The 65189-nt window shown below is 41.0% G+C and overlaps 3 protein-coding genes across 5 annotated transcripts; 2 read left to right on the top strand and 1 right to left on the bottom strand.

Annotated features, from left to right (window-relative positions):
- The first annotated feature begins 6575 nt into the window (after positions 1-6575).
- Positions 6576-33914, top strand: ALDOB (aldolase, fructose-bisphosphate B). Its single transcript, XM_023545091.2, has 9 exons — positions 6576-7254; positions 20706-20827; positions 21649-21860; positions 23587-23641; positions 24586-24746; positions 26076-26159; positions 27260-27434; positions 27849-28048; positions 31508-33914. The coding sequence occupies exons 2-9, from the start codon at positions 20716-20718 to the stop codon at positions 31601-31603; spliced, it is 1095 nt and encodes a 364-aa protein (XP_023400859.1). The 5' UTR covers positions 6576-7254; positions 20706-20715; the 3' UTR covers positions 31604-33914.
- Positions 33915-41939: 8025 nt separating this feature from the next.
- On the bottom strand, positions 41940-57312 carry ZNF189 (zinc finger protein 189). Of its 3 annotated transcripts, none has more exons than XM_064291658.1 (3): positions 56992-57312; positions 56197-56278; positions 41940-46562 (listed from the first exon to the last, which is right to left on the bottom strand). In XM_064291658.1, exons 1-3 carry the CDS (start codon positions 57022-57024, stop codon positions 44845-44847), a joined length of 1833 nt encoding a protein of 610 aa, XP_064147728.1. In that variant the 5' UTR covers positions 57025-57312; the 3' UTR covers positions 41940-44844. The 3 variants fall into 3 exon arrangements, with proteins under 3 accessions (XP_064147728.1, XP_064147726.1, XP_064147727.1); XM_064291656.1 differs by having other exon boundaries at positions 56197-56323; XM_064291657.1 differs by having other exon boundaries at positions 56197-56281; positions 56992-57311.
- A 232-nt stretch (positions 57313-57544) lies between these two features.
- Positions 57545-63073, top strand: MRPL50 (mitochondrial ribosomal protein L50). Its single transcript, XM_003407558.4, has 2 exons — positions 57545-57679; positions 60282-63073. The coding sequence occupies exons 1-2, from the start codon at positions 57588-57590 to the stop codon at positions 60667-60669; spliced, it is 480 nt and encodes a 159-aa protein (XP_003407606.1). The 5' UTR covers positions 57545-57587; the 3' UTR covers positions 60670-63073.
- Positions 63074-65189: the final 2116 nt, after the last annotated feature.

Here is a 65189-nt window from a genome sequence, read left to right on the forward strand (position 1 = left end):
TTGATATTCCTTTTTGTGGTTACCTTATTATTTACCCCTATTTTTCTAAGTAAAAACCTAACTTGTGTCGTTCTATATCGCCTTGTATCACTCTCCATATGGCAGTTCAATGCCTCCTGTATTTAGTCCCTCTTTTTGATTATTGTGATCGTTTATCTATTGATTTCCATGATTCCCTGTTATGTGTATTATTTTGTTTATTTATTAATTTTTTCGAATTAATCTTAATTTGTTTGTTTTTGTGCTTCCCCTATTTGAGTTGCGTTGATATCAGGACATTCTGTTTTGTGACCTTGTGTTGTGCTTGTACCTGATATTATTGGTCATCAGGCCGATCTCCTTTAGCATTTCTTGCAGTCTTGGTTTAGTTTTTGCAAATTCTCTAAACTTGTGTTTGTCTGTAAATATCTTAATTTCTCCTTCATATTTCAGAGAGAGTTTTGCTGGATATATGATCCTTGGTTGGCAGTTTTTCTCCTTCAGTGCTCTGTATACGTCGTCCCATTCCCTTCTTGCTTGCATGGTTTCTGCTGAGTAGTCTGAACTTATTCTTATTGATTCTCCCTTGAAGGAAACCTTTCTTTTCTCCCTGGCTGCTTTTAAAATTTTCTGTTTGTCTTTGGTTTTGGCAAGTTTGATGATAATATGTCTTGGTATTTTTCTTTTTGGATCAATCTTAAATGGGGTTCGATGAGCATCTTGGATAGATATCCTTTCGTCTTTCATGATGTCAGGGAAGTTTTGTGTCAGGAGTTCTTCAACTATTTTCTCTGTGTTTTCTGTCCCCCCTCCCTGTTCTGGGACTCCAATCACTCGCAAGTTATCCTTCTTGATAGAGTCCCACATGATTCTTAGGGTTTCTTCATTTTTTTTAATTCTTTTATCTGATTTTTTTCAGCTATGTTGGTGTTGATTCCCTGGTCCTCCAGATGTCCCAGTCTACATTCTAATTGCTCGAGTCTGCTCCTCTGACTTCCTATTGCGTTGTCTAATTCTGCAATTTTATTGTTAATCTTTTGGATTTCTACATGCTGTCTCTCTATGGATTCTTGCAACTTATTAATTTTTCCACTATGTTCTTGAATAATCTTTCTGAGTTCTTCAACAGTTTTATCAGTGTGTTCCTTGGCTTTTTCTGCAGTTAGCCTAATTTCATTTGTGATGTCTTGAAGCATTCTGTAAATTAGTTTTTTATATTCTGTATCTGATAATTCCAGGATTGTATCTTCGTTTGGGAAATATTTTGATTCTTTTGTTTGGGGGGTTGGAGAAGCTGTCACGATCTGTTTCTTTATGTGGTTTGATATGGACTGCTGTCTTCGAGCCATCACTGGGAAACTAGTCTTTCCAGGTAATCAGCTGGTACGCTGGCTCCTGGTTCTGAAAACGATAGCTGTCTCCCCGTATTTGTTCGTTCTCTGTCTCTAAGTCTGTGTGTGTTGTTCAGAGTTCGTAGATTGTTATGTATGTGATCGATTCACTTGTTTTTCCGAGTCTCTGTTGCAAGAGGGATCCGCGGTAGCATCCACCTAGTCCGCCATCTTGGCCCCGCCTCAGTAATATGTTTTTGAAAGACTGCTTCTGCCTCATTTTCTCTCTTCTCTGGTAGTCTGATTATATGTAGGTTAGAATTTCTCACTGATTCCCCTATGTCTCTAATGTACTCTTCTATACAGGTAGTCCCTGACTTATGATGGGGTTCCCTTCTGATGTAAGTTGGTTGTCATGTAAGTTGAATGCCTTTTTTTTTTTTTAGTTTTCATTATTATTTCATTTTATTATCAGTGTCTTTATAAATGCAGTCTTTATTTGTGTTTGGGGGTTGGAAACATTACTTCCGAGAATAACATCAGCAATTCACACACTGCAACATTGTATACAGTAATATTACCAACTATAAGATGTTTTTTTTTATAAGATGTACCAAAACAAAAAACCAAAGGACAGCTGTAAGTGCAGTTAGTTGTAACTTGAATACATCATAAATCAGGGTAATGCTCTCTCTCCATGCCTTATGCTAGATATGTCCTACAGATTTATCTTCCTGCTTAATTAATTCTCTCTTCAGCTGTTAAAGCCATTCATCAAGTTCTTGATATCAGTTATTTCTTTTTGGTTCTTTTTCAGATTCACTATGTAACTACTAGTACTACCCACTCCCATCAAGTCGTTCCAACTGATAGTGACCCTAAAGGACAGACTAGAACTGCCCCATAGGGTTTCCAAGGAGAGCCTGGTAGATTCGAACTGCCAACCTTTTTGGCCAGGAGCTGTAGCTCTTAACCACTACACCACCAAGGTTTCCAACTACGTAACTACTTGGTTTTAATACCCTGTCAAAGTTTTCAACTCTAGCTTTTATCTCCTTGAATATTGTAAGCATGTTTTTACAGTCTGATAATTTCAGTATCTAGTCTCCCTGAATATCTATTTCTGCTGGTTCTCCTTCATGTTCTCTTACTTCCTGATTGGTTTGCATATCTCTTAAGGTGTGCTAGACACTACACCTGGAAGTTTATTTATAGAAATAATTGGGGATCTAGGATAATGTTATCTTCCTAGTCTTCTATCAGGCATTTTCTACCAGATGCCTGACTGATGGTATCCATACTCCCTTAGTTTTTTCCTATTCTTGAGAAGTGCTTTCAATCTTCAATTTGTTTGGGAAGGGTGAATGGAGGTGATTTTTCATTTACAAAATATCCAAGGATCTGTCCTGGCTGTATTTTTTACCTGGTAATACACTCTTCAGTCACACATCTTACTGTGCTTCCAAGGTTAGTCCAACCGACCATGCTTTCACCTAGAATTATGGTTACACATGAACTATATACATTTTTTGTAAGCTGCCTGGAGACATGCGGTTTATATGGTTGCTCTTGAACATCCGTTTGAGATTTCTCAGGAATACAGTGCTCGCACTTGGAAAGTCACCAGGGTTTGATTCCAAGGCCCCCAGACGCTGATGCCCTGCAAGCAGTGGCTCCAGCTGCGGTGGAATTCCAACTCCGCTGACGCTGTGGCCGCCTTCCTGGCCACCGCGTCCCCGCGCGCCCCCTCGTGGCTGCACGGCCTGGCTTAGCGCGGGCGTAAAAGAAGGAAAACTAAAAAAAAAAAACAAAAACAAAACTGTTGCCGTCGAGTCAATTCTGACTCACAGCGACCCTGTGGCACAGAGTAGAACTGCCCCATAGGGTTTGCAAAGAGCGGCTGGCGGATTTGAACGGCCAACCATTTGGTTAGCTGCTGAACCCTTAACCACTGCATCATCAGGACTCCGCAGGGTTCAGCAATGGGTCAGCGTGCTTCCTACGGGATGTCTCGGCTCTGCGCGCCTCGCTCCTCCTTTGCCCTGTGCGCCCGCGACTCTGCCAGGCCCAGCGGCAGCCCTTCTCCCCGCGAGAGCGCGTCCCCGCCCCGCACCCCCCAGCCTCGCCGGGCACAGTCCCTGGCCCCGGCCCTCACTGAGTCCCGCCCTTAACCCGGCGCCTCCCGCACCTCCTGCAGCTGCCCCGCACGGCTCTCTCACCAGTCCAATCGTCGGCCTCAACGTCCCTTCTTGATTTTTTGTTAGTTGTGAATTAGGATAATTTTCTAAAAAGAGCGAATATCTCAACATATACATATATATATATCGGAAGCCCTGGTGGCCTTTCTATAATAAAATAACTTTTCTAACAGCACCAATACATTAATATAATGGAAAAAATGCCCCACTTACGACAGCAACAAAAACTTCAAAGTTCCTAGACTAAACTTAACAAGAACTACACAGGGCCTGTTGTCAAAAGAACTACAGAAATTCAGTGAGTTACAAAAGTTAAGAAGTGAATAGAGTGGCATATTATTTTTCTTGATGGTGAATTTCAATAACACTAAGGTATCAATTATTTCCTCATCAGTTTTTCTATGTTTGGTATAATTCCAATCAAAATGCCAAATTGAAAGTTTAAACCATTCTGAAGTTCATTTGGCAAATTAAAAGGCAAGAAGAACCAAGAAACATTTGAAGGCTTTGGGGGATACATTCTCTCAGGTGTTTAAATATACCATAAAGCTATAGTAATTAAAATAATGTAAGAGTAGTACAAGAATAAACAAAAACGCATTGTTGGAAAAAATAGAAAGCGTAATATATTTGTGTGTGTGTGCCATTCATGCACTTACAGGTATGTTCTAATCACATATATTATGGATAGTGTTTCAAAAGAATACTGAATTATTTTAAAACCAGTACTGAGACAATCTACCAGTACTCTGTCATCATGGCTGTCCAAGATCTTTAGAACACCCTCTTGGCATTTCGATCATTTCCTACATTGAAAGCTGTGCCTTCCCAAGAGAATTCACCAAAAAGGCATATGACTTAGGTTTCACAGTCTCCCAGCTCTCATCCCATAATTTGATGTGGAAGGGAGCCACGTGAGAGGGCGCATTGTGGGAGACTGAACTTCTAGCAAGTAGGATGTCAAACTTGTTTGTGCCATTTATAGAGTTGCTGTCAGAGTTGTTGATGTCGCCTTCCAGTCGGTTCCAACTCATAGCAACCCTATGTACAACAGAATGAAGCACTGCCCAGTCCTGCGCCACCCTTACAACCATTGCTACGTTTGAGCCCGTTGTTATAGCCACTGTGTCTATCCATCTTGTCGAAGGTCTTCCTCTTTTTTGATGACTCTTTACCTTACCAAGCATGATGTCCTTCTCCAGGGACTGGTCCCTTCTGATAACATGTCCAAAATATATGAGACAAAGTCTTGCCATCCTCACTTCCAAGGAGCACTCTGGCAGTACTTCTTCCGAGCCAGACTTGTTTGTTTTTAGTGTCCTACTGATACCTTAATTTTTTTTTTTTTTCTTGAACCCTCCTGTGGTGTGGTCAGTATTTTTTCTGGATGTTCTGATCATGCCTGTCTTCCATTTTGTTCCTGACTATGTAACCTACAAGCTCAGTTCTTTGGCCCTCGCAGAAAGCCTGCAAGTTGCCAAATATCCTTTAATAAATCCCTTTCTGCTTAAACCAGAGTGGATTCTATTATTTGCAGTTGAGAACCTTGACTTACACAATTTACTATTTGTGGGCAAAAAAAAAATTAATAAATAAAATAAATAAATCTTGTCTCAAAACATTAACAAAGATAAAATACATTTGGATTGATGAGTAAAATGTTAAAAACAAAAATAAAAAACAAACACACAAAAACACCAAAAACAAAAAGCCATAGGATAAACATTAGGAAAACCAAAAACCAAATCCATTGCCATCAAGTCGATTCCAACTCATTGCGACCCTTCAGGACAGAGTAGAACTACCCCATGGAGTTTCCAAGGAGCAGCTGGTGGATTCGAGCTGTTGACCTTTTGGTTAACAGTTGAGCTCTTAACCACTAAAAAAACCTAGCCACACTAATTACAATTAACTAACTGCAATGGCCCACTACTTGCTATGGGAAGATCAAAAATGCGTCTCGAAATGAATTAGCGGGCAATGAGAAATGAAAAACCTGGCCAGTTAAACAATCTCACAACATTATAAGGTAAAATTAAACTGATTGCTCAGGAGGACAACTATTCTTAGTTCTCAGATCAGACAGGAATTTGTGTCTGAGCACTTCATAATGAGCATGCTGTGTGATGGGACCCTCTGGACAAGGGCCTGAGAGTGAGTTGCAGAGAACAGTGTCTGACAACGGTGCTCAGCCAAGTCACACGGTATCACACCAAAAGCATACGCACTATTCACTGAAATTGATTCCAGCAGGAAAGGTGTATGCACGACTGTTTAATGTGCCCATTCTCTGCTCCTTTGGCTTCATCCAAGTAGATGGACTGCATGTTCTTCAAGCAATCCTCTGTCAAGATTCCTTTCCGGTAATCTTTTGTTAAATATTTTGTGGACCTGAATTCAACTTGCTACTCTTTGGTGGTGAACTAAAGATCTACATGTATAAACAAACAATCAGAAGTCAAGAGAGACCCTTTTCAAAAATTGTTTTGCTTCATTTCAGCACGCAGACAAAGGGTGTCTGTAGCCCACACAGCACCGCCAAGGAGCTCTAGGCTCCTGACTTGGCCCAGATACAATCTCATTGATACATGCCCGATTTACTCCTGGTGGCACTGGCGGTTTAGTGGTAGAATTCTCACCTTCCACGAGGGAGAAGAGAGAGAGTGGGGCTTGATCCTCAGCAAATGCAGCTTATGCACAGCTACCACTGTTTGACACTGGAGGCTTGTGTGTTGCTATGATGTTAAACAGGTTTCAATGGAGCTTCCAGACTGAGAGAGACTAGTAAAAAAGGCCTGGCAAAATGAAAACTGTACAAACCACAACAGTTTGACCCACAATGCCTCAGGCTTGGGCAGCATTTCTTCTGTTATACATGAGGTCACCATGAGTCAGGACTAACTTGATGGCAGCTAACAACAACGTTCCTGGTCTTAACAAGCAAATGTGTTAGAAGGCAACAAACTGAGGTCACTTCCTGTGTGGGTTTGTTATTTACAATTCGGTTTAAAGGAGATGGATGTCTATGACAATAATTTAAGGTTCAGAATTGTCCATACCACCTCTAGCCTTTCTTCCTGGCAATGATTAGCTAATACAACCATTGTCTGTTCTGGTCCTGTCAAGCTCAAGAAAGTGAAATTACATCATCTGGGTATACAGGATGCTTGTCCTTTGTTAATTCTTTTCTGTTTCTGTCCCACCCCCACAGTCACAAAGCAAAGGGGCAAGGAGAAAACAGGCCCATGCCTGGACTGCTCCTCATCACACCTCAGATGTCCAATTTCAGCCTCCATTACACACACACACACACACACACACACACACACACCTGCAGCTTCTATATCACAGCAGGAAACACTCTCTGCATTCTTAATTCTGTTCATATCTTCTTCATTTCTGATTCTTCTCAGCTAGTCTCAGAGAGAAAGAGACCACCTTTCCCAGGAACCTACTTATAATACTCCTCCTTGCCCCCTCTTGCAGCCCTCGCCCCACAACCTTAGAATATACTTAAAAGAAATAAAAATTGTGGCATAATGTCAAAAGTGCCTTCTAAGGAAGGTGGAACATGTTAAAGGAAGTCTTAGAGTTTCCGTTTCTAGTTATTAGCAAAGTAGGTGGCCCTGGTGCAACAACCAGTAAATCGATTGGTTTGGAGATAGTGGTTTAGAGGTGAGTTGGGGAGTACTGCCTGTCAGGGTGAAAACAAGTCAGACTTCTAAGGACAATCTGTGAGGGAAGAGGTAAGGAGGAGAGATGTGAGGGGAGGGAGGGAAGCAGAGCCTGAGACAGTGAAGATGGACCACTCCAGCTGGTGTGTTCAAAGGACTTTTAGGGTTAGGGATGGTAAACGCTCAGTTTTAATTGTCTATTGCCATCGTGTATTTCCCCTTCTTCTCTGCAAACCTCCAGTTATGTCCACAAAAAGGCTTCGTGAAAATGTAATTCTTTGTTCATAAGTTTTTGCATTTTTATGGAAACCAAACTAAGGGGTCCAGTTTCACATCTAGGTCACCATGGATGGACAGGGCCAGTACGCTGGGGCTAGGGTAGTGATCTATGTACTTGACTGAAACGATTCAGTGAAATGAGAAGCTCTGAGATGAAAGTGACCTTGGTAACATAAGCCCCCTGGGAATTTCTCCCAAATTGGGGGAAGGCATTGGACCTTCTGTAGGTTATGAAACGAAGGTTTGAGCCAACCTTACCTGGATCTAAAGAGACCCAAGGAGAGCTGAGCTGAGATCTGAGTTACACAGACCTATTGGGCAGCTTCCCACATAGGTCCAGGAGGGGTTTTCTGCAGGTCTGAGAGACAGAGACGAGCCCAGAAACAATCCCTCTGGGGGCTGGGGGAGGGGAGAGGGCACCAGGACGACGACTTGCAAATTTACCTTACAAAGCAACAACGCTAGCAAGGTAAAAAAAATAGCTGCCTGTTTTCTCTGATCATCACATCCCAGCATGCAATTATTTTTAAATAAGTGACAGGTTTTTTTATTCTTTCCTCTTTTAAAGTAACAGCTTTTTTATTTCTCCCTGGGATCCAATGGACTCTGTTCTCACTTGGCAAATGGCCCAAAGAAAGTCACCAAAAGGAGCAGCGGGGAGGGCAGCCCTGCCCTAGGACTGGGCAGTAACCCGATTAAAAGAGGGTGAATTCCATCCCTCCACCACCTCCAGGGGAGCCAGGGCATCTGCTGCCTGGTCACAATCCTCCTGCGTGCAGCCTCCTGCTGGGGGCCAGAGATTGGATGCTCCCCTCCCTGGGCTCCCTGCCACAGAGATAACTAGCTCCAACCTCTTATTTACACCTCCATCTGGCAGCCCAGTGAGGGGCTGGATATACCCAGGGTCAGCTGTGCCACAGGGAGCAAGCACGCTCTGGGGCAGGCCAGCTGTGCGTCCCAGATGGTGTGGTACAGGGGTGCTAATGAAGCCAGCTCATCTGTCGACCAGGCAGGTTGGCCCTTCCTGCCACTCAATCTGCTCCTGACTCTCGTAGTGTGGGTGCATGGCCTTATCTCTTTATTCATTTCTCAACCTTCATTCCCCTGTACACTTTCCACAAATACTATTGTCATTTTCTTTATTCTATTCAAACCTGTTTCTAGCTCTTCCATCTCTTTCTGTGGATAAGTCAAATTCTTCTGGTCATTATAATAGGAAAAGTCTTTTTTTATTTACAGCTCCTGCTCCCTTCTAAGGCGGAGGGTATCTCTTCTTGGGGTAGGTATGATCTCAGGGCTTAACTTCTCTGCTTATTAAATGGAGAAAGCATTTGAGGGTTGGGGTGGGATAGGAGGATTCAGGGTGACACAGAACATAGTGAAGTTGGAACAAAGGTCACCCCTGGTGACAGAGAGGAAGGCGGGGAATTTGAAGACTATGGAGAGGAGAAAGAAATGATGACAACGATGATAATAAAATACCTGCTCTTTATATAGTATTTACTTTTTGCAAGGTATTAGGTTTAACCGTTTTGTTCATTATCCAATCCAATCCTCCACCAATGTTGTCAGGTATGTTTTATTATTATGCTTTTGCTGCTGAGGAAACAAAGGCCCAAAAAGTTCAGAGAACTTTCTCAAAGTCACACAACTAGAAAGCTCAGAGTTGAAATTTGAAGCGACTTCTACCTGACTTCAAAGTCCAAATTTTTAAAAATTTATTTTGTTGTTGTTGTTGAGAATATACACAGCAAAACATACCAATTCAACAGTTTCTACAGGTACCATTTAGTGACACTGATTACATTCTTTGAGTTGTACAACCATTCTCACCCTTCTTTTCTTAGTTGTTCCTCCCCTATTAACATAAAACCATTGCCTCCTAAGGTTCCTATTTAATCTTTCCAGTTGCTATATAGATCTTGAAAGAGCATAATGCTTAAGGCAGATATTTTTTACTAGTTAAGCTAAACTCTTTGCTTTTAAGAAGCAAAGTCCAAACTCTTAATGACTAAATTATATTGATTCTCTAAGAAAGTTTATGGTTGAGTCTTCAGAAGGGCAGAAAGTTGAGTCTGTTGGCCACTGGATTAATTACCTGGAGCCTGAGTGACTCCACCCTTCATTTTGAGGAGAGTAGGTAACTCTGAGGTGGCCACTAGACAATTGACAGGTCCTCCTTTTTCACAGCTTGCTGGCTGCCTCTTTTTGTCAGTCTGGGCCTTCTACCTAGCCTTCCAGGAAAATTTAATGCTGGATCTGGTCAGTCCAGCATTCTTCATTTCTAAAGAGTGCTGTGGTGGGATGATGTAAACGCAAAGTGTAAAAGAATAAGAGAATTTCTCCCATACAATAACATCAACATAAACAATAGCATAAGAAACTTAAATTAGACATGAAATATTTCCTTTTAAGAAGGATTATTGGGATGGTTTATATATTGGCTGTCATCTAGGCATCTTCGAAATGCTAGGCGTGAAGAATGCCAGGCTGACCAGATCAAGAACAAAGGAATTTATGTCAAAAACATGCAATTACGGGGGAAAAGACCATAGACTATCATACCTGAAAGGGATTCCTTCTTCATTGTATAGATGAGGCATTCAAGACCCAAGGCTGGTTTTAGAGTCACAGACCTATTTCAGTCCTTGTCCTGCCACTTACTAATAGCATGACACTGGGAATGCTACTGGATCTCTCTCATCTCCAAAACAATACCTACCCTGCTGATAAAGTGGGCATTACATGGGGGCTGTTCTGTGTGAAGTACCCAGAAAAGTGCCTGGTAAGAAGCAGGTTCTCAACAAGTAGTAATGTGCTGTCTTGTGCAAGGTCACCCAGCCATTAAGGGCAGAGCTGGGCCAGAATCTCATTTTCTGATTCTCAAACTACTGTGTGTGTGTGTGTGTGTGTGTGTCTGTGTGTCTGTGTGCTTGTGTGCGCGTGCACACACACCACAAAAGTGGTGTAATATCTGCTGTCATGAAGCGACATAGTTTATAACTCCTTGTAATTGTATAGGGCTTTATAGTTTTCAAAGCACTCTGATTTAGATGGTATCATTTGATCATGGCTGCAACATGGCACGGTTAGGCAGAAGCGGTATTACCAGGTCCACTTAGGGAACGGGGGCTCAGAGAAGGTGACTTCCTTCAGGCTCTGGCTAGTCTGGGGCAGCAGTCAACCCACCACCCACACCTCCTGTCTGCTCATCTCAGGCTCTTTCTACCAGCACACAATGCCTTTCCACCTAACCAAAACCATTGCCATCAAGTCGATTCCAACTCATAGCAACCCTATAAGACAGAGTAGCACTGCCCCATAGGATTTCCAAGGAGTGGCTGGTGGATTCAAACTGCCAACCTTTTGGTTAGCTGCCATAGCTCCTAACCACTGTGCCAAAGGCCAAGCAATTTCGTCAAAGAGAGGAGGGGATGTGAAAAAGATATTAGTCTGGGGGCCATAAATGACATAAATAAATGACAACCCTGATTAGATAGTGAGGAAAAAATTGGACTTTGACAACGTTGAGCAAAAGGTACAGAGAGAAAACACTGACAAGGCAGCAAACAACCCAATACAAGGGAATATGGGAAAATGAGGATTGACGTCCTTGTAGGCCACAGTGTACCCTTTCCTATCAGGTAAATTCTGGTCAATCAGAAATTCTGAAATACTGCAGCCCATTCTTTTCAATGCTGCAGCACTCTAACTGCTCACAAACATTTCCTGATACAAGAAAAACCTCAAGTTCTTCACCAAATTTCAAGTTTCATTTTTGCTCTCTAGACTCAAAGGGAGTTAGTATTTCTAAGACCTAGAATTTAGATATTCTTAAATGTACTTACCTTGGATACTTAAATATAAACTATATTCTTCCTAGAATATACAAGAGTTCAGATTTATTAGCAATGAAGTGTATAAAAATCGCCATGAGGAGACTGAAGGTGGTTGTCGAATAAATGAATCAATAATTATATGATTCAATAATGCCCACATCTACTACCCCAAATGGCTGTTGTTCCTGGGCTTTATTCTGGTGTTTTAGAACTGTTCATACCTTCAGATTCTAGGCTTTAAAAAACCTAACACATCTCTCTCACATAGTGGCATTTAATACCCCTACTCTGTGAAAAACCCTTAAATAGGTGAATTGTATGGTATGTGATTACATCTCAATAAAGCTGTTACTAAGAAAGGCCACTGTTCCTTTCATTGTTTCAGGTCTGGATTCCTGTGAAACTCCAAAGGAACAGCAGTAGAAGGGCTCTTAGAACCTAGTGTGATTTTAGAGGAATGTAATGGTCATATCCTATCTATTAATAATTTCAAGGTTCCAGGAATAAGAATTATCAGACACTTACTTCAGGCTTTTATGAGATCGACAATAATGCATTCATAGAATTATTGATTCATTTATTCAACAAAAATTGGTTGAATGCCTCTTGAGTACCAGGCATGGTACTGGGTGCTAATGAGACAGCGGTGAGGCACCACTGCTTACGCCCTCGTAAGTCTTTTAAGTCCAATGGACTGAATCATGGGATAGGATGGCGCATGATTTGGCCATGTAAAAATTTGGAATATTTAGACTTTTCTTTCATGATCCTTCACAAATTGTCCAGGAATGTTGTGACAACAATAACAACAATAGCCAAAAAGAAAGCATCTACATACTTCTTCTTATTTGAATTGTTCCTGACCTCAACTCTCTCCTCTCACCTCTTAGATTGTAAATTTCTTGAGAACAAACCAGTCATTCATTTTGTATTCTCTACAAAATCGTTGCCTCCATAGCTAACAAAACGCCTTGCACACAGAAGCTCAATATTTTGTGAACTTTGTTGAAACAACACTAGCCCTAGCTCTATGACCAAAATAATGACAGCTGATTTCAGGGTCCTGAAACTATCTTCACCTCCAAAGCAGATTGCAACGTCATAAGGTAGTATCTGTACCACAGATTGGAAAATACATCTTTAAAATACCATATCTACCCAATCACAATTCTCTGATTCCCTTGTTTAAATATGGCCCCTTTTTATCAAAGTTCTTTACTAATCCTACAGTGAACATAATTCTAAGATACACAAGATTTACTTGTATGTTCACATGTGCCACTGTGGACTCACACCTGATGCTGTACATGAGTGTATATATGTATAACTCCATGGCCTGTTGTTGACTTATATAGATACCCCATTCAAAAAAGAAGTATCTAGAGTGGGACAGGGGATGGAGAACAACCAAGGTAGTTGTTGGAGATAATTAACAATCACAAATGATACCATCTTGCCTATTAGAAGAGTCTGCAGTTGAAGGTCTCTAAATCAGAACTGGTGTCCCTGGGTGGCACAGATAGTTACATGTTTGGCTGCTAATTGAAAGGTTGGCCATTTGAGTCTAGCCAGAGGCACCTCAGGTGAAGGTCTGGCAATCTACTTGTGAAAAATCAGCCACCGAAAAACCTGTGGAGCTTGGTTCTACTCTGACACACATGAGGTCACCATGAGTCACAGTTGATGGCAACTGGTTTGGTTTTCTTTTTTAAATCAGAATTATGCATTCAGATTCAGTGAATTAATGAAACCCTACTATGTGCTAAGCCCTGGTCATAGGTTGTCTCATTCACACTTTACAATCAGTTTTTGGTGGAGATATTACTAGCCCATTTTACTGATGCTGAAACTGAGGACCAAAGAGGTTGGAGCATTCCACAATGTTTCACAACCTTCAAGCCCCATGTCTTTCCATGAGATCATGGTAACTCCATTCTGAACATTTTACTGAACTAGGAAATTAAAAAAACAAAACAAAAAAACAGACCCTGCAAGCACTCTCTGCTGGTCAGGAGTTGCTAGTTCTCTAAGGTTCAGTAAGCCTTGGCCCTGCTTTCCTGAACTTTGAGTTTCAGTTGCACGTCAAGCCCCAGAGGTGGGCGAATGCTGATGCCATGGGAGCAGCAGTAGGTGGCTGCGCTAGGGGTGGGTGCACTCACACTACTCTGACATGCCCGGCGAGGCTAGTGTTCACGTGAAACGAGGCATGGCAAGACCAGAGGTACCTGGATCTGCTGACGCAATCATTCTTCCTGATTAATGCAGGGTTTAACGTCCAAGGTTATGAATTGCTGGGACTGGGAGAGTGGAGGAATAGTCTGTGAAGTTTGTGGTCACCAAAATGCAGGCAGCTCTGCTTTTGACCACTGACTCGGAGCCAGACAGACTCCTGTGACTCTAGGCAAGTTATTTGCCTTCTCCGAACCAGGGTTTCCTTATCCAGAAAACGGGGGTACCAAACCTTCCCTCAGGTGCTGGACCAGAGATCATGTATGAAAAGAACCAGGTACATTGACCTAAAAAAGGATTATGATTGCTACTGTTGTTATTACGAGAATAATTAGTACTAGGAGTATGGGTAATATTACCTCTGCCACATGCCCCTCCATCAGGTGGAATGTCAGAGTACTGACCAGCCCCACCCTGACTTCCAACAACTGTCACTCCCCCACTCGGCATTCTTTCACTACCACCCACCTCTTCTTCCTCCATTCTCCTCTAGCAAAAATCAAACCTGATGGAACCTTCATGTGGCCCCAGATCAGGTCACTTTGGTCTAGTGAATCCAGAACCAGGTACTTGAATGAGCACCAGGTGGAGATGAGGAAAGCAGAAAGTGTGACAGCGGGGGGTAAGTGGAGCCAATGGAGCTGGAGGGACCCATACCTGATCTAGCCCCTTTATTGTCCTCAGGTCACACCCCGGCCTAAACTTCCCAAACCAAATGAGTTTCAGTGTTGTGTTTCAAACACTTCACTTTCCCTCAATAATCACATTCAATGTCTAACATTTTCTACTCTTAGAAACTGTCTGATCCTAAACTCCATTTAGACAACCTAGTTCTCTGTTCCCTTTGTTTCACTGACGCTTTTTCACCCACAGATTCTAGTGTTAATACCCCGCACATCAAGACACTTGTTATTTTCCATTTTATGAATTATTGCAAAGGAACATCCTCCCGAGGATTTATACTTTTCTGTATTCATGCTCATTCCATTACTTTTAGATTTCTCCATAACCGGCATTATTTGTCTCAGGAAGCATACAGTATTTTTATTTACCCTCTCTTAGATTAGATTTTGGTTTAACACTCCCCCAAAATCTTCAGAATGAGCCCATACCCAGACAGTGTCACAGCTGGAGGAGCTTATATCTTACATCAGTCACTCTGAGGCTTATTGTAGTTTTTACCAACTTCGAAGACAAAAATGTAAAGGCTGAGAGAGAATGTGAGTAGAGTAAAAGACCGAGTCCTGGCATCAAAAACCTCTAGGCTTTTGGAGACTGGGGAAATCGGGGGAAGGAACAATTCTTGAATGCCTACTGTATGCAAGCATTTTACAAACTCATTTAACTCTCCTGTGGATGAGATCCCGCTTCACAGAGGAGGAAATTGAGGTTTAGAGAAGTAAAAATGCCGGGGTCAAAATTAAGAGTTTAGGAAGCACCAGAAGTGAGCTAGCATTCTTCCCAGTAATCCTTGATGGACTCTAGAACTCAGTCACTCAGCAGCTGCATGATTTTGAGGACTCCCCTAATCCTGCTTACCTCAATTTTCTCACCTGTAAAATAAGAGGCTGGATTAGGGACATCTATTGCAGGTTTAACATTCTGTGAGTATAAAGAGTGTTGCAAGCATGAGTAAGAGGATTGGCTGTTTATGAGCCAATCAGAGGTTTAGAATAAACACCTCCCTACCAGGCCAATGTGCCAAGGGGAAGGCAAAAGCTAACAAAAAAAAAAAAAACCCTAACAACTTTCATGAGAACTCTATAAAAACTGTGTTCCGGTAGATTTGTCCTATTTGGCAGCTGCTGCCTCACCTAAGCTTCTGGCGTCTAAGAGGTCTCTTCTTTCCCAAACTGTAAGTAAAAGAACTTGCTTTGTATGCCCGGACTGCACCTGACTGTAAGGGGTTCATGACAGCGCTGAGCCCCCTCAGGGAAAGGGGTGTTTACTTTTGTGTTCAGGAAAAGCCTGATGGTAGCTTTCCATCTGTTGAGAGGTGCATGCTCACTCACACCACCCTTGGCTCTTTGAAAAGGAGCAAAGCACTCAAGGCTGACTGCCAGTTGCCACTGTTACGAGTATGATGGCATTTTTGAGTCTTTGGACTAAGAAAAACAACTTGAACGCTCCTATTAAGTCAGTTTTTTTTTTCTTTTGGATTTTGAGATTTCTGATCATTTCTGTTTTCTCTTTCCATTGTTGTTGTTAGCTGCCATCCAGTCAACATCAACTCAGGGCAACTCCATGCACAATGGAACTAAATGCTGCCTGGTCCTATACCATTCCTGTGATTGGTTATGGACTGGACTGTTGTGATCCACTGAGTTTTCACTGGCTGATTTTCAGAAGTAGGTTCCCAGACCTTTCTTCCTAGTCCATGTTAGTCTTAAAGCTCTGGTAAAATCTTTGCAGCATCATGGCAACATGCAAGCCTCCAGACATGTTGGCTGCACATGAAGTACATTACCAGGGATCTAACCCAGGTATCCTAGATAGAAGGGGAGAATTCCACCACTAAACCACCAATGCTCCATGCTCTTTTCATAGTGACCACTTATTTCAGTGATTTATTTATGTATCTATCGCCTTATGTCATTTTCTTCCCACACCTGCTGGTACTAGCACTGAAGTTTCTTTGTTACAGAAATGAACCCTTGGCACGCTTTGTCCTTTGCCTTCATCCATTGCTCAAATGAGAAAATGAAACCGGCGTGGAAACTTCAGAGCACAGTCACCATTTGATTATGAATTTTCAAATCTACCCTTGTTTGATATATCCTATGACATTTCCTACTGGCACCAACAGTTTGAAGACCCTATAGCTTAAGAAATTAGGAATTGAAAGCTGCCAAATTGTTTGGATATGCTTGTTCTACTGTCTGAAAAATAGCTGTGGTGTGAGGACATGTTGCATTTTTAACTTCTCTTTAAATAGTTACCTAAGCAGGTTTTTTAGCGGGTTAAGCTGGTTGCTGTCGATTCTGTCTCACGGAATCCCTGGGTGGTGCAAATGGTTAATACGCTTACCTGGTTACCAAAACCCGGCGGTGCCTTGGAAGGAAGTCCTGGTGACTTACTACCTAAAAATCACCCGTTGAAAACCTTGCAGAGCACAGTTCTATTCTGAGACACACGGGATCACCACGAGCTGCAGTATTTACCTAGAGCTCCATCAGCCAATTCGGACGCAGCAGGGCTGTGCCCCACTGCCCTGGTAGTCATCAAGCTAGCCAAGGCTCATCCGGGGATCATCCAGGTCTAAGCTAGAGCTTGAGGAGATGTGGACAGGGAATGGGTGCATCACTGTACGCCTCGGAATTCCTTTGGGTTAGTTACCAGTTTAAAGGAAAAAGCAAGCTCAGGTCTCTTTCTGGGCTGCTCCATGTGTGTTCAGCACCAGGGATCAGGCTGCCCTAGAGCTGCCCTAGAGCACTTTTCTGCACTTGTCATGGTGGCGTTTGTGGGTAATGAGGCGGTGGACATCTTCACACATCCATACATAAAAGTGCTGCACACATCTCTGCAGTCACAGGTTTTCAACGAATAAACCCCTTCATGTCTCTCTTCTTGAAAGTTCACCTGCCTGTGCATGGAGAAACAAATGGACTCTGTTGCCTTATATTTTTCTAAAAGTTAAATATCCATATTTTAGAAATTATTTTTTCACAGAATCTCTTTGAGAAAGGCAGGAAGAGCCATATTCTAGGGTTCCATATGTTATTTTGCTGAAGAAGGATTCCAACTCATAAACCAGTAGGGTGTAACTTAGGAGTCCTAGAACATCACAATTTAGAATGGACGTCAGTCATGTTCTCCCTGGGCCTGTTTCCTCAATTCTAAAGTGTCAGGATTGGTATAGGTATCTCTGAGGTTCCTTGTTGCCCTACTTTTCTATGGTAACATTGTCTTCATATATGTTCACACTCACAGCTTTCCCCCAGGTTGCATATATGTTACCCGCTACTAATCTATACTATATCTATACCTAAGCCAATGTCTGTATCTATCTGTTCATTAAGAAATCAAACATTACAAAAAATGCTTGAAGGGAAATGTGAGACTCACACTACTCCATCCCATTTCCGCAGACATAACTGTGGGGACAGGGTGTTTCTCTGCTTATATAGACACATAAACAATATGCATGTATACTACTTTTTAGTTAAAAAGAAATAAATAGGATTATATACATACTTTTCTGAAACTTCTATCCTTATCCACTCCTGTGGGCTCCCTGTCTCCCAGTGGTGAACATTGGTCTGAGAGCCTGTTTTATGATTAACAGAGGGGCAATGTTTGTGCTGATGTGGTACAGACCTTTAATCCTTCTGTAGAAGTTTAACTTCCTGTAAACAACATTAGTTCAACTTGACCTTTCCTCTATCATTCTGGTTGAGTCAATGCAACCAGACTGAAGGAAATAGCTTGGTAGTAAGTAGAAACATAGGAGTCTCTTCGATAATTGTTTTTCAAAAAAAAAAATTACAAAAGAGAAAAACAGTAATACCTTCGTTTTCATAGTGCTTTATAAAGCATCTTCATGTTTATCATACAATTCAACAAATATATTTTGAGCAACTTTGATGAACTGAGTGTTCACAGTCTCATTTGATCGACTTGGCAATGAGACATCCAGAGTAGATATTGTTGTTGTTGTTGGGTGCTGTTGGGTTGGTTCTGACTCATAGCGACCCTATGCACAACAGAACAAAACACTACCTGGTCCTGGGCCATCCTCACAATTGTTGCTATGCTTGAGCCCATTGTTGCAGCCACTGTGTCAATCCATCTCACTGAGGGTCTTCTCTTTTTCACTGACCCTCTACTTTAGTAAGCATGATGTCCCTCTCCAGGGTCTGATCCCTCCTCATAACATATTCAAAGTATGTGGGATGTAGTCTTGCCAGCCTTGCTTCTAAGGAGCATTCTGGTTCTACTTCTTCCAAGACAAAGTGGATGTTATCACCATTTAATCCATTTTAAACTAAGACCCAAAGAAGTTACCTGACTTGCCCAAGATCCCAGCTAGAGGGAGACAAAGCTGATGCATGGACCCAGATCTGTCTGACCTACTAGCCACAAACATCTAAGAATGTTATGTTAGATGTTTATGAATTGGTGATCTCAGTGTTGTGGGGATAAAGATCCACAACCTAAGGCACTCTGGGAGTGTCATCAAGGACATTAAGAGTTATGCAAATGTCGATTCCTTTTGCCAAGCTCACCCTTTCCTTGAACAGAGGGGAGTACTGCCCCCTATCCCAGCTTTGTGTCTTATTAGCTATGTGTCCTTAGACAAATAATTTAAACTCTTATATAGTCTTTCTTTATCTAAAAAGTAGGAAGGAAAAAACAAGCACAAGTACCTACTGGGAATAAAGTATATAATGCATATAAAGAAATTAGCAGAGTTCTTGGCACTAAATGATAATTTGTTGTTATTATTACTGAGCTATTTTTTCCTTTTGTTTCATTAAGGACATGTCTTTATTGTTTGGTAATTGTCAACTCCTTTGTGCAAATACCTAAACAGGTAGAAAATTTGCACCTTGGCCTAAAGGTCACTACCCCTAGGTTGGCTTTTATTAGCATGAACCTGGAGGTCAGGTACAAAGCTAAAAACCCCTGCCTAAAATGCCAGGAACTAGTATTTAAAGCAGAAAAAATATCACCTGCAGATAGATTGTAGGGGGCCTTGGAAGATCATCTTTTCCAGAAATCACTGCCCATTATCCTGCCCTACTGCCCCAGTGATACCAGTGTGGTTCCATTCTTTTGGGTTAAGACAAGAACTGCTGTCAAAGTGGATTGTGGTGCCAACAAGTTAATCAGTTAATTTAGTATGAATTAGTTTAGCAGCCATCAACTGCTTGTATCACCGGGGGGGGGGGGGGGGAGGGGTACTGAGCACCTGCCTTGAAAGGATTCAGAAAATGTGAAGAAAGGATTTTTTGTGGGGGGCCAGACTCTGCCTTATCCAAGCTGGGACCTTGGGCAAGTCAGTTAACTTCTCTAAGTCTTAGCTTGTTCATTCATTAATGAATATAACCTGCCCTGGTTACTACATTGCCAAGTGGGTAAAATGAGAGCTTGGGTGTCCTTGGGCTTCTAGGAAGTACTGTGCAGGCATGGGTCATCCATCCTGTGCATGAGTACATGGTGGTGAGGAGAGGGGTGTTGGGAAAGGAGGAGGCCTTGGGATTGGATAGGAGACTACTCAAGATAATCTTCACTACAAATCTTTTTCTTTGGTAGCCCAACCTATGTAAAATTCATTCTTTCCAACATCCAAGAGGAAAGCCCTATAAGTTTGCCTTTTTAATACTAAACCAAAGTGGCCAGCACAACAGGGGCAATGATCCCATTTAGAGAACCCACTGCTGAGGAGATTGCTTGGGTGGAGAGTTTTGAGACAGAGTTTGTCCTCATTGAAGTAGCAAAGCTGAGAATTACTAGAGCAGGGATCAGTATATTGATTTCAGCATCCTCAGAGGCCATGGGCCTATCACCCCCACTGCTGGGGAACTGAGGAAAAATCCCAGGTCTGCCCCATGTGGTCTCACAAAAGGCTGAATATAAGAAAAAGGAGCCTTGCACTCTACCCGGGCCCAAAGCTGAAGAAAAGTAACTTCAAAGCTGAGTGTGGGTTCCTCCTCTCAAACTTGGTGCCTGAAGAGTGATTTGGTGGGACTAGAGGCTAACAGAGCAAGTAGAGGATAGCCACAGAGGCCAAAGTCTCACTGCCCTGACCTCAAAACATCCAGGCTACCTGATAACACCAGAAATCCAAAGAACAGACAGGTAGTCACTTACTCCAGTTGCCTCTATTTGCCAGATTCAAGTCAGTCATTCATTAGATGCCTCAGTCTCAGGATCAGTGATCCCAAATGTCTCCTGGAAGGCATTCTATTTAGGATTACCATGAACATTCGACATCCCATTTTCATCCATTATGGCTAATTGCAACTACTTAGGCTGTATGCATGTGTGTTGTGGGGGAGGGCAGAGAAACCAAACCTCATTTATTTATCAGGCCCACTTAATGGGCCAGAAGTGTTAGAGGGGGCTGCACATCTTGTCTGTACACTCCAGGTGTCTTGGTAGTGAATCCCATCTGTGTGTGTGACTGCGGGCCACCCACAGTTCTGTTCATGACCCTCTTGCACTCTTTTCCAGACCTCTCACCATGGCCCACCGATTTCCAGCCCTCACCCCAGAACAGAAGAAGGAGCTCTCAGAAATCGCCCAGCGCATTGTTGCAAATGGAAAGGGGATCCTGGCTGCAGATGAGTCTGTAGGTAAGTGTAAGAGACAGTCGCAACATACAACAAGCATACTGTTGTTTCTACACTTAGTAAAAGCAACTTGGTAATTACACTGCCCTTCCTTTCTGAGCAAGTGAAGGTTTACGTACACAGTAGTGGGACCAGAACACTCAGTAAGCACAGACCTTTTCATTTCTGTAGACCTGATAGACAGATTCCTGAAAACCAAGGCAAGAGGCTCAAGCTCTCAATGTTAAGGCTCCTTGTCTTAAATTGTGGCTGTCGAAATGCCAGACACTCAGTAACCAGGATGAGGACAGATACACAGCCATCTGCTGCTAATGAAAAAAGTCAGGCTAAACTCAGCCAAGTCAGGGAGGGCAGGGAAGTATCTGCATCTGGAACAGAGCAGAGCTTGTGGCTGAGAGATCCCAGAACTGCACGAGAGAGAGCTGTGGTGGGCTTGCACAGACTACCATAAAAAGGTGAAAAGCTAGAAAAGTCAAGAGCTTGCCCCACCTCTCCTTTTGCCATATGTGCACCCAGTCAGATTGGAGAGTGGGCCAGGGGAGGGTAGAGAGACAGGAAGGTCTTTCATACCCAGCTGGACCCATTGGTGGCTTCCACCTTGATCCCTACATACCTAGCCAACACACTGGCCATTTTCCAACCAGCATCCTGAAAACATCAAGGTTTTTCTACCAGGGGACAACAAAAAGAGGCAGGAGCTTCGAAGACCTGAATAAAAAAAAGAGTTTTGTTTTCTGTCATGGTGGGGTCACTGAGATAGTGTGGAAGAGGGGGAAAGGAAAGCGCCCCTTGTTCACACGTTGCCTTTGGCCCACCCACCTTAGGCACTATGGGAAACCGCCTGCAGAGGATCAAGGTGGAGAACACCGAGGAGAACCGCCGACAGTTCCGAGAAATTCTCTTCACTGTGGATGATTCTATCAACCAGAGCATTGGGGGTGTGATCCTTTTCCATGAGACCCTCTACCAGAAGGACAGCCAGGGAAAGCTGTTCAGAACCATCCTCAAGGAAAAGGGGATCGTGGTGGGAATCAAGGTGAATATTTCCCTGCATACCTTACCTTGGCCTCGCCCTAGGTGAGCTCCCAGCACACTGGCTGGGCAAGGCCAACACTCTGAACATTCTCATCATCTAATTTCTGCTCTTACTCTTTCTTCCTCTTCTAGACTTTTCTTCTAGTGTCCTCTTCTTTCAACCAACTTTGTCTCAAAGTACTTAGTCTCTTAGCATCTCAATTTCCTCATTTCTAAAATGGGAATAATAGTACCTACTGCATAAATTTCTTGTAAAGATTAAATAAGCTTTAAAAATAGTTTGGGTCACATAATAATGACAGTTATTATTATTAAAGTACCATCTGTTCTGCCTTGTAACTAAGTCTACACAACCTTCTGCATGTAGCTAATACTACATAAACTTCTCAAGAGTAAAAACTAGGATTTGTTGGGTGCTTACAATACCAAGAACTCATGTAAGCCTCACAACAACCTCAGGAAGTAGGCTGAATTATTATTCTTACTGTAGAGATAAGGTGAAAAACCGAGCTACAAGAGGTGACATAACTTGCTCCCGGTCAGTGAAAGGTGGAACTAGTTTAAATTCAGGCTTTCTAACACTTAGGACCACTGCTATGCTGAGAGTAGAGGTTGCATCCTTATTTTCTCTCTCTTTCTTTAATTGTACCTCAGATGAAGGTTTACAGAACAAACGAGTTTCTTATTAAACTGTTAGTGTACATATTGTTTTATGATATTGTTTAACAACCCCGTGACATGTCAATACTCCCCCTTCTTGACCTTGGGTTCCCTATTACCAGCTTTTCTGTCCTCCCCTGCCTTTTAGTCCTTGCCCCTGGGCTGGTGTGCCCCTTTAGTCCTGTTTTGTTTTATAGGTCTGTTTTTTTTTAACCTTTGGTTGAAGGGTGAACCTTGGGAGTGACTTCATTACTGAGCTAAAAGGGTGTATGGGGCCATACTCTCTGGGTTTATCCAGTCTCTGTCAGGACAGTAAGTCTGATCTTTATTTGTGAGTTAGAATTTTATTCTACATTTTTCTCCAGCTTTGTCCGGGATCCTCTTTTATGATCCCTGTCAACGCAGTCAGTGGTGGTAGCCAGGCACCACCTAGCCGTACTGGACTCGGTCTGGTGCAGGCCATGGTAGATGTGATCCATTAGTCCTTTGGACTAATCTTTCTCTCGTATGTTTAGTTTTCTTCATTATTCCTTGCTCCTAATGGGGTGAGACCAGTGGAGTATCTTACTGTATTCTTATTCTCTTTGCCCCCTGTAATAACATAGTACATGGTATGTACAGGTGCTCAATAAATGTCTCTTGAGTAAAGGAATGTATGACTCAAAGGAAGCTGCTGTTATTCTGCACTATGCATCCCAGATACTGTTCGATTGCCTCTTACTTTCTTAAGCTCTGTTGTTGTTATGAGTCAATTCCAGCTCATAGCAACCCTATAGGACAGAGCAGAACTGCCCCAAAGGGTTTCCAAGGAGTGGCTGGTGGATTCGAACTGCCTACATTTTGGTTTGCAGCTGAGCTCTTAAACATTGGACCACCAGGGCTGTGCTTTCCACATTTTCCATACTCCTAGGGTTGAATCTCTTACATTGTTCCTTCCAGGTAACTTCTGTTCTTAATTCAACTCCTTGGTTTGTGAAAGAAGAGAGCTATCAGTACCAGAAGCTCTGCCTGTGTTTTCTTTAACATCTAACACCTGCTAATTGTTTGGTAATGATTTGTTTTCACAGTTAGACCAAGGAGGTGCTCCCCTTGCAGGAACAAATGGAGAAACCACCATTCAAGGTAAGGATATGCCCACTGATATAAGTCATGCTGACATAATGCTAGAAATGAAGGCAAGCAAAGAAGCCAGGAAGGGAAAACAAAATGTGAATTTACATAGGCTTTTTTTTTTTTTTAGAGCCACACACACCTGGTTCTGAATCCCAGCTCCTCCATTTAATAAATGTGTGACTTTGGGAAAAATTACTTAAATGTTCTGAGCCTCAGTTCTCTTATCTTAAAATAGGATAACAGTATCCACTCTGAAGAGTTAATTGTGTGGATTAAATTAGATTAAAAACAAAATGGGATTACCACAGTACTTTGTACAGAGAAAGTGTGCTGTACCTGAAACTATTATTTTTAGAGAAAAATGCAGCGGCACTAGAGAGGAAAGTCTCCAGGCTTTGGGTTCAGACACACATGGATTGAATCCTAGTTCCATCACTTACAACTTAAATCTTTTTGCAGGATACTTCACTGTCCAAGAAGACCACTGTTAACTAGAGCATTGCATTAGCTAATCAGAATTTTAATTCCCGCTTTGTCACTCTTTAGCCATCTAAAGTTGTTAAAGTCACTTAACCTCTCGAAGCCTCAATTTCCGTATCTGTAAAATGAGCACAATATTAACTATCTGAATTGTTATGGTAATTAAATGAGATAAGGTATACAAAATGCCTAGACTTATGCTTGGAACGTAGTAAGCACTAAAAAAAAAAAAAAAAAAAAAATTAGTTCCCTCCATCCTACTTATGGAATATCCATTATGTACATCAAATCCATATTTATTTCATCCAGATCTCCTGGCCCAGTATTTTGGTTAATGTTTTTTGGCTTGGGCATTTTCAGTCTTCAAGCTCTGCTGACAGAAAGCTAAGTTAAGAGACCCTTTACTACAGCAGAGGCCCGGTGGATCAGGGACAGGGACTCAAAGAAGCCTTTCTTTCTTTTGTGACTTTCAGGGCTTGATGGCCTCGCTGAGCGCTGTGCTCAGTATAAGAAGGATGGTGTTGACTTTGGAAAGTGGCGTGCTGTGCTGAGGATCGCTGACCAGTGTCCATCCAACCTCGCTATCCAGGAAAATGCCAACGCCCTGGCCCGCTATGCCAGCATCTGTCAGCAGGTGTTCTGCCTTCCCCTAAGGCTAAAAAACAATAGACAAGCACCTCCTTTGAAGTCCCCAGGTGGTACAAATGGTTAAAGTTCTTGGCTACTAACGAATAGGTTAGCGGTTTGAGTCTACTCAGAGGCTCCTCAGAAGAAAGGCTTGGTCATCTACTTCTGAAAAATGAGCCATTGGAAACCCTACGGAGAACTCCAGTTCTACTCTGGAGTTCATGTCCAGTTTTAGTCTGACACACATGGGGTCGCAGGAACTCAGAGTCAGCTCAGCAGTGACTGAACTGGACTGGAACACTTCCTTCAGAGCCTTTTTCCAATTTACTATCATCACGCATTGGCCTTCCTCTTACCTTTCCACTCTATCTTGGTGGCATTTTTTACTGTTTTTGCTGTAGCCAGGTATGGTAGGAAAAGATTTGGTCCTGCAAGCCAGTGTTCCAATAAGCCACGAGCAAAAGGCTGATGCCCACAATCAAATCACTATAAAGTTGAGTATTGACAGTGATCAGGCCTTTAAGACCAGGGGAGTTGCTTATCTAGGTTCCACAAGGCCAAGATATGATCCTCTTGGGGCCCTAGCTGAGGGGTGATAGTTCTGACCTAGTCCCAATCCAAACACTTTCTGGGAGGATGGTGACTCGACAACAGAGGCTTCCAACATGTGTTGAAGAGTCTGGGGATCCACCTTAAATGTCATTTGCTTCTGTGGGGACTATGTAGGGGTTTTTGGACTTGTGGGAATCTGAGATTTCCAATTAGAACTATAAGCATTGCTTAAAATTCTTATTAATCCATACAAAGGGGCATCTTTCTTAGTGATTTAAGCTCATTGCCCTAAAAGTGTGGCAACTAGGTTCTTGGGCATAGCTGGAATAGCCTCAAGAATAAAATAGAGAACATAAAGGTTTGTGTTTTTTTAAACCCCATTCCTTTTCAGAAATAACTATTCTTGCCTCTTTTTTTTTTTTTTTGGCTAAGCCACAAATGCTCACGAGTTAGCCCATCAAATTTATTTTCACTGTCTTTAAACCACCTAGGTAGTATTTCTCTTTAAAAAAAACAAAAACAACCCCATTGCCGTCGAGTGGATTCTGACTCATCGTGGCCCTATAGGACAGCATAGAACTGCCTCATAGGGTTTCCAAGGAGTGGCCGGTGGATTTGAACTGTTGACCTTTTTGGTTAGCAGCTGAGCTCTTAACTACTGGGCCACCAGGGCTCCATTTCTCCATAAGGGCTTCATTTTATATGAATTGAAACTGCCGATTCTCCTCCTAAGGAAAGGATCACAGTGAGCACAGCTTTACTTTTGCCCCCTTTTTTCTTTTAGAATGGGTTGGTACCCATTGTTGAACCAGAGGTCATTCCTGATGGAGACCATGACCTGGAACACTGCCAGTATGTTACTGAGAAGGTAAGTCTTGAATATAAAGGTCAAAAATTCAGTTGAAAAGTCTTGTTTTTAAGTAACAGCTGTTATGACTATTTTATATTTAGAATAATCTTCAAGTTAGAATCATTATGTAGCATTGAGACGCTAAGGAGGTATTTATCAATTCTTTCACTTTTTTGGCACACGGTATGCCCCTTGTGGAAAAAGCACAGGTTTGCAGTAGCAAAACTTAGCTCGTAGGACCTTCGATAAGTCATATTATCTTTCTTGACCGTAGTTTCATTACATATAAACTACAGAATTTAAAAATAAAATCTGAGTCTCACATGAAAAAACGTAATTAGAAAGTACTTTGTTCACATCTGATTTTCTAAATTTGCCACAGTGTACTTGAGAGACGATGGTTCTCCTCGCACACTGTGAAAGACTAAGAAAGTCATAATGGAGCTTGACCTTGGTTTCTTCCCTTCAAACTTACATGGATTGAAATGAGCTCTTAAAGCACTTCTGTCTCTAAAATAGATGTTTTTTATGATCACTCCTTGGGATGAGGAGCCCTGGTGGTTCTGTTGTTAAAGCTGTCAGCTGCTAACTAAAAGGTTGGTGGTTTGAACCCACCTGCTGCTCTGCAGGAGAATGATGTGGCAGCCTGTTTCTGTAAAGACTTGCGGCCTTAGAAACCTTGTGAGGCAGTTCTGGTCTGTCCAGTTGGGCACTATGGGTCAGAATCAACTTGACAACAATAGGTTTTTTGGTCTATGAGATGGAGAGAGGAGGCCAGTTTAGATGTCGCCAACTAAACCAAGGCAGTCTTAGAAAGAAGTGACATTAACCAAAGTAAGTAATGGAAGGAAGGAGTGCAATCCTCTAGGAAGCAGGGCCATGCCAACAGCTCATGCAGTGGAGCAGCTAATGTAGGGGCGGCAGGGGTAAGCCTGCTTGGCCGTGCTCAGTGGCTATGGTTTCCAGTGCACTGCCCTGATGAAGCCCCACAGCTGGTTGGAAAGCTCTGGTTGAACAGCATATGGGTATTCCTTCATGCCTGTAGTGTAGGAGTACCAAGGTAATGCAACTCTAATGCTGGCCCTAGGTTTCAACTGTTTGAGCTTCTTGTCCCTCAGGTCCTGGCTGCTGTCTACAAGGCCTTGAATGACCATCATGTTTACCTGGAGGGCACTCTTCTTAAGCCCAACATGGTGACTGGTGGACATGCCTGCGCCAAGAAGTATACTCCAGAACAGGTGGCTATGGCCACTGTCACAGCTCTCCACCGTACTGTTCCTGCAGCTGTTCCTGGTAAGGCCTTCTTTCTTCTCTACTTTAAAATCTGAGTCCTTATCCTTTGAAGGAGTGCCACAAGCATATGTGTTTGTCCAGGAGCCAGTTTCTATCCACGAAGCCGACTATCTCACAGGCAGCCACCTCTTCCCCTGTCACTCCATGGTAGAGTATCCTGAGTCTACCCAAATGCTCACAGACAATCCATTCATTTCCTCAAAATTTCACTTTCCTTCTTGTTTATTAAAGCCCCTCTCTCCTTAGTTCAATGGGCCACAGCAAAAGAAAACTTATTTCTCTGACCCAGAGCCCCATGCAAATCAAGCAGAGAAAAGACTGAAACATGACATTTGTTTTAGGTTCACTGCTTGCTTTCTCAACAAGGGTACATAAACTCAGACTAGTAGAATGTAATGACTTCTCTCTTTCCAGGCATCTGCTTCTTGTCTGGCGGCATGAGTGAAGAGGATGCTACTCTCAACCTCAATGCTATCAACCTTTCCCCTCTACCAAAGCCCTGGAAACTAAGCTTCTCTTATGGACGGGCCCTGCAAGCCAGTGCACTTGCTGCTTGGAGTGGCAAGGCTGCCAACAAGAAGGCAACCCAGGAGGCCTTTATGAAGCGGGCTCTGGTAAGATGCTACTACCTCTTATCTGCTTGGTCAAGTTAATACTTAAAGATGACTCTGCAACATAGGGGTGCATTGGTTTTTTTTAGGCCATAAAGTTATCTTCAGATAGCGTCTACTAGATATTTGAAAAGGTAGCATTAGAGCTCAGTAGAAATGTTAGGGCTAGAGAGAGTATTGAATTATTCACATTGGGGGTACAGTTGATGACAGTAGATTGAAGAACAATTCCAACAAAGACACTTCAGAGGGAAGAGGACTAAGGACTGAATCTGGGACACCATTCATTTTGGGAAGAGGAGAAACCACCAAGAAAATCAGTAATAATATGATAGGATGAACAAAAGGTTCAAGAAAATCAGTAATAATATGATAGGATGAACAAAAGGTTCTGGGAAGAAATAGAAAAAAGTTTGAAGGAATCTTCTACGGAGAGATTCAAAACAAAGGCTGAGAAAAGGTGCTAGGATTGGCATTTAGGAGCATATCCATGAGCCTCAACAAAACAGTTTCAGTAGCGAAAGAAGAAAGGTGCACATTCAAGATGTTTGTCAGGAAAAGACCCAGAAAGGTTAACAGAAGAAATGAGTCCAAAAAAGGTTTTATTCAATTACTAACCATTACTTTTCGAAAACCTACTATGAGCCAAGCACTGGGATGGACAACTCAGACACAGTGTCTGTCCTTAGGGAGCTTAGAGTTTAGTCAAATACAAGTGAGCTGGACATGTTTCAGTATAAAGCAAAAGATTAACAGTGAGGAGAGTGGGCATAACTGAATGACAAAGATTCATAGGAAAAAGATTGCATGAGGGTAAATATTAAACACAGATGTTAGAGGTGGTCTTAGAAAGGAGGAAAGAGAAAAGAAGAAAGAGAACAGGTTTGGGGTTAGTTTTGTAGAGGTGAAGAGATGTACAATTGATCACTGGTCACGGTTTATGGAATCTGTTGAGAATGAGAAGGCATGGAGATTTCAATCCTAACAGTGGGGAAGGCTACAATAGCTGTTGAAGGAGTCAGCTAGGAAATTGACCAGACATTAAAGCCAGACATTATCACAAAGCACCAGAGAAGGTGCAGCTGAAATGAGAGCTTGAGTTCCTGGTGCATTAGCTAAGTTCCTGAATTTTCCTAACAGCTCTTTTAAGCACGCAGAAAGATTCAGATAAATCTTAATAGGAAATAGTACGGTTAAGAGTAAACGTTTAATAGGGAGATGGAAGAATGAAGAATTTTAACAATAGCCCCATTTAGCTTAGAGAAGGCTGGGCAAGGAATCGAGCATAATCAGAAGTTCGGTGATGAGGCACTAAAGGAAAGAAGGGCCCCAGGGAAGCTCAAAAATAATTCAGGGCCATAAGAGAGGCATGAGACTTAGAGATGGATCTTGGCTGAAAACAAAGAGTACCAGAAAGATGTTTACCTATGTCTTATTGGCTATGCTAATAAAACAAATTATGGATGATATTGTGCAGAATGGGGAGTCCAGAACACTTAATTGTGCTCATGCGGAACCTGTACATAGAAAAATAGACAGTCATTTGAACAGAACAGGGGACACCGCATTGTTTAAAATCAGAAAAAGTGTGCATCGGGGTTGTATCCTTTCACCATACTTATTCAGTCTGTATGCTGAGCAAATAATCAGAGAAGCTGGACTATATGAAGAAGAACGGGGCATCAGGACTGGAGGAAGAGTCCTTAAGAACCTGCTATGTGCAGATTAGGCAACTTTGAAGAGGACTTGAAGCACTTACTGATAAAGATCAAAGACTACAGCCTTCAGAATGGATTACGCCTCAAAAAAAAAAAAAAAACCCTCAAATTCTCACAACTGGACCAATCAGCAACATCATGATAAATGGAGAAAATATTGGAGTTGCCAAGAATTTCATTTTACTTGGATCCACAATCAATGCCCATGGAAGCAGCAGTTAAGAAATCAAACAATGCATTGATATTTTCAGTCTCCTCATATGCATGCAAAAGCTGGACAATGAATAAGGAAGACCGAAGAAGAATTGATATATTTGAATTTTGGTATTGACGAAGAATGTTGAACATACCACAGACTGCCAGAAGAATGAAAAGATCTGTCCTGGATTCTCCTGAGAAGCAAGGATGGTGAGACTTCATCTCACGTACTTTGGAAAAGTTATCAGGGGGCACTAGTCCCTGGAAAAGATCATGCTTGGTAAAGTAGAGGGTCAGCAAAAAAGAGGAAAGCCCTGAACGAGATGGGTTGACACAGTGGCTACAACAATAGGGTTTACACAGCAACAATTGTGAGGATGGCGCAGGAGTACTCAATGTTTCATTCTGTTGTACATGGGGTTGCCATGAGTCAGAACCAACTTGATGGCACCTAACAACTAAGAGCTTTACGCTGTGATGATGTAGAGTAGTGTGTGGTATTGCTGGTGTGTGGCTGATGAGGTGGGGAGATATAGTTAAGATGATGGTGGGATTGTGAAAGTAAGGTCTGAAGGGCCATCACCACAGAAGAGAAGCTGGGCTTACCATCTGCAGAGTGATTCTCAAGCTTGAGAATGCATCAGAACCACCTGAAGGGCTCGTTAAAACACAGAATGCTGGGCTCCACCCCTAGAGTTTCTGATTCAGCTGGTCTGGGATGAAGTCAGAGTATTTCTAGGTCTAACATGTCTCCAGGTGCTGCTGATGGTCCATGAAACACACTTGGAGAACCATCGATCTAAGCTGTAGCAATAGGTCTTGGAGAGAGCAGACAATAGCACTAGTGATTTGAAGAATTGGTACCAGTGAGTGGCATTTGAATATTATAAATTTCATAAGTCTCAATTTACTTTTAACTGAAACTCACACATCACAGCCCAGGTGGCATAATGGTTAAGAGCTCCACTACTAACCCAAGGGTCAGCTGTTCAAATCACCAGCCGCTTCTTGGAAACCCTATGGGGCAGCTCTACTCTGTCCTTTAGGGTCCCTGTGAGTTGCAGTAGACACGACAGCAATGAGTTTGCTTTTTTTTTTTGGAACTCATACACTGAATTAAGTGATACAATGATTACAACTACCTAAAAATTACTCATTCTTGTAGACAAATAAAGTAGAAAATGGAAACAGTTTTAAATAAAACACTGTTTTCCCCCCGCTATATCAGTGAGAAGTTTCTTGACTTTAATTTCAAGCACTGCTGTTATGAAGAAGGAATTTTCTCAGTAACGGACACAGATTTCAGATTTGCCGAAGAAATTCTCAGAAAACTGGGTTCTAAAGGAGATAATATATTACAGAAAGAAGGGGATGGTATCACTGGCAATATTCAGCAAAATCACTGTAAAGAAAAAATAATTCAAATGAAATAATAAATAACTCAAATGAAATAAAAACAATTCAAATGAAAGTATGGCTGGTTTCAAATGGGAAGCAGAGAGGGCTTGACTCTAACTCCATCTCCTCTCTCGCCCTTGTTTTTCAGGCTAACCGCCAGGCAGCCAAAGGACAGTATGTTCATACGGGCTCCTCTGGTGCTGCTTCCACCCAGTCACTCTTCACTGCCTGCTATACCTACTAGGATCTGCAGCCAGCCAGCCTTGCTCTAGCTCTTCTAGGCACCTTAGTTGGAGAGCTGAAAAGGAACAACCTTTCAATGGACCCTGGAAATGAGACAATTTTAGATCAGAACTACTGGAAATACAGAAACAAAAAAAAAGAAAAAGAAAAAGGAATCAATTATTGAAACATACAAGTACAAATATCAAGGATTTGACAAAATTTTACACAACTCGTTTCTTGCAGTGCTTCCAGCTTGCCACTGCCCAGAGTATTTATTTAAAGAAAATAGGCTTTAAAACAAAATCGGCTATCCATCCAAATAACAACCACCAAACGAAACATCTGAAAAGCTGAGTTCCGAGAAGTGCATCTTATTAAACAGTCTTAGTAGTACTAGGTGATGGAGACAGCTGCAACTGAAAGAGAAAAGTCTACAAACCTTTAGGTGGTATCAGGTTTTACTCTTCTGCTCTTCCTTTCAAAGGGCCTAGTATATTCATTACACTTGACTGCCCTAGATATGACTGACATTAATGAGGAGGACCCTTAACTTTGACTACTCATTGCAATCACCTGGAAACATCTTAAAAACCTATATGCTAAGGCTACGCACCAGCCCAATTAAATCAAAAACTCTAGATGTGGAAATCTGTTTTAAGTATTAGGGTTTCTTAAAGCTCTTTGGTGATTCCAACGTTCAGCCAAGTTTGAGAACTACCAGCCTATGTTTCAAGTTTGGAAATATTTAAAAATTAAAGCCATTCATAATAGGAAACAAGCTAAAATGTAGCATGATTTTGAGCAACATATGGAGTGTAATAAAAAAAAGGGTCAATGTAACTTTAATGCTTGGAACATTCCTCTCCAAATGGCTGAGGAGTGGTGATGTAGGACTATTACGGCTTTCGCTACACATCCAATCACACCATCTAGTTTTGCAGCAAATAATATTCACATAATTATACTCTCCTGACATTTGATTTTAAGAATTAACCTATATAAAAGAACATTAGAAACAATCAGAGTTACAAAAGAAAATTTCAACATAACATTGGAAAATGTAAAAGTAATGATTTAACAAAAGCTGGGAAACACAAGGGAGAGAAGGAGTGGAGGAAAGCAAAGGAGGCACTAATTCACTTAGTGGGGAGTCAGGAATACTACTTATACAAAAATATTCATGAATTAATAAATCGTGCTTAAATCTATTTAATCAGTAAAGGAAATGGATATAAATCATTAAAATACACATCTTTTGTTTAAATATTTGTTGTTGTCATTGTTAGGTGCCATCGAGTTGGTTCAGACTCATAGCCACCCTAAGTACCACAGAACAAAATACTGCCCAGTCCTGTGCCATGCTCACAATTGTTGTTATGCCTGAGCTCATTGTTGCAGCCACTGAATCAATCCACCACATTAAGGGTCTTCCTTTTTTCTGCCGACCCTGCACTTTACCAAGTATAATGTCTTTCTCCAGGGACTGATCCCTCCCGACAATATGTCCGAAGTATGTAAGACGTAGTCTCGCCATCCTTGCTTCTAAGGATCATTCTGGTTTTACTTCTTTTGAGACAGATTTGTTTGTTCTTTTGGCAGCCCACGGTATATTCAATATTCTTCACCAACACCACAATTCAAAAACATCAATTCTTCTTAGGTTTTCATTGCCCAGCTTTCACATGCATATGATGTGACTGAAAATATCGCTTGGGTCAGGAACACCTTAGTCCTTAAAGTGACACCTTGCTTTTCAACATTTTAAAGAGGTCTTTTGCAGCAGATTTACTCAAGGCAATACATCGTCTAATTTTTTGACTGCTGCTTCCGTGAGTGTTGATTGTGGATCCAAGTAAAATGAAATCCTTGACAACTTCAATCTTTCTCTGTTTATCATGATATTGCTTACTGGTCCCGTTGTGAAGATGTTTGTTTTCTTCATGTTGAGGCGTAATCCATACTGAAGGCTGTGGTCTTTGATCTTCATTAGTAAGAAAGTGCTTCAAGTTCTCTTCACTTTCAGCCAGCAAGGTGTGTCATCTACATAACACAGGTTGTTAATGAGTCTTCCCCCAATTCAGATGCCCTGTTCCTCATATAGTCCAGCTTCTCAGATTATTTGCTCAGCACACAGATTGAAGAGGTATGACAAAGGATACACTTTACCTGACTTTAAACCACGCAGTATCCCCTTGTTCTTTCTGAAAACTGCCTCTTGATCTATGTACATGTTCCTCATGAGCAAAATTAAGTGTTCTGGAATTCCCATTCTATGCAACGTTATTCTTAATTTGCTATGATTCACAGAGTCGAATGCCTTTCATAGTCAATAAAACACAGGTAAACATCCTCTGGTATTCTCCTCTTTCAGCCAGGATCCATCTGACATCAGCGATATCCCTGGTTCCATGTCCTCTTCTGAAACTGGCCTGAATTTCTGGCAGTTCCCTGTCAATATACTGCTGAAGCTGCTTTTGAATGATCTTCAGCAAAATTTTGCTTGCATGTGATATTAATGATATTGTTCAATAATTTCCACATTTTATTGGATCACCTTTCTTTGGAATAGTCATAAATATAGATCTCTTCCAGCTGGTTGGCCAGGTAGCTGTCTTCCAAATTTCTTGGCACGGACAAGTGAGCACTTCCAGGGCTGCATCTGTTTGTTGAAACATCTCAATTGATATTCCATCAATTCCTGGAGCCTTGTTTTTTGCCAATGCCTTCAATGCAGCTTGGACTTCTTCCTTCAATACCATTGGTTCCTGATCATATGCTACCTCTTGAAATGGTTGAACGTCAGCCAATTCTTCTTGGTATAATGACTGTGTATTCCTTCCATCTTCTTTTGATGCTTCCTGCATCTTTTAATATTTTCCCCATAGAATCCTTCACTATAGCAACTTGAGGCTTGCATTTTTTCTTCAGTTCTTTCAGCTTGAGAAATGCCAAGCGTGTTCTCCCCTTTTGGTTTTCTATATTTAGCTCTCTGCACATGTCATTATAATACTTTATTTTCTGAAGCCACCCTTTGAAATCTTCTATTCAGTTCTTTTACTTCATCAATTCCTCCTTTTGCTTTAGCTGCTCGACATACAAGAGCAAGTTTCAGAGTCTCTTCAGACATACATTTTGGTCTTTTCTTTCCTTCCTGTCTTTTTAATGACCTCTTTGAAACCCTGGTGGCGTAATGGCTAAATGCTGTGGCTGCTAACCCAAGGGGCAGCAGTTCGAATCCGTCAGGCGCTCCTTGGAAACTCTATGGGGCAGTTCTACTCTGTACTATAGGGTCGCTATGAGTCGGAATTGACTCGACAGCACTGGGTTGCTTTCTTCATGTGTGATGTCCTTGATGTCATTCCACAACTCTGCTAGTATTCGGTCATTAGCATTCAACTCGTCAAATCTATTCTTGAGATGGTCTCTAAATTCAGGTGGGATATACTCAGGGTGGTTGGCTCTCGTGGACTTGTTCTAGCTTTCTTCAGTTTCAACTTGAACTTGCATATGAGCAATTAATGGTCTGTTCCACAGTTGGCCCCTGGCCTTGTTCTGACTGATGATATTGAGCTTTTCCATCTCTTTCCACAGATGTAGTCGATTTGATTCCTGTGTACTCCATCTAGTGAGCTCCAAATGTATAGTCACCATTTATGCTGGTGAAAAAAGGTATTTGCAGTGAAGAAGTCGTTGGTCTTACAAAATTCTATCACGTGGTCTCTGGCATCGTTTCTATCACTAAGGCCATATTTTCCAACTACCAATCCTTCTTCTTTGTTTCCATCTTTTGCGTTCCAGTCACCAGTAATTATCAATGCATCCTAACTGCATGTTCCATTAATTTCAGACTGCAGAAGCTGGTAAAAATCTTCAATTTCTTCATCTTTGGCCTTAGGTGTGTAAATTTGAATAATAGCCATATTAACTGGTCTTCCTTGCAGGCATATGGATATTATCCTATCACTGACAGCGTTGTACTTCAGGATATATCTTGAAATGTTCTTTTTGACAATGAATGCAATGCCATTCCTCTTCAAATTGCCATTCCCAGCATAGTAGACCATATGATTGTCTGATTCAAAATGGCCAATACCTGTCCATTTCAGCTCACTAATGCCTAAAAAAAAAAAAAAAAATTTTTCCTAGGGTATCAAAATTCATGCTTTCCATTTCATTTTTGATGATTGCCAGTTTTCCTAGATTCATACTTTGTACATTCCAGGTTCTGATTATTAACGGATGTTTGCAGCTATTTCTTCCCGTTTTCAGTCATGCCACATCAGCAAATGAAGGTCCTGAAAGCTTGGCTCTATCCATGTTATTAAGGCTGACTCTACTTTGAGGGGGCAGCTCTTCCCGAGTCGTGTTTTGAGTGCCTCCCAACCTGGGGGGCTCATCTTCTGACAGTATGTCAGACAACATTCTGGTGCTATTCATAAGGTTTTCACTGGCTAATTCTTTTCAGAAGTAGACTGCCAGGTCCTTCTTCCTAGTCTTAGTCTGGAAGCTCAGCTGAAACCTGCCCACCATGGGTGACCCTGCTGGTATCTGAACACCAGTGGCATAGCTTCCAGCATCACAGCAACACGCAAGCCCCCACAGTACGACAAACTGACAAACACATGGGGGAAGTAAAATTAAAATATAGGAGAAGGTAATTGTAAAATTGGTGTGGGGGCAGTGTCTGATGTCCTCTAATTTCACCAGGGAGAAGGAGAATCAAGATCAACAGGCCAAGGCTGAATCCTGTGAGACTCTCTCTCTGTCTCCTGGCTCTCAGTGCAGAGATCCCAGGTCCAAAGGATGTGCTATGTTGTTGGCTCTTCTGCCTTGGTGGTGATGAGGTCCTTCCTTTCCTGCCTCTGAGCTTTAAGCCTCGCAGGATGGCAAAACTGACCAATCCTTTGGCTAGTGTCCCATAGAACTTATTTGCACAGTCCTGCCCAATCACTTGGGTGAGAGTTACAAGACTATGGCGAGAAAGGCCACACAAAAGTGATCTACCATACTACAGTATTAAACTAAATTCCTGTCTTGAATAGTACAGATACAAATGACACCACGTAAAGTAGATACATTTTAAAATAGAGGCATAAGCATATTACTTAGAGGAATAAAACAGAATTAGCCCAAAAAGGCTTCTTCTGAGCAGAAAGGCATGGAATTGGGGCACAAGGAAAGAGACTTTTACTTATTATATGCCCTCAACACTACTTGAATATTTATTTTCATGCTCATATTACTTTTCTAAGTGCAACTATTCTCATAGAATAAATTCAAACCGACTTTGGAGATCATTTAGCCCAGGGCTTTCATTTTACTGATGATGAAACCAAGCTTGGAGAAGTTAACTTAGTTGCTAAGGGTCACACATACAGTGCAGAGCAGAGTAATTAGAATTTTGGTCTCTTTCTCATATAATGGGGACATGGCCAGGAAAGAAGGTAAAGGTAGCACTCCAGGCAGTGTTCAATACCTCTGCTGCAGGTGTTGTAGGTCGTCTACATATTTTATTGCATTCATTCATTCATTCAGATAGCTAAGACTTGAATTCCTACCAGAGCCTTTGTGGTACAGTGGTTAAGAGTTCGGCTGCTAACCAAAAAGGTCAGCAGTTTGACTCCACCAGCCACTCCTTGAAAATCCTGTAGGGAAGTTCTGTGCTGTCCTATAGGTTCCCTATGAGTTGGAATCAACTTGATGGCAACGGATTTGGTTTGGTTGGTGGTTTGAATCCCTACCATGAGCCAAGTTGCCCTAGAAGCTGATCACACTTTATATGACAGAGCTCTTCTGCCAGAAAATTTTCATCTAGAGCTTACTCAGAATTCCTGAATCTATGCTGTAAAGAAACCTCTCAGATTCTCATTTATCAGGTGAGCATGAGTTTATAATCAAGGCTGAGTTAATTATATCCGTTGATCCAGCTGAATTACATTTCACTGGGGGTAAGGATTTGTAAAATGCATTTTCTCTTGCTATCATCTCATACATTTTCTGGACTAAAGGACTACAGTTGCCTTTGAAACCTCAACCCCAGTAATTTCTTCCATTCAGGGTAATTTGAAGACAAGTAAGTTATGAGACTAAGGACTTTAATTTTTATTAACTGTGTGATCACTGAGTGAATATATTACAGACATCCTAGCTTTAGGTACTTTGTCAGACTCATTCTAGTAGTTATTGAACACCTACTGACAATAAAACCAGGAACTAACCATGGAACGTAATCAAAAGAAGTTCCAGCTTTAGCATGGTAGCCATGGAACCTGCGTACCAAATACTTTAGTTTAAGAAGCTAAACAAGAAATGTAACTGCCATTGATTGGGAGTTGGGAAGTGGGGAGGAACAGTCTAATCAGTATGGCTGGGTGCAGAAAGGGAGGAGGTGGCATTTCTGTTGCACAACACATGATAGCAAAAAGGAAGGAAACTCTTAGAAAGGAAGCTGACTTTGTGTAAGGAAACACTTTGATAAGTTACTGGGAGAAGGTGATACCATGAAGGCATAATTATTAAGAGCCAAGGCCACAAAAGAAATTACTAAATGCTGGGAGGAATAAAAAGAGGAATTCATTTTTGCTCTGAAGAGGGAGGAGAAAAGAATGGAGGGGAGAGGGAGAGGAATAAGGAAAGAGGAAGAAATGAGAAAGGAAAGGGGCCAGGAAGAAGCGAGGGCAATATGTAACTGTGGGGACGTGACCTAGGACTTTTAAGACAGGAGAAATATCAAGCAATCTAAAGGTATTTGTTTTCTTGTTAGGAGAGCTGAGTTTCACTTGAGTCTATACCATGCTTTGCAAAACAAGCACACACAAGGTACTGAGACATTCATCATGATTTGTAATGTGAATTAATCTAGCAAAAGCAGAAACCAGAAGGGACAGTGAGAATATAAGCCTCTAGAAACTTGCAGAAATCTTGGAGCTGGCTTTAGATAAAGCAGGAATGGGACTTCAAGTCCATGTGATTTAGCTGTCTTGGGTTGAAAGACTTCAGGTGACATCTAGATTTCACCTACAGCAACAGACAAGAAAACAGGTCTAGTGTGCTAAGCTGTCCAAGTTCACACAACCAGGCTAGTGTCATTTCCAAAGTCCTCTTGGGAGGCAGTACTCATGGTGGTTAAAAGCACAGTTTCTAGAGTCAGTTTAGAATCTGTTGAATAATGTGTCTGAAGCCACTCAAGTTTGGGCATCGACATACATGAACATATATAAGAAAATCAGTCAAGTATTTGTTCAACACCTATCGTATGCTCAACACTGTAAAGATGCTACTTGGACCTTATATGTTTCCCACTGAAAAGAGGAAGACAAGGATACAATTAGGAAACAAACAAAATGGTACATAATAATGTGCTCAGTTACAGGGGCATAGGTTATGTGCTGAGATCAAACGGGAAGGAATGCTGCACAGAGGAGGTAGAATAAGCTGCTGGCAGTTTATTACTAGTTATATGACCTTGGGAAACATACTTCATCTCTCCGAACCTCATTTCCTTCATCTGCAAAACAGAGTTGTTGTGGGGGTTGGTAATATTTTATGCACAGTGCCAGATAACGTAAGTCACGAAGAATGGTGAAGGCATATAAGTGGGAATGAACATAAATTATTTGTGTTATGGCTAGAGTACAGATAGTATGCTTTGAGAGAGAATTATGGGAAATTAGGCTAGAATGGCAAAGCCAAGTGGAGTGGCAAGCAGGGAAGAGGGAGTATTATGGAAAGTCTTGCCTTGAAGTGACGAGAAATAGGAAATTGTGGATAACTTTTGAGCAAGGAATGACATGATAGAAGAGTATTGTTAAAACTTAATTTTTGGAATGTAGAGAATTTTTTTTTTTTAGAGAATCAGGAAGAAACTGGAAGCCAGCTAAGCATCCATAGTGGCAATCTTCACAGGGCCTGGCCTTTTGTTAGTAGGGCGGTTGAGTGGACATGACATCTTTAGACTGGAGGAAACGACATCAAAAACTCTCCGTATGTAGCGTAGCCATTTGCCACCCTAATAAAATCTTTGAGTTTCATTTTAACCCAAGAGGCAAATACTGGAGCAAATGAAATCTCAAAAGTCTTCTCAGAAGAGGCATACATGCACAAACTCAACACTTTGAGTACTGTTTTTTTTTTTTTTTCGCAGTGAAAAATAGGACATCTTCTAAACATAGCACTAATTCAGTTCAGAACAACCAGGGCTAGACTGCAATCCGAGGTTTCAGGTGTCAAAGAAATCTACCCAGCCCTCTTAAGATATCCAAGGACAAGGCATCTTTCTGCAGCTACTTCCAGCTTTTCCTTGTCCTGTCCTGATTTCACCCTAGGGGAGTTTACAGGCCAAAGAAGTCAGCATGCACTTGGTTCCAGGGATGCAATGACTGTCATGTGATATGGAGGTTTTCCTTAGCCATTGGACTGACATGACAAACCTGTTCTTGAGAGCATGGCTCCTGGACAGGAAACAGTATTGGCAGAGGTATGCACCGGGTTTTGTTTGTGCAAAATGCATAGTCAATCTAACCTCAGTGTTTGGTGAAAGGTCCTAGTCTTTATGTAATACATATGACTTATTACTCTGTCCCCAACGTCTCCTTGAGGGCAAAGAGCTGCTTGATGCAACTAATCCTTATGGAATTAGCATAGCAACTGGAAGGTATTTTTTTAAAAATACGTATTGAACTAGTACCACTCGTGCAGTAAATATGCCTTCCTTTTTTTGTCCATGCATCGTGATTATAGAGATAGCCTCAATTAAAAAGAAACTTATGAAGCCACCCCACCACCCACTCAAAGCCATAAAACACTTTTGAAGGAGGAAGATAAGGAATATCAAAGGTATCAAACACTGATGGGGAACAGAACTTAAAAAAAAAACTTCTAACATCCGAACTAGATATGAGAGTTGAAATGCACCTGCAAGCAAATACCAGGCTCAACTGGGAATGCTGTGTGTGCTTAGTTTTGCTGATGACATCCTCCTTCAGGAAGACAGACAAAAGCAAAATGCCTCACTCATTAAAATTACAGAGAAACGAAGTATTCTAGAAATTGCTAATCTTTTTGCCAGAAAAGGCTCCTTTCACCTGCTTGTTTTAAAATGTTATCTACTAATAATTTGTTTCATCTACTTTAATGCTAATTTTCTTTCAAAATTGTTCTATATGTTAATTTACACAAGTAATTTGAGTAGCTCCACTGAAAGTGCGGTTTTTTACTTCAGCTGGGCCTTAACCAAAACCCCACAAGCCCACCCCAAATTTCTGCCTGGTTTCCTCTCCCATTTTCCACAACTGCTACTCCAAACCTTTACTTTTGACAAGGCTCTAACTCTATTCTTATTTTTCCACCTCTCTTCCTCCTTCCCTGACTCTCAAAAGATGAAGTTGCTTCATTTTTGAAAATGGGTCAACTTAAGCAAATTCTCTTTCTTCCTGTCCCCCTTGACCAGCTACTGAATGTCCTCTTTCCTTTTCCCCCAAATTGGAGGATGTACTCCTCAAATATTCCCTCCATTAGTGCCAAGGTTCATTTTATCTTCTCCAAAAAACCTGTTCAATTTTTCTCCCACTCTTTTACTTTCAACTGTTCCATCAAATGGCTTTCTTTTCAGAACTGAAAGATACTCAGATTTTTCTTTAATCCCTATCTACAATCTACTTTTACTCCCTAAGGTTTATCCCAGTGCCGTCGAGTCGATTCCGACCCATAGCGACCCTATACGGCAGAGTAGAACTGCCCAACAGAGTTTCAAGGAGTGCCTGGTGGATTCAAACTCCCGACCTCTTGGTTAGCAGCCGTAGCACTTAACCACTACGCCACCAGGGTAGACTAGTATAATTAAGTGGGTAAAAAGAAATATCCAATAAATAGCTGCCAACACTTTTTTTTTACCTGAAATATTTAAGACTATCCCCTAATACCACTATTATTTCATGAGTTTTTTTAAAGAGCATAATTTCAGAATAAAGTAAGGTCTTTAGTCAATTTAGCTTTGTTTTTACAGGAATACTATACTGTTTTACATTTGAATAGAGAAATTTTGTCATGAATTGACAGTAGTTAGGAACTGCTGATCTACATTCTCTGAGTGATACTTAAATTCCCTTGAAATCTAGCTCTTCCTAACTCCCAACTCTTGCAGAATTCATTAATGGCTGTAATTATCAAATGCAAAGGACCCTCTTCAACCCTTCCTTGACTTCTCTGCAGTCTCTTCCAGGTCGGTTTCCTAAAGCAGTTTATCAGTATGTATTGGACTTTCCATACCTCTGGCTGTTCCTCAGTCTACTTTGCAGACTCCTTTTCATCTTGTCCAAGATTAAACAAGAGTGGTCCCTAGGATTCCATCTCTGAGCTTTTTTTTTTTTTTTTTTGCTTTATTCTAAAATATCTTAATCCATTTTCATGTTTAAACATTGGTGAATCCCTAATCAATTTCTAGCCCAGGTCTCTCCCGTGAGCATCATACCCATACATCCAATTACCTCTGGAATCTCTACTCTCATGGATAGACCAAATGCTACATGCTCAAAACAACTTTAGTAATCTGTTCATTCCATACCAGGTGTACCATTTCCTTTCTCAGTAATACCAACCACTCAAACCCACCTTGAATCTTTACTCTTCTTCACTTCCCTCATCCAATTTAGCACCCAAGTCTGTTTACATTTCTCAAACCCATCCCCTTCCCATTCCCACAGCCTTAGTTGAAGGCATTAGAACCTCTCAACTGTAAGAGCCTAAGAGTCTACTCTAAGTGCCTCCTAAGGTTCTTAGCATAGGAACCACAAGACTCTGAAACAATATTTTGTATGTGCAGTTTTCTGAGGATAAGATCCACAGATCTAAGAAAAGTTAGGAACCACGGTCTCAAATCTTTTCCCTCCCATTCATCTCAACACTGCTTCTTGAGTTAAAATGGAGGCACTAACAGGCACACAATGTGTATAGCGTCCAGAAGGGGGCACAAGGGAATTATCTGGGGATACCAGTAATGTTATTTTATCTGGCTACTGGTTACATGTTTGCGAAAACTCATTGAGCTGTACGTACACTTAAAATATGTGCCCTTTTTACTCACACACATATAGCTTATTTCAGTACAAGGAAACCATCTACCATAGAATCTTAGGCAGAGGAATAAAGTTCCATCTCCTTAGCATGACAACTCTTCATCTGCTCTTTCTTAAGGGCAACCTTACTTAGTGCCAATCAGCGAGCTACAATTTGCTCTGTAGTTACCAGGTTCTCTCAGACCTCCTGGTCTTGGCACACTATTCATGTTCCTTGGTACTCTATTTTAATCTCATCTTAAGCATCACCTCCTCCTAGAAGATTTAACTTTCCTCTTCCAGGCACCTCATTTCCCTCTGTAGAGTCCTCTGCGTATTTTTATCATTTTCTTGGGAAACAGAAGTGAACCCGTGATAACTTGCTTAATGAGTCATTTTGGGTATGCTTTTTATAAGCAGTGAATTGTATATGTAATCAAGAACTGTTCAATGCTACTGGAATTTTGATTGTCACTCTGAATTCACATCCAAGGGCATTATACAGTTCTAACAAGAATGTCTTGTACAATCATAGCCTCAAATTACAATGTCAACAACAGCCAGAAATTCTAAGCAAGATAACCATAAAATGAAACAGTAATTCCAATCAAAAGCAAAGAAATGGTGTTTTAGTGTAGATGCAGTGAAAACATACACATTAGGTTTTTCATCATTTTTAAAACATCATTTTAAGACCCTGGCACGGGAACCAATACTATAGAACAATTAGTAAAACTGGGAAGATTCAGGGCAGGTGGGATTTTATTGAGGAATCAGGTGCAGTTTATTTTTGTATTTTCATTGGGTTATAAACTGTTCTGAAGTATTAAGTGTATAGTAACCAAGACTACCGTAATTTGAATATAAAGGAGTATACAAAGAGTGGCATATTTCTACATACGTACCATAACCTCCACTGGTATGTATACAAACACATACATATCCAGAGGCACGGAGAAAAAAGTTTGGAGATGATTATAATCTGGGGCTATAGAAGAAAGGCAGGTCATCTTCTCGAACCATTAGGAAGTTAAAATTAGAGTTCTTTGTTGATTTAGAATTCTATACTCAGAGAACGTGGGCTTAACCTTACTCCAAGGTTAGAATAGGTAGAATAAGTGAGAGCACTTTCCTTTGACAGTAGGATAGATTTTTCACTAAAGTAACAAAGAACTCTCACACAAAGCAAAAAAAAAAAAACAGGTTTTAATGATTAAAACAGAGATGAATTAATCAGTTTATAATAACCCTTAATTAAGGGAAGCCCTAGAACCTGAAACAAGGATTTTAAAACTGCATGCAAAATCTAATTACCGTAAAAACCGATACCAAAAAAAAAAAAAAATCCTCAATTTCCTAGCATAGACTCCAGGCCTTTTTATTTCCAATCCTTGGTGATCAGACTCTGTACAGTTTTACATGCTCTCAGTACTGGAGAAACAAAATTAGCTGTATAGAGCTACAAGTATTTTTCACATACTGAAGATACAAAAGAACACTGTCTTCCTCCATCTTTTCGGGTCATTTTGGAAAAAAAGGCACTCCCCAAGGTTTCTGGGTATCACCTTTGCTAGGTTTCTTACTCATATAATCTTTACATATAAAGTTAAAAGTCCACTCATTTGATAAATATAGGGACCACAAGGCATTGGAACTGCCTTTAACTCACATGCCAAACAACTGGCTTTCTTACCACAATTTTGGATACCAGTTTCAAATAAAACATCTAGGTTTGTTTCCTTGAAAAGTTAATCATATGCTTAATCACTGGACTTTGGCATGCTTAGCCAGATGTATCATGGAACTGAAAGAACCACCAAAGATAACAGAGGACGGTTACAATCATTGTTTTCTAACACCATCTGCTTCCAGCTCCCTTGTTCCAATTGAACTTTGTCCCATTCCCTTTCTTAGCTATAACTGAGCTTTCTAAACCTGGGTTTAACCTCTCTGCTGAAAGATTTGTTAAAGAAAGATGCTTAGATTATCATCTGAGTCTTTCCCTATGAAAATCAAAATGAAGAGTAATGGAAGTCTGCAACTGCCCATGGGCATTTGTCCACTATTCACAGACTCTTTAGACACCATCGCCTAAGGCCAAGGGGAATTTGCTTTATTTATCATTAACTTTGACTCATGTTGAGTCACAGGGAAACTGCATTTGGGTAGCTAGTCTCAAATCAAATTGAGCTTTAACATTTCTTTACATTTACTGCATCCATGTAGCGTGCAATTTTTGATGCTGAATAAGAGAAATGCGGCAATTGAAGGCTTCACCACAAGCATCACATTCGTGGGTTTCTTGGATTTTCACCTCTGCATGGATCTTCTGATGGTTGACAAGGCTGCGCTGTTGACTGAAACTTTTGTCACATTTCTCACACTTGTAAGGCTTCTCTCCTGTGTGTATTCTCTGATGCTGAATAAGGCCTGAGTTACGGCTAAAAGCCTTCCCACATTCATCACATTTATGAGGTTTATTCCCTGTGTGTACACCCTGATGTCGAATAAGATTACAAAGTTGACTGAAGCTTTTGCCACACTGTCTGCACAGATAGGGTCTCTCACCAGTGTGGATTCTCTGATGTTCAATAAGAAATGAGCTCCGACTGAAGCTTTTTCCACATACAGTACATAGGTAGGGCTTTTCACCAGTGTGGATTCTTTGATGTTGTACAAGATGAGCACTAACACTAAAAGCCTTCCCACATTCTTCACATTTATAAGATTTCTCCTTAGGGTAGAACGTCTGCTGTATAAGAAGGCTGCAATTTGGATCAAAACTTTCCTTAGTTTCATTGTATGGATATGTCTTCTCTCTGGTGTGAATTCTCTGATGCTGAATAAGGCCTGAGCTTCTACTAAAGGCTTTTCCACATTCCTCACATTTATGGGGTTTGTCTCCTGTGTGAATTCTCTGATGACGAGTAAGATTGCAAAGCTGGCTGAAGCTTTTCCCACACTCTTTGCACTGATAAGGTCTTTCACCCGTGTGGATCCTCTGATGTTCAATAAGGAACGAACTCCGACTGAAACTTTTTCCACATTCAATACAAAGAAAAGGCTTCTCACCAGTGTGAATTTTCTGGTGTTGTATAAGGTATGTACTTAATCTAAAGGCTTTCCCACATTCACCACATTTATGAGGTCTTTCCCCAGTGTGAATTCTCTGATGTTCAACAAGCAATGAATTTCGACTAAAGCTTTTCTTACATTTGGTACAGTGATAGGGTTTCTCACCAGTGTGAGTTCTCTGATGTTCAATAAGGTGTGACTTCCAACTGAAGGCTTTCCCACAGTCAGTACACTTATGGGGTTTCTCACCTGTGTGAATCCTTTGATGTTTAACAAGGCTCCTTCTCTGGCTGAAGCTCTGTTTACAATGATTACACTGATAGGGTCTCTCTCCAGTGTGGATTCTCTGATGTCTAATAAGTGTTGAGCTCACACTAAATGTTTTTCCACAGTAATTACACTCATAGGGTCTTTCCCCAGTGTGAATTCTCTGATGCTCAATAACGAATGAACTGCGACTAAAGCTTTTCCCACATTCATTGCACTGAAAAGGTTTCTCACCAGTATGGACTCTTTGATGTTGAATGAAATGGGCTTTGCGGACAAAACCCTTTCCACACTCTTCACATTTATGACACTTTTCTTCTGAGCTTGGTCTCTTACGGATTATATTAGTGTTTCCTCTAAACATTCTTTGTTCCTGGGTGAAAGATTCCCTTGGTATTTCCCATAAGAAGATACCTCTCTGTTTATCTAACCTGCCAACAAGTTCAAAGGTTTCTCTACCCATGGGATCCTGATCAATTTCACTTTTGATTCTTGTAACAATTACACTCTGTGGTTCCACTTCTTCAATTTCCTCAATTTCCTGTTTCACAGTTGGTTCCTCATCCTTATCTTTGTTCAAAACATCTAGAACAATAAATAGGAAATGCAAACATCAGACAAGCTCTTTGCTAGCACGGAGAAATTGTAAGAAAAATAGGTACTCAAGGTAAATCTACTCTATCTATAAATGTAGTTTAACATCTCACAGTACTGTTGTGAGGAATAAATTAGTTCACATACATAAAGCATTTAGAACAGTACCTGGCAACAAGTATAAAACCAAACCTGTTGCCGTCAAGTCAATTCCAACTCATAGTGACCTATGCAGCAGAGTAGAGCTGCCCCATAGAGTTGGTGGATTCGAATTGCCGACCTTTTGGTATAAGCTATGTAAATAAATACTTATTATTTAGCTACAAATCAATGAAATGGTTTGCTTGAAGAACACATATGAAAAGAGAATTCAGGAGGCAAAGAATGAACAAGCACAGTTGGGAGGAAGGGCTGAAAATTTAGTGAATTATGCACAGTAAGATAGGTAAACAAAGAAATAAAATAGTGGTGGGATGAACCAGTCTATCAAGGATGAAAGATTAACTTAGAAAGAAAACGATAGGTTCAGAGAAATTTAGGATAAGGAAGCATTATTAGAACGTAAGTAGGCCAAAACCAGAAAAGAACACATAAAAGGATGCTGAGAAGGATAAAAGACAACTAGGGGAAGCAACAATTCATTTACTAACAAGAATTTATTTACTGCACAACAAAAGAATTCCAGGCAGATATAAGACATGAAGCCCCCTATCAATTTGAATGGATGATGAGCACAAATGGGGAAAGAATATGACAAAGAAAATATTAAGTAAAAAGCAGTTCCTATGTAAAGAAACAAAATGGCTTAAAAAAAAATGGCTGAAGTGACATGCAGTCTATACCACAGTGACAAAATAAAAGTGAGTGTAAAGGAACATGGTCAAAGTTAATGAAAAAATTGAGCAAAAGAGCATGCTGTGGTAGATCATGACATCATCTACCACGAATCATAGCTTTTTCTTCAAGTATAACTGATTCTTGCTCCTCTAAAGATACAAGGCACACTATCTTCTAATTGGGAGTCTGTATGACATCTGAGAAATGAAAATCTTGCATGTGTTGAAGTAAAGATAAAATAATGGTCTATGAGGTAAGAGAGTGACATACATTTGCTTCTGACTTCTTTCCTGATTTTCCATCTCTTGCTGCCTGCTGGATAACTCCACTAGGAGATTCGATCACTACCAAATTTATATCTGACCCTGACAAGGTCCTTTTTCAGATGTTCTCTTTTCTCTCAATTTTCTCGTCTTCTACTGTGAAGTCATCTTTGAGTTTTCTTTTCGCTTACTTCAAACCAGTCAGTGTTATTTTATTCCAGAAAATGTCTTGTCTTATTCCCCTAAGAAACTAGAAATTTAATTTCTACTTAGCCTACTTACAGTGCCCCCACTCAAGTTCATTTTCAGCGGACTATGTCTTCTTTCACATAACAAAAATGAATGAGAGAACTCCCTCAACTTGCTGCCTATAAAATTATCTGCAATGGTACGTTAAGATACAGCCGATTCCTAACCAAGGCTAATTCATCCACCCCTCCTTGATCCCTCTCACCTGGACAACTGTTCAATTATCACTATTCCTTCCTCTTTCTTCAATCTGCACGTTCCATGGACATTTTCCTACCAACATACAAATATGCCCAACTTTACCTCAGTTTGGAAAAAAAAAAAATCATTTGAATCTGAAATCCTCCTGATGAAAGCCAAGCTTTGAAAAATAATCTTGACCCTGTAGCTGTCCATTTCCTAGCCGTGTTTCCCATGTCCTCTTCCCATCCAATCTATTTTGCAACCTACTGTGAAATCTGGTTTCTGTTTCCAGCATCTAGTGAAACTTATTAGAGCACCAATGACTTTCAAATAACAAACATAAATGGGCATTTTTTAATCCTTATTTTACTCAGCAGCATTTGATACTGTTGACCATCCCTCATTTCTTGACACCACAGGTCTTTAGTTTCCACGGTATTCAATTCTTCTAGTTCTTTCCCTACTTCTCTAGCCTTTTCTTCTCTCAACTTTCCTCTTTTATTTCTCTTCCTTTGTCATTTGTTTAATATTACTGTTACCCACATTTACCCTGCTCTACATAAATACTCACAGGACCTCTCCACTTAGGTGCTTCAGAGGGCTCACAATTAACATGATGGTTATCATCTATTCTCATGTCTCTCCCTACCTCTAATCATCATCTTAAGGGGTGCCACCATCCATTACCCTAAAGTCCCAAAATCTAGGAAATCATCCCAGATTTCTTCCTTTTTCTCACTGTTATCAATCACCCAAACCACTGACTCTACATTCTGGCATCTAACCTCTCCTTTTTACCCTCACAAGCAAGTTTTACCTGGACTTTACAACAGCAATCTAATAACCCTTGGCTCTGGTCTTTAGGCTGCCCCCACACTGCATCTGCCTCACTGACTCCAGAAAGAGCTTCATAAAGTGGAATTCTATTCATGTTACCACCAGCTCCCTATCACCTCTAAGGTCAAATTAATGTTCTTTACTATGCTCACAAAGCTCTTCATAACACAGTCACTTAGCCTCAATTCACCATCCCACCCACAATCATAGTTTTGATTAGCGAATTGCTTGGGTTATAATCTTTTATGCCATTTCTTTGCATAGCCCATTTACTAAATGTCCCTCAACATTGCTGACCTGGCAAAATCTTGGTTTCTTTTTAAGATTCAGTTCAAAGCAACAGATCCTCTACAAGGCTTTCACTGAGCTCACTAGACAGATTTAGATGTTCTATTTTTATCACTGCTCCATGTCCATAATTCTATACCTATTGCCTTTGAGTCAATTCCAACTCATAGCAACCCTACTGAAGCTATTATTATACTGTACTTTTTAACTGTTTGTCCCTTCCATTGGATTGTAAATTTTTTGTGAGAAGGGAAGTCTCTTCCTTGAATATTGTTCTGGGGCTTTACTCAAAGGACTAAGACAAAATTATTATTTGCAGATAATATGATTTTCTACCTAAAGTTCAAAAAGAAGCAAATGAAAACAGAAACAAGACAGTACAGTAAGGTGGCTAAAAACAAGATTCATATATAAAACAAAAACTGGTTTTTATACAAGAATAACCAGTTACTAAATATTATACAAAGGAGTCCTGGTAGTGCAGTGGTTAAGTGCTCAGCTGCTAACCAAAAGGCTGACAGAATTCACCAGCCACTCACTCCAAGGAAGAAAGATGTGCCAGTCTCCTTCTGTAAAGATTACAGCCTTGGAAGTCCTGTGGGGCAGTTCTACTCTGTCCTGTAGAGTTGCTATGAGTTAGAACCAATTTGATGGCAATGGGTATTACAAAAGATATATATATATATATATGTATACATATGCTCTTCACAATAATAACAAAAAACATAAAACTTAGGAAGTTCACTATTTTAAGGATCTCAAGTCTTCCTAAACTAATCTATGAACCTAACTGCATTTTAATCAAAATCCTATGAACCAATCATCCTCCCACCCCTAATAAATCTAAATTTCAACTGGAGAACACAGAAAACTAGTTAAGTGTATCATGAATAAACAATATTAAAGAAGGGCTTATTTTACCAGACAAAAAAACATAATACATTTGTGGTGTAATGAATTATTTAATATGGCACTTCCAGCCATGGTCTTTGCAACTCACATGCAATGACTGAGTACAACTGTACAAACAAGGTATATAGAATCTGTGATGGTTGGGGTTATGTGTCAACTTCTCTAGGCCATGATTCCCAATATTGTATGGTTGCCCTCCATTTTACATGTTAAGCAGGATTGGTATATGGTGTGTCTTGAGGCACAGCTTTGCAGAAAGGCGTGACTCAGGTCCCACCCTTACTCAAGTTACGCCCTTCCCTGGCGTGTGGCCTGCATCTAAGGAATATGTGCGTGTCCTGGCAGGGCTCACTCTCTCTGCATCTGGATGCTGTGTTTGGTTCGTGATCAACTGACTTCCAGTTCTTGGGACTCAAGCCAGCCATCTGCCATCTAACCTGCCAATTCTGGGATTCACCAGCTTCCATTGCCCTATGGGCCAGCAGCCTATCACCTGACCTGATTTGCCAGCTTCCACAGCCTCGTGAGCCAGCAGCCTGTGGTCTGACCTGCTAGTTTGGGTTCATCAGCCCCTGCAGCCACATGGGTCAGGAGAAGCTTATGCTGACCCACAGATTTGGGACTTCCCAGCCTCCACAACTACATGGGTCATTTCCTTTATATGGTTCGTGAGTTCTATGAGATGTTGCAGCAAATTAGGGAATCCAAAGATGGGAGGGAGTGTACCAAGGGGAGGAGTAGTTGATGTTAGAGATGATGGAGTGGTACAGCAGTTTGGAAAAGTTGGATATTTGGGACATCTTTAACCTCTATCTCATAGGAACCAGCTTTGCGCTGATCCTAATAAATTATTCGTTTAACATTTCTAAAGTAAATAAAACCAAATGACACTAGCATATAAAAATAGTTTAAAAAGATAGGCAGGTGAAGAAGACAAGTGAATCTAGGATCCTACACTCAACAGCCTTGAAATGACTGTCCATTACAACTATGGCTGGTAGCTATAATCACCTTCTGGGGTATCTGTCATGCTTGCATCATATGCTCCCATCCAGCAGTCATAGCTTGCCTCAAAGTGGATCTCTTCCAGGAACTTGGAATTGAAACTGAAATATCTATTTAGTACAAATATGACTAGAATTATAATTTATCAACTCAGAAGCTAAAGGAACAGAAGCATGTAAATAAACATACGGGGAAAAACTGGCCTGCTAAGGAGAAAGAAACAGAGCACAAAGAGAGAAAGGGCAATTACTGACTTCCTGAGAGAATGATCCAATTTCTGGTTTCAGTTCTTTCCTGTGTCCAGCTATAATCATGCTCATATATTCTATAAGATATCCCTATGTCCCTATAATAACTTTTCTTTTTGGCTTAAATGAACTTGAGTTGATCTCTATAATACATAACCAAACAATTTTAATAGTATGGTAACTGAGGTGGGAGAAAGAAGGCAAGGAAATGGTAAGGTGGAAGTGGCTGAACTTTAAGACAGGGCAGGAGTCAGCAAACTTTTTTTGTAAAAGGTCAGATAGTAAATATTTTTGGCTTTGGAAGCTACATGGTCTCTACCGCAACTACTCAATTTTGCCATTGTAGTGTGAAAGCAGTCATAGACAATATATAAAGGAACAGGCATGTCCATGTTCCAATAAAACTTTATTTACAAAAATGGGCAGTGGGCCAAATTTGACCTGTAGGCCACAGTTGCCAACTCCAATATCCAACAGTATAAAAAGAACTGTTTCCTTGGTAAAAGAATGGAAGATGGAAAAGAACCTGCATTCCTAACACAATGCTTGATAACTATTGAATGAGTACGTATTTGAACAAATGATTGAAGAGAGAGACTATAATCAAAGAAGAGAAACGACGATTTCAAGATCTTGTACATACAGCAATTCCCAGTTCTGTCAAGATCCAATGTGGCTCAATTAGTCTAGAAAGAAGTCACTAAAATTGTAGAAGCAAAGAACTAAGAAGTCATCAGCTGTATTATCAATATAGCTACTAAAGTTTTTAAAGAAAAAGCAGCATGGAATGGAAAGTATGAATGAGAAGCCAAAAATTACAAAGCTAGAAGACAGCTGAGTTAGGAAAAGGAAGAAGATAAAGTGAAGGAAAAGTACTACACTGGAACAGTAGAGTAATGGTAATCTCTCATCAAGGGGATAAAATGGGGTCTGTAGAGGAGGTTGAAAGGATTGCAGGGGGCAGAAATAATAAATGATGGAAAACTGTATTTCAGTTAAAGAAGAGAGCCTGAAAGTACAAGACCTCAGATGCGCTCATCACACCTTTGCTCATATGGTACTCCATGTGCTTGGAATAGGTAAGCCAGGGCACTTGGTATCAACCAGGATACCACATGTGTGGATAAAGCTGGCAGTGACTCAGAGACATCAAGGCATTAAAAAAAAAAAAAAAAAACAGCAGCCAATATGGGTAGAGACTAAAGTGGTATATAGGAAATGATAGATGAGGCCAGAAAGCTAGGCAGGGGCTATATTTAGGAGGGCCTGGTGCAGTGGTAACCCCGGTAGTGTAGTGGTTAAGTGCCATGGCTGCTAACCAAAAGGTTGGCAGTTTGAATCCACCAGGTGCTCCTTGGAAACTCTATGGGGCAGTTCTACGCTGTCCTATAGGATCGCTATGAGTCAAAATCGACTCAATGGCAATGGGTCTTTTTTAACAGGTACAGTGGTTAACAGGTTGGCTGCTAACCAAAAGGCTGGCAGTTTGAATCCACCCGCTGCTCCTTGGAAACCTTATTGGGCAGTTCTACTCTGTCCTATAAGGTCGTTATGAGTTGGAATCGACTTGACAGCAACAGGTTTGGTTTTTGGTTTAGTATGACAGGAAGAGGTCCCTGAGTGGTACAAACAGTTTGCTTTTGGCTACTAACAGAAAAGCTGTCAGTTCAAATCCACACAGGAGCACTTTGGAAGAAAGGTCTGGCAATCTGCTTCTGTAAAGATTACAGCCAAGAAAACCCTATGGAGCTCAGTTCTACCCTGTAACACGTGGGGTCACCAAGAGTCACAATGGAGTTTTGTTTGTAATATGACAGAATAAGAAACTGAAATTAGGATTTTTATCCTATATGCTATCAATCAAAAAAAAACCAAACCCACTGCTGTCGAGCCGATTCTGACTCATAACAACCCTAGAGGACAGAGGAGAGCTGCCCCATAGGGTTTCCAAGGAGTGCCTGGTGGATTTGAACTGTTGACCTCTTGGTTAGCTGCCATAGCTCTTAACCACTATGCCACCAGGGTTTCCCTGTATGCTATCGGGAACCGTCAAAAGTTTTAAGCAGTTAACTAGTAAAAAATCACTTTGGTGGCAGTAAGAGGATATATGGAGAGAAAGGAGACAGGTGGCAAGGGGCTAGTTTAGGGGCTAATGCAATAATCCAGTCAAGAAATAGTGAGTTTTCAATTAAGTTACTCAATTGGTCACACGAGTATTTTAGAAGTATACAATACACATCTGGCTCTATGCTAAGCGCTGGATATCAAATGGAAAAGACATAGTTACTATCCTCAGTGGAGATCAGTCTGGTTAGAGAAATAACACATAAAGAATGATTACAGTAGAGTACGATAAATTAAACAACGGAAGTGTTTACCAGATAGCACAAAGAAAGGTGTGCTTAACTCTGAAGAGGAGGCCCTTGAGATCTTAATGGGCTATTTCAGATATGCCAGGTGTGAGTTACTTACGTTGTCTTCAAAAGGAGATGACTTGGAATTCGGAGCTCAACAGAGAAGATAATGGTGGTGATAGCAATCGACACTTATATCATTATGTGCCAGTCAGTGTTCTAGGTGCTTTACATATATTAACTCAGCTAAAGCTCACAATAACCTGAAAAGGTGTTATTACTATCTCCATTTTTAAAACAAGAAACCGAGGCACAGAGACGCTAAGTAATTCACCCATAGTTACAAGGCTAGTAAGTGGATGAACCAGGACTGGATCCTAGACAGTTATGCTCCTTATTACTTCTCTCAGCCGGAGATAAAGATTTGGGATTTATCATCACACAGCGGTAGCTAATGGCCTGAGTATAGATAAGGTCCCCCACGGAAAGCGTACAGACTGAGAGGAAGTATAAGAGTGTAAGCCAATAGAGGAAAGCAAGAGAGTTTCAAATACTCACAGAGTGGTGGAATAACAAGGTTAAAAAAGAGTCTACTGCATTTAACCATTAAGTCATTATAGATCAATGTCAGAACAATTTATGGGCAGTGGTAGTGACAAGACAAACGGGCTCAGAGATAATGGGAGATAACGAAGTATAGAACAAGAATTAACTATTCTACTCTAACAAAAACTTGGCTGTGAAGAACGAGTAGCAAGTTATAGGGAGTAGCAAGAGATAGACCTTGGCCCAAAGGAGCTCTCTCACCCTCCTCACCCTTGCCACCTTTCTTCTCACACTGAAAGAGCCATGAACATACCTATTATCAGAACAAAGTTAACAGGAGAGCAGGAGGAGAGATTGACGCTATAAGGAAAAAAAAAAGGATGACTAATGGGTAAGTTTCTGGTGAAGTGAGAAGATGGGAGCAGCTTTAAGTTTGCAGATGAAGTGCAGAGACGGTGAGAGCTCATGTTCAGTGGTCTCTGTGTTCTCTGTGAAACAGAAGGTGAGGTATACTACTGCGTGATGAACCCAAAGAAAACTCTGAAGTTTTCAGAATACTCCCTAAAAGAAACAGGTGTATGAGCAAATCAAGGACAAAAAAAACTGCTGAGATGTAAAGACCCAGTGGGGACTAGAAGAAAAAAAGTCATGCATATAGAGGGGGCATATAATACCAAGACTTTTGGTTACAGAATTTCTCCTGCTGTGTTTAGCAACTCAGGTAGGGGAGAAGAAAAGGCAGATTTTATAACTGATACAGGATCTGAAGTTTGAAGAGTGGGTAGAGCATGATGACAATGTGGCAAGCAAGGCGGCATGCTGGTTAGAGACTTATTTATATACAGGACTATGGGTTAGATGAGGAAGTACAATTAGGAGGGGACTGACAGCTTGCAGGAAAGGAAAAAAAAACAAGAAGTCAAGGGACAGGAAACACTGTTAAGAATAAATAGGCTTAGTAGGAAAGGAGTAGGAAAGGTAGAAAGATTAGTTATAATAAGCTTCACAAGAGCAGAGAGCATACCTGTTCTAGTCACCCTTGTTTAGTCACAATCAATAAACATCCACTGCATAAATAATTGGTCACATAATAGATACTAGGCTTAAGATTTGTCTGTTATAACAAAATTGAGGGTATGATTATGGATGTGAGTTGCTGAATAAAACTGGAAAGCAGGGTCCTTGGGGTCAATGCAGTCAAAATACACTAAACCTCAAGTATTGGCTGGGTCATCCATGTGCTGAAATCATCAGCAACGGTGTGGGTTAGCATAGAGAAGACTGTGAAACATGTGACAAAGTCTATGTATGAAGGACCGAGGAAGCTGACAAATGATAGTGAAGAGGAATTGAGTGGGTAAAGCAAGACTGCTGAGGCCTCAAAGGAGAAAGTTTGTTTGAAGGTGGAAAATGAGTGATTTGGGAAGAGCACGGAAAAGCTCGGAGAACAACAGTTCTCCCTTCCAGCCCTGAGAGAAAGGATGGGGAAGGAGGAGAGGTGTGGGAGAATAAGCAGCCTCCACTGGAAGGACTGCTAGGGAGGTGGTGTCCTTGAGAAAGTGCCAGGTTTCAGCTAAGGCCAGGAGGGGTAAGGAACATTATGTGAAGAGGAACAGGGGCTCCAGAAGGCAGTGAAAGGGGTGGGAGGAAAGTGGTGGGAGGATGAGCCAGGAGGGAAAGTACAGAGCAAAATGGGAATGAGATTATGAAGACAGGACGCCAGAAAGGCTTGGTATTTTGGTCACTGAAAGGACACTAAGGATAAGAGTCATGGGAACAATAACTGGCTGTAAGGTTTGGATCAGAACTTTGAATAAAGAGTTTTGGTGCTGGTCCAAGTGTTCTCACAGTGTGATTTCTAGTAGCCTTTTAGATATTTTAATCAGAGAAACAAGATTCTTACCCAGTGACACCAGGTTCCCATAATTCTCCATCATCACATCTTTATACAGGCTTCTCTGAGCTGGGTCCAGATAATCCCACTCCTCCTGGGTAAAAAACACAGCCACATCCTCAAATGTCAGCAACCCCTGAAATAGTATGATTTCCGTAGTCAGTTCCTGTTGTCTCAAGGACAATTCTACCACTGAAAGCGGCAGAGGCAATCACTTATCAGGGCTCAGTAGGATAGGAGGAACATAATAACTAAAGAGTTCCAAGTGGGGTCCAATTCTGAGAACCCGCTGTAACAAACAGGAACCTAAGACTACAGGGCAACTGGGCTGGAATCCTGTCGTCTTTGTGAAGAGCCTAAGAAGAAAACTTTTCTGGCTTAATAAATATGCCCTAATATTGCCGTCCCCAAACTTCTCCTAGCTTCTTTCACCTTATTGTTCCGCTCCAATTCTCCATTCGCACCAGCTAGTGACCCTGTTCAATTCCACCAGGTTCTCTAGGCATCCACCTTGGGTTCAGGCATGGTGCCCGGAGTAGAAGACACAAGGGAGGGACAGAAAACACAGATAAATGCCTCATCTGAAGGAACTCACAAGCTAATTCTCTCTAGCCGATTTATCAAGTCGCTCTAGAAAAAAAAGAGTCAGTGGGCAGTCTGGTGGCGACCACACCCAAGAGCACTAGGGGCTAGCTCCCTACAGGTGCTGGCCCTAAAGACCGCCGTGCGGGGTGGCCCAGTGGCGCGGCCTAGCTCAGGTAACACGGGGAGAACGAGGCTGCCCGGAGGGGAGGGGCGACTTACCTTTGGCTCCGGCGGGGGGCTCGGGGCGGCCATCTCTCGGCCAGAGAACGGGACGGGAACCTGCGGCGGCTGCACGGAAAGGAGCCTCTGGTGAGGCCTATCTGATCACTGGAGAATAGGCCCGACGGAGACGAGGCCTCCTGGCTGGGTCCGGCCAGGTCCTGCCTCTGTCCCCGGGCGGTCACGACCCCAGCAGCATATCAGATGCGCTCCCTGACCATCCGCCAGCCCCCAACCCCCTCCTCTGCCAGGTTGCGCAGCCTTCCAGGCCTCTCTAAAACCTCCTCCCCGCTGTTAGTGCCTCCTCCTTTCAGCCCAGGAGCGCTATGACCGCCCGCCCCCGGACCAGAGGCGTCACCCGGAATCTTCCCGGGACGCCCCCCAACTACAATTCCCGTCATGCTCCGAGAGCGCGCCGCGCTCCAGCGTCGGTCGGCAATGACTACATTTCCCGGCGTGCACGGGGAGGGGGGCGACGATGGTGAGCCTTAACAGGAAAAAAATGACATCTCCCATTAAGCTTGCATTCCATTGGCTGGTCGTGGCGCGTCACTGCCGACTGGGGAGTAAGCTCCGGGCGGTAGCTCTCCTTGGAAATGGCGGCTTTACCCGTGTTCTGCGTTACCAGACGAGGACTCACGTGGATAGCTTCAGGGGCGCCACGCCGAGAGTTTTGGTCTCGATTCAGGTAAAGCCGAAGGTTAGACCGTGGGTCACTTTCATGGAAAGTAAAGAGAGAAACTGACGGTCATGAAAAAAAACTAGACGGTCATGAAGGGGGTCCTAAAAGGGATGTCATATTATTATACCAAGTATTTTCGTGGTATAATAACATGAAAGGACAAGTGCAAAACCGGGCGTCATGCTATTAGGATGGAACCTAACAGGAGGAAAGTGCGTTAGGGGTCTGAGTTCAGAAGCTTCAGCACCATTCTCCGCGAGGGTGGGACCCAGTCTCTTCCTATCCCGGCCTCAATGTTCTCATAACGGAAATACTACCCTTACCTGCCAGGCACCGGGTGAGGTTTCAGGAAACAAATGACTCGGAATGATCAACTTGGATCATGAATGTGAAAGTGCTCAGTAAATTCTTTATGCGGAGTATATTCACAAGCAAGATTCAGAAATGAAGTGCAGTCTTTTCATTTTGTTCATTGTTCCATTGATTTACACAACAGATATTAAATATCATCTCTGGACCCACATTTCTCCAAGTGTGGAGGCTGTCTATAGCAGCAGAAACAGAGTTCCTTCTCAAAGCCTAAGTACTCTTTGACATAGGAGGAAACAACCCCATAAAAGGGAAGTATTTTTCTCAAAGTCACAAAGCGAGTTAATTGCAGAGCTGAGTCTAGAACCCAGGTCAACTGACTCCCCATTGGCTTTTCCCACTGCATCTTGTGGAATCATTTGAAGGTAATATCTTATTTGACCCAGATAACGTTTAGGGCATGCTCTTCAGGGAAAATGTATGTCCTCTCTTAGGTTTCAAAAAAATTTCTGTTTAAAAGGATTTTTTTTTCCTTTGGACTGTGACATCAGTTCATGTATTAGCGTCTTCTCTTCATTGGCTAGTATTTGATAATCTCTCAAAACTCCAAGTTTATTTCATTCGTTAATTCAGCAAATATTTAGAGTGTCTACTATTTTTTTACTATATACCAGGCTATATTTTAGGGTTACAATAGTGAATAAGACAAAGTTCAAAGTTTTGCCTTCATAGAGTGTATGTTCTAGTGCAGAAGAAAATGAAAACAAAAAAATCTAGAATATAATTTCAGGAAGTGGAAAATTAAGACACGTAGAGCAGAACAAGAGATTGGTGAGATGGAATGAATTACATTCTGAGTGTGATGAGGTGTGACTGGACTGGCTTGAGAAAATGAGAGGTGAGGAAGTAGAGACTATAAATACAGAAGACTGGTTTCAGAAGCTTTGTGGTAAAGGAGGGGAACCTAGAGTCTGGGGAGAATTTCTTTGAAGATGGAAGGTGTTAACAGCATACTGTAAGCCCCTGGGACTATTCTAGCAGAGAGGGAGAAACTGATAAAGAATTGATGCAGACAGAGGGATTAATTGCTGAAAGAAAGTCCTTGAGTAGGCAAAGAGGAATGGCATTAAAAACCGTATTCTTGGCCAGGTGCAGCAATTTCATTCCAGTTTCTGCAGGGATGACCAAATCCAATCAGATGCCAACTCCATGGGAAACAGAGATCCCAAGGTAGCTCATGAATAACCTTTTTCTTGAGCACTTTGAGTATGTCAAGTAGATTCCATTATTGGCCCATATACTTGAAAATAGTTATTCAAATAATTATTATATGTGTTTTCAGAGGATCCCAAAATTAATAAAACAGGTCTGTGTATCCAGAGTTTATAATCTGATACAGTAGTTCTCAACTGGGAACAATTTTGCCTCATCACCCCACCCCCCCCCCATCCCTCAGGGGACATTTGGCAATGTCTGGAGATGTTTTTGGTTGTCATGACTAAGGGATGGGGGTGCTACTGGCATCTACTGGATAGAGGCTAAGGATGCTGCTAAACGTGCTAGTATACACAGGACAGCCTCGCACAGCAAAGAGTTATTTAGTTTAAAATGTCAGTAGTGCTGAGGATGAGAAACCCTGATTTAGTAAGGGAAGTGGAAGGTAAATGAAGTTAAAACTCAGGATGTAATGTGTTCTGAGAATAATAAAAGCAAAGTGCTGCAGGAATCAGAGGAGCTCACAGTTATATTTGACTGGAGAGACTAGGGAAAGCTTAGAATAGTTTTGTCCTAGAACTTGAAGGATAAGTAAGATTTCTGCAGATAGAGATGAAAGGTAGGCATTTCAGATAGGACATAGCTTCAGCCAACACATGGTGTCAGGAAAGTGGAAGTGTGTTTGAGAAACAATGTAGTTTGGTTGGGTAGAGTCAAGAGAGTATACAGGAGATTAGTGGGAGATGAGGTTAGAGAGGTGGACTGAGGTCAGATCCTGGAGGACTGGGAATCCCAAATAGGAAGATTTTCCTTTTTTTTCTTTAATTTCATCCATTCATAATAATTCTTACAGCACATAAAATATGTTATTAGCTTTTATTTTTTTATCTGTGCCAACTCAAACTATAAGTATTCCATGGGCAGGGACCCTGTCTTATTTTCTGTTCTCCACAGTGCCCAAAAGAGTGGTAAGTGTGCAGATAATTTGTTGATTTTGATTGGTGGCCAGGGTTGGGTCTGGTGTTTGTCAGCTTCACTGATACAGTGAGCCAAAGACTCACATGTGTGTTTTTGATGATTCCAGGAAAGAGAAAGAGCCAGTGGTGGCTGAGGCAGTAGAAGAGGTGAAGAAAGACCCTATCTTGGTGTGTCCACCCTTACGAAGCCGAACATACGTACCACCTGATGATCTCCAGAGTCGTCTGGAATCTCGCGTCAAAGAAGTTTTTGGTCCATCTGTTCCTAGGAGTTGGCAGGACATCTCCCTGGAAGATGGTCATCTGAAGTTTAGTCTCTTGGCACATCTAGCTGATGAATTGGGTCATGCAGTGCCTAGCTCAAGGCTTCATCAGATGTGCAGAGTCAGAGATGTTCTTGATTTCTACAGTGTTCCTGTTCAGGACAGATCGAAATTTGATGAACTTATGGCCAATAATCTGCCTCCCAATTTGAAAATCACTTGGGGTTACTGAGCAATTCAGAGGAGGAACACATTGAAGTCTTTCCCTGTCCCCCCTCAAGCAGGATGGAGTTATCAGACCTTTTGATATTTTACCATGTGAAATACTACTAGGTTATCTCTAAACCCACCTTTTCTATGGAAGGATGCATCATCTGTTTTTTTCTTATATCATCATGAATTGACAAATAACAGGAATTTTTTTTTTCACCTTTGGTGAAATCTTTTTTTTTTTAATTTAATATAATCAGGTCATTAATAATTTATGAAATTCTTCTCTAGAGGACACTACAGTTAACTTGGGTGTAAGACAGGAGGCCATTACAAGTTCAGATACGGACTTTACCCTTTATAGGCATGAAATAGTAGTTGCAAGAAAATGTTTTAATCATGTTAGGACTCTTAAAACTAAGGAACAGGTTAGATACTTATAAAAGACATAAAAGGCTCTATTGCTTATTACATGAAGTTGTTTCTATTACTGTTTACAAGTAGAAATAGTGATACTGTGCATTCTGTATTCATTTCTCTTAGAATTAAAGAGATTTCTTGAAGTGTGTGGTATGTTGTAAATTTTTTTTTATGGTGAAAGTTGGCAGAACGTCTCCCTAGAAAATGATCATCTGAGGTTTAGTCTCTTGGCACATCTAATAGATAACTTGGGCCATGTATTGCCTAACTTGAGGCTTTATCAGATGTGCAGAGTCAGAAGTGTTGACTTCCACAATGTCCACGTTCAGCATAGGGATAAATCTGATGAGCTTATTGCTAGCAATATGCCTCCCAATTTGAAAATCACTTGGGGCAACAGAACAGTTTAGAAGAGGAACACATTGAAATCTTCCCCATTCCCTGAGCAAAGTAATACTTCAAATAAGTATTATAACTTTGGAAAAATTGGAATGTATGCCAACTAGTAAGTGCTGTGACTTATTTTTTTCTAATAGTAGACATATCAGATTTTTATATTTCTAAATGAATATTCCTCCCTTCAAAGGAGATAATGCTTATTTCAAACCCTGTATCAATTCTGTAATTCTTAAAAGAGTGGCCTTAGTACCAGTGACACATATGAGTAGCCAGTAGGGTGGTAGTTCTTGGTACATTAGCGTACCTAATTTGTGGAAATTATTCAAGTAGTGAGTTAACCAGGTGGTTCTGAATGACAAAATTAGTGATTAAATTAGGCATTGTTTTTGGTCAAACTAAATGAGATGGGGAAAGAATTTCTTAAATTGTTTGATCTTGGCTCCACTAATAATTCTGATAGAAAAGTTTTAAACAAAAGAAAAGGCGTTTATTCTCTTTCCCAAGGTGACTCCTGAAGAGGGCAAAATCCAATTGGATATGTAAGTTCTAGCATATCTATTAGAAAAATTAATTACAGTATAGTCATGGCTTGTAAGTATCCTCAGCATACAATCAGATTTTCAGTTAAACTGCCTTTAAGAACCTCATAAATGTCTTGAGTGTCAGTATTTGGAGCCCTGGAGCTGTCATAATTATGCCCCTTCTGCTTCTACTACACAGAAAAGGCATACAGCATGGAAATGTTTGAATTATACATACAAGATTTGGTTATCCATGCAACTTTTAATTCTGATCTGGAGACAGAAAAACCTGCAAAGGATGAGATGAAAGTAAGGGATGGGGAGGTCAGTGTGGAAGAAGGCTTGGTTACAGCTGGAGAAGTGACTGCAAAAACCAGGCTTCATTAAGTGTTCAGGCAGGAGAAAATAACTTCTTTGTAATCTAGAGCATCCTAGAGCACTGTTTCTCAAAATTTAGAGTGCGTGTGAGTCACTTGGGGGTCTTTTTAAAATGCAGATACGAATTCAGTAGATGTGGAGTGAATCCTGGTCTAATGCATTTCTAATACACTCTCAGGTGGTGTTTGAGGTGAGAGACAGATATCACCACTTAAAGCATCAGTTTTGGTAAACGTAGCAAGGAAGGTTAACTGTGTTTCCATCAGTAACTCTAGAGGGCGTCACTGGTTTATAGTTGAGTACACTGAACGACCTTTAGTTTCCCTGAACAGATCGAATTTGGTTTGCTAATTTGTTTATTGAGGTATTGAGGTAAGCAAACATAAGTGATTTAAGAATGCTTACTTTCAAAAATAAATGAATGATTACTATATAACTGGTATCAGCTGATTTTATTTAGTTGGATCTCCTATAAGGTCAGTAGGTATGCCGAGTTGTATAAAATCTCCCATTAAAATAGAGGTGTAGGATCAATAGGAATGGTCTTACATAAACAATAAGTTTCAAGAAGTATAAAACAGATTTTGCTCTTTTACTCCCTTATATTTTAACATATTTTTTCTAATTATAAAAAGCAATACACATTCTTTTTAGAAAATTGGGACAGGTAAAAAAAAAAAAAAAGAATCTATCCTGCCACTCAGATAATCACCTTTAACATTCTACTGTATTTCCAAATGAAAAAAAAAATTGTCTTTTACAATTTAATATTTGACATTATTCCTCCAACATCCCACCCACTTCACATTATGAGCATTTCTCCTTATTTTTAAATAATCTCAAGAATAACAAATTTGATTAATAGCACCCCACTAACTCGTTGCCCTTGAGTCGAATTCCAACTCATACCAACCCCATAGGACAGAGCAGAATTGTCCCAGAGGGTTTCCTAAATTGTGATCTTTACAGGGAGCCTTGGTGGTATGGTGGTTCATGGCTCGGGCAGCTAACCAAAAGACTGGCAGTTTGAATCCACCAGCCACTTCTGGGAACCATATGGGGCCGTTCTACTCTGTCCTATAGAGTCGACGTGAGTCAGAATTGACTTGATGACAACGGTTTGGTTTTTGGTCTTAACTCTATGGAAGCTAGGTTCGAACCACCGACTTTAGGTCTGCTGCTGAGTACTTAAGCACTGTGCCAACACGGATCCTTTTGATTAATAGCATATTATTCCACAGTTGGATGCTATGCAATTACTCAACCAATATTCTATTATTGGATATTTAAATTGTGCCCAGTTTTTTGCTTTTATATGTATTTTTTATCTATTAGTTTTTTAAATTATTGGTCTGCCATAAAACTCCATCCTACCCAGAAGCGGAAGACATTACGTTGTTGTTGTGTGCCTCAAGTTGTGCGCCTCAAGGTGATTCCAATTCATAGCAACCCTATAGGACAGTTGAACGACCCCATAGGGTTTCCTAGGCTGTGATCTTTATGGGAGCAGATCACCAGGTCTTTTCTCCTGCTTTCAAACTGCTGACCTTTGAGTCAGCAGCCGAACACTTAACCATTGTGCCATCAGAGCTCTTTAAATCTAGGAATGACTTGGTTCTGCATCTTTCATTTATAATCCCACTATCATGTGTTCTGTGTATTTTAAAGCACAAAAGGTCAGGTACAGTACCCTGAAAATGTATGAACTCAGTCTTATCTGGGATTGGTTTTCCATCTTTCCATTTTCACTGGGTTGTTTCACAATGCAAAAGTCCTGCAAGTTTTTACTTGAATGGCGTCCAATTTCAAAAGTACTGTCTCTAAAGTTAGCTTCTGATTCCATAGAATTTCAAAGTTAATCTTGGTTGTACAGTAGCAGAGTGTAACGACCACCAAAGCTCTGATTTCACTCATGAAATATCAAACTCTAGATATTTAATACTGATGCAATGCTAGTCATACACTGCCCATATCCAAATTTCACCAATGTCCCAATAATGATCCTGATACCACCTTCACCCCTGTTGCAGGATTTAATCCAGGATCATGCTTTGCATCCAATACCATGTCTGTTTAATCTTTACACCGGAACAATTCTTCAGCAAATTGTATTTTCCAAAATAATTATTCATTTCATCTAAATTACCAAATTGGCATAAAGTTGTTCATAATATTCCCTTATTTGCCTTTTAATGTTATTGGATCTGTAGATCTTTCATTTTGGTTATAGGTTATTTGTGTTCTGTCTCTCTTTTTACTTGATCAGTCTAGCTAGCAGTTTATCACTTTTGTTAATCCTCTCGAATCAACTTTTGTCTATTTTTTAATGTCATTGGTATCCATTCTTATTTCCTTTCTTATTCCTTTGAGTATACTTTGCTCTTCTGTTTTTAGCTTCATAAGGCAGAGCCTTGGGTCATTATTTTAGACCATTCTAAGTCTTTAAAGTTATAAACTTTTCTTTTTAGCTTTAGCTTCATAATACAAAATTTTTCATGTTGTGATTTCACTATTATTCAGTTTGAAATATTTTCTAATTTCCCATGTGATTTCTTCTTTGATCCATGGATTATTTAGAACTGTGTCTGATTTTTAAATATTTGGGGGGTGGGTTCTATATATCTTATTGATTCCTAATTTAATCCCATTTTGGTCAGAGAATATGCCCTATGATTTCAATGTTTTTACCTTTATTGAGATTTGTTTTATGGTCCAGTTTATGGCATATCTTGTTGAACATAACACATGCACTTGGAAAGTATCTTTTTCCTCTTTAACCTTCTTTTCCAGCAGTGAAGGAAGAACTATATTCTACCTAGAGTTG

The sequence above is a fragment of the Loxodonta africana genome, chromosome 9, assembly GCF_030014295.1.
Source record: "Loxodonta africana isolate mLoxAfr1 chromosome 9, mLoxAfr1.hap2, whole genome shotgun sequence".
NCBI classification, from domain to species: Eukaryota; Metazoa; Chordata; class Mammalia; order Proboscidea; family Elephantidae; genus Loxodonta; species Loxodonta africana.

What these genes read in the sequence shown, in the direction of transcription:
- ALDOB (XM_023545091.2), top strand. Translation starts at nt 20,716, where the DNA reads ATGGCCCACCGATTTCCAGCCCTCACCCCAGAACAGAAGAAGGAGCTC. An exon ending in ATGCCAGCATCTGTCAGCAG is followed by an intron (nt 24,747 to 26,075) that starts GTGTTCTGCCTT and finishes TTTTTCTTTTAG; the next exon opens with AATGGGTTGGTACCCATTGT. An exon ending in GCCAGTATGTTACTGAGAAG is followed by an intron (nt 26,160 to 27,259) that starts GTAAGTCTTGAA and finishes CTTGTCCCTCAG; the next exon opens with GTCCTGGCTGCTGTCTACAA.
- MRPL50 (XM_003407558.4), top strand. Translation starts at nt 57,588, where the DNA reads ATGGCGGCTTTACCCGTGTTCTGCGTTACCAGACGAGGACTCACGTGG. An exon ending in GAGTTTTGGTCTCGATTCAG is followed by an intron (nt 57,680 to 60,281) that starts GTAAAGCCGAAG and finishes TGATGATTCCAG; the next exon opens with GAAAGAGAAAGAGCCAGTGG.
- ZNF189 (XM_064291656.1), bottom strand. Translation starts at nt 57,024, where the DNA reads ATGGCCGCCCCGAGCCCCCCGCCGGAGCCAAAG. An exon ending in GCCCCCCGCCGGAGCCAAAG is followed by an intron (nt 56,324 to 56,991) that starts GTAAGTCGCCCC and finishes ATACTATTTCAG; the next exon opens with GGGTTGCTGACATTTGAGGA. An exon ending in TGGGAACCTGGTGTCACTGG is followed by an intron (nt 46,563 to 56,196) that starts GTAAGAATCTTG and finishes TTATTGTTCTAG; the next exon opens with ATGTTTTGAACAAAGATAAG.